This window comes from Lissotriton helveticus, chromosome 5_1 (genome assembly GCF_964261635.1).
Source record: "Lissotriton helveticus chromosome 5_1, aLisHel1.1, whole genome shotgun sequence".
Taxonomy (NCBI): Eukaryota; Metazoa; Chordata; class Amphibia; order Caudata; family Salamandridae; genus Lissotriton; species Lissotriton helveticus.
The window spans coordinates 16,446,436-16,518,257 of NC_136065.1; the positions used below are offsets into that span (position 1 = coordinate 16,446,436).

At 48.4% G+C, this 71,822-nt stretch overlaps 1 protein-coding gene across 5 annotated transcripts; it reads left to right on the forward strand.

The window, feature by feature from the left end:
• The first annotated feature begins 8,059 nt into the window (after positions 1-8,059).
• Positions 8,060-36,645, forward strand: BRD2 (bromodomain containing 2). Of its 5 annotated transcripts, none has more exons than XM_078641586.1 (13): positions 8,060-8,468; positions 9,399-10,381; positions 11,170-11,473; positions 12,234-12,371; positions 12,469-12,607; positions 12,699-12,910; positions 25,121-25,489; positions 25,693-25,821; positions 28,482-28,688; positions 33,497-33,759; positions 33,933-34,255; positions 34,344-34,466; positions 35,009-36,645. In XM_078641586.1, the coding sequence occupies exons 2-13, from the start codon at positions 10,203-10,205 to the stop codon at positions 35,134-35,136; spliced, it is 2,514 nt and encodes an 837-aa protein (XP_078497712.1). In that variant the 5' UTR covers positions 8,060-8,468; positions 9,399-10,202; the 3' UTR covers positions 35,137-36,645. The 5 variants fall into 5 exon arrangements, with proteins under 5 accessions (XP_078497712.1, XP_078497713.1, XP_078497714.1 ...); XM_078641587.1 differs by having other exon boundaries at positions 8,068-8,468; positions 25,124-25,489; XM_078641588.1 differs by lacking the exon at positions 9,399-10,381 and having other exon boundaries at positions 8,340-8,468.
• Positions 36,646-71,822: the final 35,177 nt, after the last annotated feature.

Genomic DNA, 71,822 nt, shown 5'->3' on the forward strand with positions numbered 1-71,822 from the left:
GGCACTACTAGTGTGGTTGTCAACGGTCTCGGAATATGAGATAAAAAACCCATGGGCGGTATCGTTTGGTTAGAAATGGGTGGCGTAAAGGCTAATGAGGACCAAAAAAAAAACTCAGAAATTGTACAGTGCCCACTTTTTAAAGTGAAAATAATTTATATTTAAAAATGTACCTTCCTAAAGAAGTTTTCTCTGTTGTCCAAACATATATAAAGATAATTGTTTTTTTTATAAATTGGTGTGGATCTCCTCCTTGAGTTGTGTTGTCATTTATTAATCATTGTGTGTATGTTGCAAATGTCTTACACTCCTCTGTATTAAGCCCAAGGCTGCTTGACCACACTACACCCTAACAGAGCACTTTGGGATTTCATAGCAAGCCCTGTCCACTGGTAAAGGAACCCCTGTACTCTTTACACGGTATATAAGATTATTGAAATATCACATAAAGTGCCAGCTTCCCACATATCAGATCTGGTCTGGTGACTGGATTTAAAGCTGTATTCAGACGGATACCATCATTTTTCCACTCCCTGTTTTCAAGCCTTTTTGGAAGATTTCCCATCATCCTTCTACTTATTGGCTATGGTATTGTCATTTACCTCCTGATCCAACGAGTAAATTGACAACATTGAATACATATATTCAGCTGAGCAAAAGTGCTGAGAAACCCCAGCTCACTATCTGGGACATTAGTGGCCTTCTGAACTTGGTGCGAGCTGGATGTTGTCCTTTCCCAAAACAGATGTTCTACAAGTGAAACCCATCTTTTGGTGTATGCACTGTATAACTAAAATCATCCTGGTTTTACATCTGAAGCAGCCCCAGTGGCTTTCCTAGATGTGGAAGCACTCCTGCAACCCCTGCAATCACAGCAAAAGCAGCGTTGAACAATGCACGTGCCCATACTGTGAAATGCTCACTATGATGGACTAGCATCGCCCTTTGGAATGATTGGCTCACACAGCTGATGTCATTTGAGCCATCGATCGAAGCACTCTCACTATTCTTGAATGCTTTTTGAACCACAACATCTGTTCCAGTTCGCTGGCCCATCCACCTCACGAGCAGCTGGGAACACGCCTTTGTTACCCATCCATCTCATCGATCACTCATATGCTGCCTGTGATCCCACCATGTTGGAAACATCCTCCGATGACAAGTAAGAAAAGTCATTCCCTGAATCGACAAGAAAGATTAACAAAATCTCATATCAACTACCGAGATGGTGTCATGCAGAAGACAAAGTAATACATTTTTCAAGCCGCATTAGTTTTCTCCATTTGGTATATTCAATATCATGCCTTGTCTACTTATTTATCAAAATGCATTTCTTCTTAATAGACATCATGATATGATAATGTATTCTTATATGATATTATGTTTTATCTTATCTCTTGAAACATGCAAGGCTTAAAAAAATTATTCATGTGAAGTATGTTGCATTATTTTATGCTATTTTACATATATTATATTTGACCTTTTTTCATATTTTTTTTTACTTTATATTGATTTTATGGGTTATTTTTAGGGTTTGTTTGTTTACATCCCGAGAGTATGCATTTTATTTAGTATTCGTACGAAACAGAATCCCAAAGCTTATGTCATACACATTAATTGGACTCAATTGATTCAGACGTACAAGCTGGGGATGTTGTTAAGACCTCAAAGTCACACTCAATTTTGAACACGTTAAGTTAGCTTGTCTGCCTTAGACCCACACGTCGCACGTCATTATCTTTTGTGTAACATGTGAAAGTGTCAAATCACCCAAACAATGACTTTCATAAACACATAAGGTGGCATAAGTCTGCTACAATTTCCCTGATATGTGTATTCAAAGGTCGGCCAGCAAATGTGCAAAATAAACATGAAGTCTGAATTGATGTACTTCTGTCATACTGGTTCATACTGGTTATGTCTTGAACTAATAGGAAAAAACCCCTAATGTGGGGTAAAAGTAAGTCATCAATCTTATAAAAACCCCATGAAGTGACCACTGATTCAGATTATCGCAATAGGTCCTGCTAGACTGCCGTACTGCTGCAGCATCCGGTTCTAAGCCCAGCTGATGTGTGTTTTTTGTCTGAGGGAACACTCTCTCCCAGCTAAAGCTGACAACCAAAGCTTTTCCACTGTGAACAGGTGTGCACTGCTCTGAAACCCAAGAAACTCTAGGGACAAGGTAGCTACTCAATGCTCTCATAGTGTAGTGTATTGCTACAAGACATAGACTTTAGGGTGTTAGGATGCCCAGAGCATTCCAACCATATTAGAAAAGCTCAGATTATTTTTACTGTTAGTGACATTCTTTAGTGTTGTTTTAATTATATCCGGTGTGGTTATTATTGATGTACTCAGCAACAATATAAGACTGTTGAAATAAACTCTGTTAAATATATAGGGCCAGCTGTACATATATTAAGAATGGCGATTTCCATATAGTGATTTTTACCAAATCGCAATTTGGTAATCGCTATCCTTGAAGTAAAAAACGTAATATTAAGAGGTAGGCTCCTGTTTGCAACCCATTAAGAATGATAGCCATCACAGGGATAATAGCTTGCTGCGGTCAGCAGGCCACCATGTTTGATACTGCTTTTAAATAAAACAATCTTTTTTTCGTAGAAACGCATCCCATTTGACACTGCGGTTAATGAACTACGAGGCAAATCAGTGGTCATGTGTATCCTATACATGGCTAGATTTGTATTATATGTGGAGCAAAAGTGTTTCTCAAATCATGTTTAAAAAGATCACTTTTAATAAATACACGCATGAAGTGGTAGCACACTTGTTTGCAATAATCAGATTTCCCATTGAAATGGCCACAAAATTTCCCACTGACGTGATTTTACTGATAAAACTATATTGTGTACAATGTTTGGAAATTGAGTTTCTACAAATATTTGTCATTTGCACATCACCAAGTAGAGTTCTGATTTGTTTGCTCCTATTTAAATCTTTGTTTGCATCACAATTCTGAATTTAAAAAAAATGTAATTCCTGGTATATTTTTAAATATGGTACAACTCATTTACAAGCTGTTTTAATATTGTGTGTTAGAAAACGAAGTCTGACTTCTTTGCGGCTTTTGTTTTTATATTGATTATCAGACCGCTCACTTGACAAAAACCTTTAACTGTAAAAAGAGAAAGAAAAGAAAACACAATTTTCCAGGATAAGATAAGCAACAAGTAGTAAAAAGACAAACTGACATTTGACCTCTTTCCTTGAACAGACAGCAAATATGTCGAGATAAAACCAAGATTTAAAGGTGTCTTTATTGCTTATTGTAAATGAAGAGAACCCCTGTTTCTTTCCAGCTTAAGTTTACTCGCCAGAACGACGAGTAGGTGCTAAAAATAGCTTGACTTAATAAAATCTGACTCGCCATAGCAAGTGGACAAGTAGATTTTTTGAAGCCTGACTGATCCGAGGGACGACTGCTCCCTCTTAAAAAGTATATTTTTTTATCATTCTCATTTGAGAATGGTTACCACTATGTGAAGAAATTGGGTTCATTATTTGGTGTGATTGATGACCTCACTGTGTAATACACTTACAAACCCTTTAGGACCAGTAGGTTGTGTCTGCTAAATCCTGTAACTCGCTACTGGGTAGATGTGGTACTGAGCAGTAAGGCTAGCATAAAGGAACATGCATTAAGCATTTAAAGCGCACCAAAACAATTAAAGAAGAAATTCATTGGACACTCAAGAAATCCAACACCAATTTATAAAAATAGATTGTATTTTTAGACACCTCAATGAAAATTTAACCAAAGAGTTACAGAGATACAGAAATACCAATGTATAGTAAATATGCACTCTTTCGGTTAACTGCGAACAAGCAGTGGCAAATTCATCAAATTTGACACTTGGAAATGTTTTCAAGACAAACTCAAGCAATTGTCAATGCAGTTACATAGAGCTACTTTAGGCGACCAACCCTGGCAGGGAGTCAGTCAAGGGCACCAGATAGGTCCACAGAAACAGTTATCTTGAAATTAGAAGCAGTCTTCAGTCAGTTCCAAGAACTTTTATCCCTTTGCTATAAGTTCCTTTGGAAGGGATACAGGATGCTGAAGATGCCCATTGATGCTGTGGATGCGATGTGGTCGTCTGGGCTATTTCTGTGGCTAATCCTCAGTCCACGTAATCAGTGGGGTGGTCCTGGCCACCGGGGTTGACATCCAAGATAAAGTGCATCATGAATTCAACGGGTAGGAGGAGTATAGACGCTAGCTGCAAAAATGTACAACTTCTGCGTAAGTACAATATTTTTTTATTTTACAGAGTTTTATATAGCGCAAACTTGACCCCTATTGAGTATCAGAGCACTTTACATAGCACCAGCTGCATTACATGAGGACACATTCATTTTTTTTTGTTAGGCACGTGGAGATTAAGTGATTTGCCCAGAATCAAGGGATGTTCAGTGTCATTGCCAAGACTTGAACCCAGTTCCACAGATTAGATGTGGACTGCCCTAGCCGTTAGGCCAACTCCTCTCAGTAAATCCTCGTCAGTAAATGATGGTTATCTGGAAATACTTATATAGGAGCTGCTTATCACCTGAGAAAGTATCCAGGCGCTGTGCAACAGTGTCAGTTGAAGAGCCAGGTCTTGCGTTCCTTCCTGAAGTCGATCAGCGAGGCTGATGTACGGAGGTGGAGGGGAAGGGCGTTCCAAGACTTGGCAGCGAGGTGTGAGAGGATCGCCCTCCGGGGTGGCAGTGGTGGATGTGTAGTATTTAAGTAAAGGCGAGGTGAACGGAGGTTCCAGGGAGGTAGGTGGAAATTGAGGCAGTGGTTTGTGTCCTTGGTCGTGGAAGGCTTAGTAGACATGGGCCAGCAGCTTGAATTGGCATCTTTTCTGAATGGAAAGCCTGTGGCGATCGTTTAGGTGCTGGGTGATGTAGGCCATCTCTGGCAGGTTGAGGATCAGTCTGGCAGCTGCGTTCTGCATCACCTGGAGTCTTCTCAAGAGTTAAGAGGTGGTGCCTGCATAAAGTGTTGTGCCATAGTCCAACCGGCTGGTGATGAGGGTTGGACTGAGGGATGAGCCTTGAGGGACGATGCAGATGGTGCACTTGCTTTGAGATGTGAAGGGAGGGAGGCAAACTCTCTGGATGCACCCCGAGAGAAAGGATGCCATCCATGTGAGTGAATCTGTGAATCCAATCTGGCGCTGTCAAATTGGTCCATGAAATGTTGCTGGAGCCCCATGTAGACCAAAAGATAAACTCTGAATTGAAACTTTCTGTTTAGGAAAGAGAAAATGTCTTGTCAAAAGTCTGAAGGGAAATCTGCCAACAGCCTGTTGCTAAGCCAGGGTGGTCCTACAGACAGTCACACCCAGTTTCACAATTAGTTTGTCCACCGCTGACCTGGGGAGTTGCATCCCAATGGGAGACCTTATTTACTTCTCGAAGTCTATGCAAAAGATATTGTGCCATCTGATTTGGTGACATAAACAATAGGAGATGACCAATTACTACTCAAAGGTTTCCAGTACTTTATCAATTGCTTTTCTTCTAGCCTCTGGTATCTGATATGGTCATTTTAGGATATCCTGAGCAGTTCTGACTCAGTTATGCATACCCTAATGCCAATAGATCAGAAGGGCCCTTATGTGATTTGTGTCATTGATGGTAAACACGCCACCTGCCTCAATCAGGCCTCAGAAAATCATCAAAACGTTACTAGACCTGCAGGTTTTGCGACTTGAATAATCTACTCGACCGAACTGTAATGTACTTGACCCGTAACATGGTGTCAAATTGTGTGATCCTAGCAAATATCTTATTTTACAGAGCCACCTGTTTCTTCGTTATTGCATATGAGAACACCTTCAAATATGCACGGTCAGCAGTTCTTTGTACAAAAACCTATGTTGTTTGGTTTAATCGACATTTTCTCCATGTATAATACCAAACCGCATATAGGGTACAAATATCCCCTGACCTGTCTCTTACTTCACTAATAGCATTGTCATCTAGACAGGCTCTGTTCATATTTAAAAACGTGCTTTTAATAAATGTATTACTAAAGCATGATTTGGTGGCGCACTGTCATTTACAAACATCCTATTTTCCATTGACATTGCCAAAAACTTTTCAATAACATGCAGTTCTACTGGCTCTAAGGCTCGTTATTGCTAGGGCTTGGATTCAAAAAAATCCACCAAAGGTTATGGAATGGTGGAGCCTGGTCAAGGAAATATACAATATGGAGGCTGCTCTTGCTGCAACAAGGGGCTTGCAGGCTAAACGAAAAATCGACAGAATCTGGGGGCTAATTATGTCTTAATAACAATATATATATATATATATATATATAAAAAAATGTTCCTCTTCTTTCTGTATGACCTCTATTTCGCTTATAACTTATGTATCTTTTTTATTGTAAATATTAACTAATTGTTCTTGTTGAAATGTATGTAGACAAATATTGATTACTATGGTTCTTTTTTTTCTGCTCCCCTTGATGCAAAATAAAAAAGATATAAAATAAAAAAAACATGCAGTTCTACTGATGAAACTATATAGCGTATGAAACAATCTGGGGAAATTGGGCTTCAGCAAAAATGTTTTTCATTTGCACATCACCATGTAAATCGTTCTATGTTTTCATCATATTAAAAACTTTTTTACCACACAGAAATAGAAACAAAAGTGCTTTCATAACTATTAAAATATATTTTGAAGTGTTTGAATAGTTCATTTACAAGCTATTTAAATGCTGTTTTAGGAAAAAAACTGACATCCTACTGCCTTTCATTTCACTCTTTGTACAGCACGATTGCCAGACAGTTCAATTACAAAATCCTCTAATTTTGCTGCTTATTTTATCCAAGCGGTTTGTTTGCTTTCCTTTCTACAACTTCAAACTGTATGCTGACATTTGACCCATCTTTGAACATAGAGCAAATGTGACGAAATGAAAGCAAGATTTCTTTATTGCTCATTCACTTTCTGAGAGAACAGAACACCTGTTCTTTATCAGCTCGCCAGTCGGGCCAGTAACTTTAAAAATAGCTTGCCACGATAAACTCTGACTCTGCATAGCAAATAGATTTTTCACACATGCGCAGGTCGCTTGGCTCTCAAAACCTCTGAATTCCCGTTGTTCTCTCTCTTGTGCATATCCTTAGACGCAATCAGTATTTCTGATCAGAGTTCCCAACCATATTAATGAGCATGTGTATATTTCTTTTGGACCTGTAAGTGATAAGCATTCTTTCTGCTAAATCCAACTTTTCCAACAAACCTGATAGGCAGAGACTGCATAATTTTCATTGTATTTTGTTTTATAGCCCAACATGGGTGTTCTTGAATATACCTCAACAAGTGATTAAGGTACTTGCATTACTATGTGAATGGGTGGTTGCTCTGAGGAAGTAGACAAGATTGCAATGGCTTCTGATTTAACAGAATTATTTTCACAGATACGGTCTGTAGCAGAAGAAATATCATATGCTTCTTGCACACATACAGGACAGGTACAAAACATTAGGTACAGCACACTAAAGAGTGAATGCAAGGAGTTAAAGGGCCACTGTATGCTCTCTATAAACATACATGTACAAAACTACTGGAAGAAGCAGACAAACATCTTACAGAATTACTGTAAGGTTGATGTACTCATGTAGGATGATGAACGCTCACCTCCCTTGTGTGGTATACATCAACAGTGCCACATATAGCACTGGGAAGCATCCTAGAATGCTACTGTTGACTGGCTGCACAGCCTCCTAGTTATGGGTCCCCTAGTGTGGGTGAAGTTATGCTCCTAGTTTTGGTATTAACGTTATCCATTTGTTAAACAGCCAGATCTGCAGTAAAACTACATGTGAATGGTATCCTGGATATGTATTATGCGTAGGGTAAGGTTTAATATCCACTGCAGGGCCTTGCTGCAACTCTTAGTCATGCTGACATTTCAATATATTTCACAGCCACGTTGCACTGCGCATGCGTATCTTTCATTGAAGGCGACCTAAGAGGTGTGCGCATGCGCATTACCGTGGTCCGGCTGCCCGGCCCACAGCGTCACGCATGCGCACCGGGTGGCCTACTCTGGCAGCCATGCTGACGTTAACCCGAACCAGAGCCTGGGGGGGCACAATGCGGCGGAGCGACCCGGGGAAAAAGTCCCGCACGGCAGCCCGAACACCAGCAGAGCGGAGGCTCGCCGAGGAGCATGGATCGAAGCTGCGGAATCCACGCGGGAAAAGGGCCCCGAGCGCTCGGGAGCTCGAAGGGCGGGGGAGCACGGCGAGCACCCCACGTGACCGCCTCGACCAATCCGGCTGCACATGACGTCACCGCAACACGCTTTGTGCGGATTTTTCGACGTTTTCTTCGTCTCTTCATATTTTAAACCGGAATTTTGGGCCAAAAGCAGAAACAACGGACCAGACCGAAGACTGCAACTCTACGCCAGGAACGACGGGGATACACAGGTGAGGAAACCCGAATGCCCGGTGCGGGAGACCGAGCGCGTGCCACGTGACCGCGCTCAGCCAATGGGCGCGCCACAATGGCCCGGTCTGACGCGTTGTTGTTGTGTAACGGCCGCCTGTGTCCCGTACACGGCGGCGGTTTTTCGGTGTAGTAACACTTGTTTGATGTCATAACACTACTACAATACGTGTGGTTGTCGGAGCCTTTGAGTGCGTGTGTGCTTTGTATGGCGGGGCGCTCTGGGATTCTGGCTCATGAAAAATGGCGCCCCCCTCGCCAAGGTTACCCATGGCGGGCGGGCGGCCCTGGTGACAAGCCCGTCTCTTCGCCTCTTATGAAAGCCTTGAGAGGGCTCTCCTGCCTGTTCGTTTGAGTGAGTGGCGGCTTGCTTTTGCGGGGTTATTCTGGGGCGCTGGCTTACGCCCTCCTGTCCACGGGTGAGGGTTACAAAGGGCCGAGCCCAGTGGGGGGACGCGGGCTTTGACGTCCCGCAAGGAGGGCCAGCATTCACCCCCAGAGCCCCGTGTCTGCCTCTCACAGGCCCCCGCAGTGGCGGCTTTGGGCCTTCCCGAGCTCCCCTCAGGCCGCGGCCGCCACAAGATGGCGGCGCCTGCCCCTCCTCCTCCCCCGGCCGCGGGGCGGGGGCAGGAGAGGGAGGGACGCGGGGGGATTTAATGATATCTCGCATCCTTCGCACCGGCCTTTCCCCCTTTCTATTTTTAATATTTGCCGTTTGGAAGCAGAGGCGGTTGGTTGTGGTTAGATATGGATGGGGGGAGGGGAGTGTTCGCCCCCAGGAGCGCCGCTGCCGGGGTAGGCCTCGGGCCCCGCCGCGTGCTGAGGGGTCATTCGGGCATTGCTCTTTGGGGTGGGCTCGTTGTGCTTCTGTGTAACACTTGTCTCCATTTCTGTTTCCGGGCGATGTGGAGGCGGCGAAGAGGTGTTTTCCACAAGATGGCGGTGGCAGAGCCAGAGGACCGGCTTCTCTTCGGGAGAGGACACCGGGCGCCTTCATCACACCGGGCCCAGCATCGGATGGGATGCTTCCACAGCGGCGGTGGTCATCGAATGGGGCGTTTTCGACCTTGGGCTTCAACGGATGCCATTGGATTTATGTTTTTGGGAGTATTCAATGTGAGTCGTTTTTATGGATGGAACCTCACATTTTTTTCGGACTTTGGATATTCTCTGGCCGTGTTTTGTGCTATTAACCGTCAACAACTTTGCGTCGAGCGCTGCCACAAAATGGCGCCGCTGCCTCGCACTGCAGAGGCCAACTGCGGAGAACAACCGCCTCGCGCTCTGTCTCGCCCGACGCGTGACTCAGCGCGAGTGCTGCCGACAACTGCCAATGGATGAGTGTGGAGTCGCGCGTTGGTCCTACCCCTGGAGCACCTGACCAATCGGAGTGGCCGCCGCATGTTCAGACACACCCATATTGCTCGGAATTGAGGCGCAGCAGTTCTGAGTCACTGTCTGGATGTGTCACAGGGCGGGGTCTATTTGACTGACATTGCGGGTGACGAATAGGCGCATGGTTCAGCTGTTGCTGGTTTTTCGGTGCAAATGGAGACGCTGCCGTTCCGTGATGGACGTCTTTGACGGGCCAATTGGCTCACGGCTTTGTGGCAGGAGGCGGAGCTGGGGAGTAGCCCGTGCTGTACTTTTGAGGGACGGCTCAGAAGACCAATGGGAGCGGAGGAACGGGTCAGTGTGATTGCCGTGGCCAACCAATGGCTGGTGGAGTTGAGCTGGGTGGCTGTGTTTATATACGAGCGACTGGGGCGCGAGCGGCGCCATTTCGCTGGAGCTCCGAGCCGGTGTCTGGGACGCGGGGAGAAGAGCGCGCTCGGGCGGCCGCTCAATCCGGTGCCATCCGAATGGAGACAACCGCAAATCCGCAATTTAAAAGGTACCGCCTGGCGGGGGAGGGCCTGCTGGGGTCATCCTGGGTCCTAGTTCGGGGCGGGGCCCCCGGGGAGGGTTTCCCCCCCCCCCCCCCCCCCCCCCCTCTGTGTCAGACTCGCACTCCCGTGGGCTGCTTTGAGGAGCGTGGGCTTCCGTCCCGGGGCTCTGCTGGGGGGCGCCATGTTGGTGTGGTTCCCACGGGTGGGGGCGGCTCCCTGAAGGGGGGGGGGGGTTTGAGTTTTTAATTGCTGGGCTGGGGGGGTGCTGTGGTGCTCTCAGGCCTGGGGGCTCCCTGGGTGCCGGCCCCCGCGGCGTCCCGTGGTTGCCATGGCGCCCCTGGCACTGCAGCCTGGGTGCCCGGTGGCATCGCTGCCCGCCGGTGCCCACGGCCATGCACCCTGCATCTCCAGGCCACGCCCCCGCGGCTGACAGCGCCGCCGAGACCCCGCCCCCTCCCTGCTGCCGCGGGGCCCTCACCCCTGGCAACGGGCCCGCCGCGGGCACGGGATCCGTGGGCCTCTCACCCCCCTGGGCACGGGATCCGCAGCCTCGGGCCCCGCTGCGGGGACGGGATCCGTGGGCCTCTCACCCCCCTGGGCACGGGATCCGCAGCCCCCTGCCCTTTCTCCCCTCCTCCATGTTCTCTGTTGGCACGGGATCCGCAGCCACCTAACCTCTGCCCTCTCACCCCCCTGGGCACGGGATCCGCAGCCACCTAACCTCTGCCCTCTCACCCCCCTGGGCACGGGATCCGCAGCCCCCTAACCTCTGCCCTCTCTCCCCCCTTTGCAGGTTACCCTCCGAGCCCAGCAATGGGCTGATCGCCGTCAGCGGAGACAGCAGCGCCCCCGGGAAGCGCATCCGGAAGCCGTCGCTGCTCTACGAGGACTTCGAGAGCCCCACCATGACCTCCGCCGCCCTGCACCCCACCCCGCAGGTCAACCCGCCGCCCCCGGAGGTGGCCAACCCCAAGAAGCTGGGCCGCTCCACCAACCAGCTGCAGTACATCCACAAGGTGGTCATCAAGGCGCTGTGGAAGCACCAGTTCTCCTGGCCCTTCCGGGCGCCCGTGGACGCCGTCAAGCTGGGCCTGCCGGTATGTGAGCCATCTGCCCCCCTGGCACTTGGGTAAAGGACGAGTCACTTCGGACACTGCCTAGCTGACCTCCTATTGGCTTTTGGTAAAGACAGACACTTCTGACGTTAACTCGGAGCCCAGGTGGCCCCTCTGGGTAAAGTTCGGGTCATTTCTGACTGCCCCCAGCCAAGGTGACCCCCTTTGGTAAAGGAGTTACTTCTGACACTGCGCTCAGGTAAAGGACGTGTCCCACCACACGGCCCCGCAGCCAAGAGGACTTCTTTGGGAACAGGACGGGTCACTTCCCCACAGCCCTGGTGGCCCCTTTGGGTAAAGGTCGAGTCGTGTCTGACACTGCCCCTCCGCCCTTAAAGGAAATGACGGGTCACTTATGATTGCCCTTCAGCCAAGGTCTCCCCTTTGAAAGGACGGGTCACTGCCCACCCCTCAGCCCTGGTGGCCTCTTTGGGTAAAGGACGAGTCTCTTCTGACCCCGCCCCTCAGCCCTGGTGTCCCCTATGGATGAAGGACGGGTCATTTCTGACCCTGCCCCTCAGCCCTGGTGTCCCCTATGGGTGAAGGACGGGTCATTTCTAACTGCACTCAGTCTGTGACTTGGACCCAGCGACCGTATGATGCTTTTCAGTGAGTTCTGAAGCTTACTCTTTGTTAATGTGTCTGTGTGTGAGGCCTTGTGCTCCGGCCAGCAGGCGCGAGGTGCCCACAGACTGGCAGAGACGCACCTCTGGTCCGACTGACCCTCTCCTCTCTCCCGCAGGACTACCACAAGATCATCAAGCAGCCCATGGACATGGGGACCATCCGCAAGCGGCTGGAGAACAACTACTACTGGTGCGCCAGCGAGTGCATCCAGGACTTCAACACCATGTTCACCAACTGCTACATCTACAACAAGGTGAGCTGCATGCCCCCCGCCCTCTGCCCCCCGAGCCGAGGCTCGTCTCCCCTGCCCCCGCCAGAGTCCAGACTAACGCCCCCGTTCTCCCCCGCAGCCCACCGACGACATCGTGCTGATGGCGCAGAGCATGGAGAAGTCCTTCCTGCAGAGGGTGGCGCAGATGCCCCCGGAGGAGCAGGAGTACCCGCAGCCGGGCCCCCGCAACAAGCAGGTGAAGGCGCGCAGCCCCCCAGGTACGGGCCGCTTCCTCTTCACTGCCGTCTGTGCCTGCCCGTCCCCCTCTCCCTTGTGTGCTAATGTTCCCCTCACTCTCCTGTCTTTCAGCCGTCCCTGTCGGAGGAGTGACCATGGCTCACCAGGTGCCCGCCGTCTCGTCCGTCTCCCAGGCCACCTTCTACCCCGTCGCCCCGCCGGAGATCCCCACCACCGTCCTCAGCGTCTCCCACCCCTCCATCATGCCCATGCCGATCCCCCTGCTCAAGACGCTGCCTGCTGCCCAGAAGGTGCTGCCGATGGCCCCGCCGGCTGCCAGTAAGGTAGGTGAGGCGGTCGTGCCAGTGTGTGCTGCGTGACATGTCTGTGTGTGAGAACTGCACTCCGTACTGCCCGGTACCCTCCTGGTGGATGGAGCCGTTTCCAGAAACGATGGGTGGGCGGGACCTTAGCTTGAGCCAGTGAGGAGTAAGTACTCACACATAACGGCGAGAAACCGCTACGAACTCTACTGCATCGGATGCAAACTGCTGATCGGACACAGCTCCATGGGGTGGGTGCGGCCAACCCAGGCCGCCTAGGCAAACGACTTCTGTAGAGACTTTACAGAACTACTCTTAAATTCATCGACCTAATCTATCACGTGAATGCCGCCAGCTTCTTGCAGCTTGAAGGGATGGACTGCTCACGCTCCAGAGCGCCAGTATGGTTTTTCTGTATCCGTGGGGTGTGCTAGTATGAGCCTGTCTGAGTTGAGGTGTTTGGTAGGTTTGTGGGAGCAGGCACTTGATCCATCCTGGCCCAGAGTGGTCTTGAAAGTGTGGGTGAGAAGTTTGAATTGTGCTCGTTTGTGTTTGGGGTAACCATGGTATCTCCTTGAGGTGAGATCAGACGAGTTTGCGACCTGTAAGTTAGTGATTCCGGCTGCCATGGTCTGTAGTCTCATAGTAAGTAGTTTGTCCCCAACATAGGGGGGTTTCTTGTAGTCATGGATGGATGGTGTGAGTGGTGTGCCGCTCCGGGATTAGCCGAAGAGCCAGGTCTTTAAGCTCCTTCTGAAGGTGTGCAGTGTAGGGGAGCGTCTTATGTTGACAGGGAGATGCTGCGAGTTCTTTCCAGGCCTTGACTGCGACATAGGAGAAGGCTCGAACACCCACTCTGGATCTGCAGATGCGTGGGATTTCTACTAGGGCAAGATCAGCAGAGCAGAGGTTTCTTTTGGGTGCGTGGAAGCGGACTCTGTTGTTGAGGTATTTGGGTCCGATGTTGTGGAGTGACTTGAAGGCGTGGGTTTGAAGTTTGAACCATACACTCTTCTCGACAGGGAGCCAGTGGAGGTCTCGTAGGTGTTGGGGTGCCGAGTATGAGCCTGGCCGTGCTGTTCTGGGGTCTGTGTAGCAGGGACTTGTTGGTTCCAGCATAGAAGGCGTTCCCGTAGTCCAGTCTGTTGATTAAGAGTGGGTGGTTGACAAACTTTCTGACTTCGGGGGGGGTGGGTGGGTCTACTTGAAGGTCTTGTGGAGGGAGTTGAAACGGGTGGAGGCGATGGCATTGCTCTGGGTTGTAATGGCGAGGATGATGCAGGTTTCAGGCTTGGGTGTGGGTGGGTTTCTGAGGTTAGGTGGCCCTTTTAAGCCGTGGGGGATGCTAGGAGGACATCTGTCTTGTCCAAGTTGAGCTTGAGGCAGCTGCTGCTCATCCAGCTGCCAAGTCCTTCATTCCTTCCTGGAAGCAGTCTGCTTGCTTCAGGGTCCTTCATGAGGGAGAGGATGAGCTGGGTGGTGTTTGCTTAGGATACTTTGAGTCTGAGCACTCTGATGATGGAGGCGAGGGGGGGCCATGTAGATATTGAAGAGTGGGGCTGGGTGATCACTGGGGTACTCTGCAGTTGATCTCGGTGGGTGAAGAGGGGCTGGGGTCTGATCATTTGGGTTCTACCGGAGAGCAAGGAGCGGATCCAGTCGAGGGCAGTTCCTCTTATTCCGACGTCGAGTCTGGCAGCTGGAGTGCAGTGGGAGACTGTCGAAAGCTGCAGAGATGTCTAGTAGGATGAGAGCTGCAGTGTGGCCCTTTTTGAGGAGCGCGCATATTTAGTCTGTGGCAGCAAGGAGGACGGTCTCAGTGCTGTGATTTCTTTGGAATCAGGACTGGAAATATGTCGTTTTCTTCGATGGCGGTGGTAAGCTGGGCGTTGATTTTGTCAGAGACTTTGGCTGGTAAAGGGGGGAGATAGATGGGGCTATGGTTCGTCTGCTCGGCAGAGGGTTTCTTGAGTAGGGGCATGACCCCCCACCCTTTTCCAGCCATCAGGAACAATGCCAGTCTTGATTGTGGTTTTAATGGTGTGGCGTAGTTCGGGCTCTATGGTGGGCGGCTCTGTGGAATGTGTGATGGGCATGGGTCCGTGGGGGCTCCTCATGATCGTGGTGGTCTCTTCTGGTCTGACTAAAGTCCGGGTGGTGATGGTTGGGTTGGCAGGTCGTTATTGGTGGTGCTTTCTGGGGTTTGCTCGCTGAAGTTATCGTAGAGGGTGTTGATCTTTGTGTGGAAGTTGGTGCTGAGTTTGTCGCCGAGGGTCCTGTGAGGGTGCGACGTCCGTGGTTTCGCTTGGTGGTTCGGTGAATGGCTAGATGTTTTACAGAGTTCCCTGGAGTTTTTGGAATTGGTGAGGATTTTTATCCCGGTTGAAGGTCCTCTTGGTGGCTGTTATGCGTTGGTGGTATTCTGTCATGGCATTCTTGTAGGAGGTCTGGTCTTTGGTGGCTTTGCTGTTTCTCCGTCGTTTTTCGAGGCGCCTGCTGGAGCGTCTGGCTTCTTGGAGGCCGGCGGCACGAGCTGGTCTGTGCAGCTGGAGATGCAGCGGTGAAGCTCCTTGGCTGCGGAGTTGGTATCTGTCGTGGATGAGGGTGGAGTTGAGGAGTTCTTCTGTGACTTTGCCCCTGTGTCTTTGTGGTGGGCGCGCGTGGGCAGGTGCGGTGTTGAAGGTGAAGTGTGCACAGTGGTGGTCAGGCCAAAGGCGTAGCAACTTTTTTCATCTGTATAGTGGTTTCCGAGCTGATAAGGGGTGGGCTCATTTACGCTTTGAGTGTAGGGCTAAGGGATAATCTGTGCTGGATTTCCCGACCAATGTCACTTGGGTACGGGTGACAAGTTTATTGGGTTCGGCCAATCGGGAAGCTGGAGATCTAGTAGGGCAAGTGTCCTTGGATTACCATGTTTTTTGGATGTTGGGTGGGATTGGGGTAGGAAACTGTCAAGCGCTGCAGAGGTCCAAGGGGATGAGGGCCTCGGTCTAGGACCATTTGAGTCCCTGTGGTGGCAAGAAGTGGCTTATGTTCTGTGGTGAGTTGGTTGTGTTCAGTGAGGTGCTTGCTGTTTTTTTTTTTTTTTTTTTTTTTTTTGGTCCTGTGGCTGGGTATGTATGGAAGCATGGATATCAGTCATTGGTTGGGGAGTGTTGGTGGGTCGGCGGGGGTTAGGGTGTTGCATGTATCCAAGTGTCTGGGAAGGTTGCTGATGACATGGATGTCTTCAGGATGGGTGTGAGCATGCCACTCGTGGGTAACACTACCCTGGAGTTGGCATACAGTGGGTGCAAGGATCATCCGACCCTCGACTGGGTGAACTTTACAATGATTGCAGATTTGCTTGCGGTGGCGTCACGTTAACTGGTCTTGGTTCTTTGGATGACATTGTGAGTATTTGGAATGTCTGCTTCGGGGTTGAAGGTGGTATATATGGTGGGGAGTTTGTTGCTGAAGAAAAGGGAGAGGCTGTTGCAAAGTCTGGGAGAAGGAGTTTGATGTGGCTGCTCCAGTTTAGTGGCGTTTCATCAGTCTGAGTTCTTCTGTGTACCAGCTGGCTTGGGTTCTAGGTGGTATGGAAACAGCACTGCTCGTCTCTGGATTGCCCAGCAGCTCGGTCTTGTCCCTTGCAAGCGATGCCTGTGTCTGTACGCCAAGTCTCACAAACCAATACACTGATTCTGCCCATCCCTTCTGCCACTCTGCGCTTCGATGCCCATGTGTGCCCTTTGCTTGGCAATGCTGCAGAGGTACTGGGGTGAAAGGGGATACTTGAAGTCATGTGAGGGTCGATTATAGTCTGATATTGTTGCAGAACGTATGATAACTGTTATTGTATGAGCTTCTGTTTGCTTAGTAAGTGTCGTTTGCTTAACAAGCGTCGCAAAGGGTCTGTGGGTTGGCAGCTGCCCGTCGCAGGGTGTCGCGGACCAGCTTAGACCCTCCTGGGCCGCCCTGTATGTACCTCTGGCCCCTTTTCGCTGCTTGTTGCTCTGATCACTTGAAGTTCCCTTCTGTAGCGCTTTATTCCTCTAGCAGAGAATCTTGTGCCAAATCTTGTCGTCTCCTCATTCTAGGTGACTTTGTCTTCTCCCGTCTAGAGCTGAGAGTAACGCCAGAATACTTTGGGAAACAAACGCTCTTTTAGTAGAGTGGCCAGTACTTGGACCTTAACATGTGGTAATTCTTTCTTCTCTCCAGCTTAAAGCCATTGCTAATGCTCGCCTCTCCTTGAAGCCTTTCTTTCATTGATGCATGTCCTTCCTTTCACAGATTGTGCTCCTGCGTGATGTCCCGGGACCCTTAGTGGGATGTGTGTTGAGCTGGTTGTAGTCCCAGTTGGTGTTCATCTGTCATGCTGTCGGTGCCTGCCAGAGCCAGGTTACTCGCTCTCACTCGGTTTCATGCAGTCTGCCCATGTGACTGACCTGTGGTATGACTGCTGTAGCTAGCCAGGCTTCGAGCCGTCGTTGATGGTGAAAGCTGCTGTGGGAAGGTCTCCACCCCTTGCCATGCTTAGAAAGCCTTCAGCCCTGTACATGTACCCCCTGGTTTCGAGTTTAATGGCACTCGAACAATTCGCGGCAAGCATTAGGGGCTTGGCGCAGCCATTTTCTTCTGTCTCGAACCTACAGCCACCGGCTTGAGATTCCCAGCTGGATGCTTGCATCTTCCCCCTCCCCTCCTTTGGGTTGTTTGACGTGGTCTGCCGTGTGTCCGTGCTTCCCCCGTCCCTAGGCGCCTGCTCCACAAGCGCTAGGCCTTAACTTCAGCCTCCTCACATCCAGGACTCTTGGCATCGCCTTCTGTCTGCTGGCTGCGTTGGATGCACACCTGAAACGCACTGTCATCACACACTGAGACTGCCCCTCGCACTCTGTCATCACACACTGAGACTGTCCCTCGCACTCTGTCATCACACACTGAGACTGTCCCTCGCACTCTGTCATCACACACTGAGACTGTCCCTCGCACTCTGTCATCACACACTGAGACTGTCCCTCGCACTCTGTCATCACACACCGAGACTGTCCCTCGCACTCTGTCATCACACACCGAGACTGCCCCTCGCACTCTGTCATCACACACTGAGACTGTCCCTCGCACTCTGTCATCACACACTGAGACTGTCCCTCGCACTCTGTCATCACACACTGAGACTGTCCCTCGCACTCTGTCATCACACACCGAGACTGTCCCTCGCACTCTGTCATCACACACCGAGACTGCCCCTCGCACTCTGTCATCACACACTGAGACTGTCCCTCGCACTCTGTCATCACACACTGAGACTGTCCCTCGCACTCTGTCATCACACACTGAGACTGTCCCTCGCACTCTGTCATCACACACTGAGACTGTCCCTCGCACTCTGTCATCACACACCGAGACTGTCCCTCGCACTCTGTCATCACACACCGAGACTGCCCCTCGCACTCTGTCATCACACACTGAGACTGTCCCTCGCACTCTGTCATCACACACTGAGACTGTCCCTCGCACTCTGTCATCACACACTGAGACTGTCCCTCGCACTCTGTCATCACACACCGAGACTGTCCCTCGCACTCTGTCATCACACACCGAGACTGTCCCTCGCACTCTGTCATCACACACCGAGACTGTCCCTCGCACTCTGTCATCACACACCGAGACTGTCCCTCGCACTCTGTCATCACACACCGAGACTGTCCCTCGCACTCTGTCATCACACACTGAGACTGTCCCTCGCACTCTGTCATCACACACTGAGACTGTCCCTCGCACTCTGTCATCACACACTGAGACTGTCCCTCGCACTCTGTCATCACACACTGAGACTGTCCCTCGCACTCTGTCATCACACACCGAGACTGTCCCTCGCACTCTGTCATCACACACCGAGACTGTCCCTCGCACTCTGTCATCACACACTGAGACTGTCCCTCGCACTCTGTCATCACACACCGAGACTGCCTCTCGCCCGTGCATTCTATACACCAAGAAATCCCCTTTTAACCATGCCTTGTTAGTCACCTTGCAACAGGTGTTCACATGGAACTCCTTTTCTAAAACATCTTCATGTCGCAATTTTATTCGGTTTAGATTCAATGAAGAGCAAAGGAGATGATGAGACGGAACACGTCTGCTGTCATAATTTAATTAGATCAGTTATTGCCTTTCATCCAACTCCATTCACCCGAACCGAGTAACTTATTTTGATTGATTGCAAAAGAAAATATACACAAAAATTGATATAGAATGTATTTTAATTCTATTCACCGTGGCACATTTAGAGTCAGCGAGTGGTGTTTGGGAAGGAAGTAATCGAGAAACCCCAAGTAAAACATTGACAACCAGACATAAAATAAGTAAATACAATAAGATGGTGGCTGGAGTGTTGTAACGTTTCACTCACTCACCTCCAGTCACTATTAGATCTGGGTTGAATCCATCATGGTTCTTTTGCTCACTTTGCCTCCTTAGTTCAGATCCAGCTATATGTAAAGTCCAGCTCGACCTGCCAAGCCAGGTCTTCCAGGACCGGAAACTAGCATCCTGGGACCGCTTTGGTTAAAGCTGGATTAAACCCAGATCTGTGACATGGGGTGAATCTTTGACAATGTTCAACAATGTCCATCGTCTGTGTGTCTATAAAAGTAAGTGACTATAAAGTGACTTGGACTTAAAGGGTTTATTGGGATATACGTTACGGTATGTCTGAATATTCATTTCTCAATACAAAAAATATCAGCCCGATTTGTTCTGTTAATTTATCCTTTAGTGTTGTCAATGCTGTTGCAACCCTTGTAGTGTGAGCGTCTTATCAGGACAGAGATGACCTGGGGGCTACAAATGGTGCCGTCTTAGATGGATGCATCTCTAGGGGTGATAGCCATTACTGAATTATTCGAATGGTCAGGGTTTATTCAAAGTTTTATATAGCGCAAACAATATCTTTGCAGATATCAGAGCGCTTCACAGAAACAGGTGGTGAGGATACTTCACAGAAAGAGGGGGGTGACTAAACATATTATTGGGTACAGTATAATAGTCAATAGCATGATCGGATAGCAGTCATGTGCTGATAAAATAACCAATAAACAATTAGGGCCACGATAATATAAAACTGTGTAGACTCTTTGATCCAGCTACAATAGAGATCAGGAGAGCTTGGCTATAGGGATGGCTTATACCACTTTCTTAGAGTTACAGCGAAAAGGGGTAGGGACATCAAGGGGGTGATTAGCAAAGGAAATAAGTGAGTAGCATATAGGCTGGGAGGGGCCATATAGGCTGGGAGGACAGGCTTACCCAAGGGTGCTTGCGCTCCTGTTTCTTTTCACAGAACCAGTCCTTGCCGTTCTAGGCATGTGGGCTGCTGAATTCATATCTTAGCATAGATCGCGCAATCTATGCACAGATATGAATGTCAGCTGCCCTACATGTCAAGAACAGATGCATACTGGGAAGTAGCATTTGCCGTTCGAGGCATGTGGGCTGCTGAATTCATATCTTAGCATAGATCGCGCAATCTATGCTAAGATATGAATGTCAGCTGCCCTACATGTCAAGAACAGATGCATACTGGTAAGTAGCATATTCCTTTTCTCATTAGGACCAGAATGGATGTTCTACTCCGAACATGGAAGATCCAGGATTGTGATCTTCCTTCCAATTGAGATATTCCTGTTAATACCACAGAAGAACCTGGGTGGTCTTCCTTAAATGTGGAATGAATTGTTCCTTATAGTCACACTTGAAATTGCCGGGCATTTGTTGAAAAGTTTCCTATAATAGGAGACTTTACAACAAATGTCCCTGTCAATTTAGGTGTGACTATTTGGACCAGATCAGCAATCCCCTGCTCTCGTCCCTCTTATGAGTCACCAATCCAGGGTGAAGGGACACTACCCAGGTTGTTCTTCCTTGGTAATAATGGGAATATCCCAACTTGGTCCAATTGAGAATACTGTTGAATATACAAGAGTACTTTTGACTACGGGTGAGTTTCTGACAGAGAACAATCAGACAGATTTTTTTTTTTTTTATTAAGAAATGAATATTCAGACATCCTTGTATATACCAATACTCATTTTTTTATTGCAAGTCACTTAATTGTCACTTTTATGTCTGGTTATGGTTACTTTACTTTGGTTTTCTCTATCACTTTCTTCACAGACACCACTCACTGAATTTAAATGTGTTGAGAGATATATGTATATAGCTAAAATATAATCTATATAATGTCTTTTTGTATATTTTCTTTTGCAAAAATACTGAATTCGACTGAATTGAGTTGGATAAAAGGCAATAATTGAGCTACTCCATTTGTGCTCTAATTAACTTGTGACCGTGTTCTCTCATCTCCTTTTCTCTTGATTTTAATTTAACAGAATAAAATTGTGATTATTTTCCAAAATGAGTTCCACGTGAACACTTGATGTAAGTTGATAATACCCAGTTTGCATGTACATATGGGTTGCTCTTCTTTTTCTGAAAGATGTCTAGTTAATCAGACATTTTTGTCGTGGTGTAGTAAGATCGCCAAATCTTGCATAGCTTGTCCACTGCTCATTAACATGTGTGCTCTGATTCTTAACCTGTGGCTAGGGACCTCTGGGGTTCTGTGAAGCCTAGCCTGGATCCGCAACGGCGTAGAAAATTAAATTAAAAAAGCGCTTATACATGGGAAACCGTGTTCTGTCAATGATTAGGCATTTGAAATCGGAGGCTAAACGTTAAGTTAATATCCTCAAACAGTGTATACTGGACGAAAAGTGGTCTCAATTGAATTTAGAAAATCTTCAGCCTCCCTGTTAAAACTTGATTTTTTTTATTTTTGTGAACTGAAACATTTAATTTGTGTATTTTAATTTTTTGTTTTTCAAGTACTGTTTTGCATTTCAAATGATAGCAAATTCTTGGGCTGGGGTCTTTGGCTTCCAGTAATGCCTGGAGGGGTGGGGGCAGTGTGCGTGTTTTGAGTCAGGTACTGTAGCAATGAGTTACACACAGGAATTTGGTGGATGACGCTGAATGCGGGGTCAGCTGCTTGTAAGAGCTGTCCCTGTGGGTCAGCTCCGCAAGATATGAGATGACCAGCTTCAGAGGGACTGTATCATTGGCACTGAATGTAGTAATAATAAGTCTTAGAAGGGGTGCCTTGTGGGGGAAGTAAACGCAACTGTCGAGTAGTTCCTTCAACCCCTCCGTCAGCAGCCCTTCTTTGAATGCACATGGTCGGCGTGTGTGTCTGAAGGGCCTTGCACAATTGTGTGTTTGAGATGAAATACCCCCCTACCGTACATAATGAGGATAGCAAGTCATCCAAGAGATCCATAAGCCTATAGCGGCGTGAGGCCTAATGCGGTGTATGGTTATAAGGTTACCTAACTCCTTTGTGACTTAAAATTTTTATATAATGTACAGCCGGGGTGATTATTTTCCTTTTAATGCATGGTTAAACTATCAGTGCTCTCTCAAACTGCTCAAATTCTATGTTTATTGCTTTATCAGATGAAAGCCATAGGATGTCCGCAAACATGGAAACTAAAATCAGACTCGATAGGGCAAAAGTAAAGACCTAAAAAAAAAGTGATTTGATGCATAAGTGTTGGAATCCGCGTAATGACCTTTTAAAATGCAGTAGCTCAGAACGTGTAGGATTATGGAGAATTTCAGTTTTGAATGCGAAAAAGATGTTCTAAATATTTTCCTTGAGCTGATCACTTAATTTAAGAAAAGCTGATGAGAAGGAAAAGCCAATTTTGTTGTTTAAACTACAGCTTTAATTGCGCTCTGTTACCTGCCTTTCACCTTGGTCGCTGGCCCAGGCAGGCATTTTTACATCTGAACTTAAGTGTATTATAGCGTACTGTAGCGGGCTATAGCGGCCAATAAAGGCTTGCTGCTGCCTTTAATTGCTGGTTTAGCGATAAACCTAGTAATTTCTTTATAAAAGGTGACATGGGGCATTCCAAGTTGCTTGTAATCAGGACATTAGAGATGGGCTATTATACAGCTCCCATGATTGTATTGTAGATAATTTTAATAGTGCTTCCGCAAGCATACCTTTTTAATGTGGGTCCTTTTAAGCTTGCCTGGGAAGGGTCAATAGCAAGGAACGGTTGATAAAAAGCACGCTTGGGGTGGGGGCCCTGTGAATGTATCTGCTGGGGAAGTCTTGGGGTGCAGTTTGAAGCCAATGTTCCTTTGTGTGTGCTAGGGAGCAGCGGTGACGTGTTCACATGTTCATCCTAAGGCCTGCGTCAAGATGATTTTGCCAAGTCCCACCTGGTTCCTGGGAGTGGGTGAGTGTGGAGGCTGCCCGTTGCGGGGCGAGGAGGCTGTCCGTTGCGTGGCGGGTGAGTGTGGAGGCTGGAGGGTGGTGGGTGTGGAGGCTGTGGGAGGGTGTGTGTGGAGGCTGCTTGTTGCGGGAGTGTGTGTGTATGGACGCTGCCCATTGCCGGAGTGTGTGTGTGTGTTGACGCTGCCCATTGCAGGAGTGTGTGTGGAGGCTGCCCGTTGCGGAAGTGTGTGTGTGTGTGTGGAGGCTGCCCGTTGCGGGAGTGTGTGTGGAGGCTGCCCGTTGCGGGAGTGTGTGTGTGGAGGCTGCCCGTTGCCGGTGTGTGTGTGTTGAGGCTGCCCGTTGCGGGTGTGTGTTGAGGCTGCCCGTTGCGGGAGTGTGTGTGTTGAGGCTGCCCGTTGCGGGAGTGTGTGTGTGTGGAGGCTGCCCGTTGCGGGAGTGTGTGTGTGTGTGGAGGCTGCCCGTTGCGGGAGTGTGTGTGTGTGTGTGGAGGCTGCCCGTTGCGGGAGTGTGTGTGTGGAGGCTGCCCGTTGCGGGAGTGTGTGTGTGGAGGCTGCCCGTTGCGGGAGTGTGTGTGTGTGTGGAGGCTGCCCGTTGCGGGTGTGTGTGTGTGTGTTGAGGCTGCCCGTTGCGGGTGTGTGTGTTGAGGCTGCCCGTTGCGGGAGTGTGTGTGTGTGTTGAGGCTGCCCGTTGCGGGAGTGTGTGTGTTGAGGCTGCCCGTTGCGGGAGTGTGTGTGTGTGGAGGCTGCCCGTTGCGGGAGTGTGTGTGTGTGTGGAGGCTGCCCGTTGCGGGAGTGTGTGTGTGTGTGGAGGCTGCCCGTTGCGGGAGTGTGTGTGTGGAGGCTGCCCGTTGCGGGAGTGTGTGTGTGTGAGGCTGCCCGTTGCGGGAGTGTGTGTGTGTGGAGGCTGCCCGTTGCGGGAGTGTGTGTGTGTGTGGAGGCTGCCCGTTGCGGGAGTGTGTGTGTGGAGGCTGCCCGTTGCGGGAGTGTGTGTGTGTGTGGAGGCTGCCCGTTGCGGGAGTGTGTGTGTGTGTGTGTGGAGGCTGCCCGTTGCGGGAGTGTGTGTGTGTGTGGAGGCTGCCCGTTGCGGGAGTGTGTGTGTGGAGGCTGCCCGTTGCGGGAGTGCGCGTGTGTGTGGAGGCTGCCCGTTGCGGGAGTGTGTGTGTGGAGGCTGCCCGTTGCGGGAGTGTGTGTGTGTGTGTGTGTGCAGGCTGCCCGTTGCGGGAGTGTGTGTGTGTGTGTGTGTGCAGGCTGCCCGTTGCGGGAGTGTGTGTGTGTGGAGGCTGCCTGTTGCAGGGCGGGTGAATGTTAAGCCTGGGCGTAGTTAGCAGAGTTTTGCTACACGAAACTCCGCAAAGTTTTGCAAGTGACGTAGTGTAGTGCGAATTGCTGTAGGCGCTGGTCTTCCTGCTGCTCGGGTAGAAATTCTAGCCGAGCGACAGCTCGCGATTTTACAGATCGACGGGGGAAAACTCCTGCACTACGCCAAATTCCTCGAGCGGAATTCAATGCCCAGGCCTAGCTAGTGTGAAGGCTGTAGTAGCGTCTACTTGTCCTATGGGACAACCTTTTTAAAGAGCAAATGTCTGACCAATGCAATTTTTTTATTTTGGGACGCGGGGGAACGGGTCTTTTTCTATAAGTCAACTTTAGGCTATTAGCATAAAAAGCGAGGGATGAAATGTCTAGAACGAGTCTCAGCGGCGGCGCTTCGATCTCACTTGAGTCGTACCAGGCGTAGCCATGCGCCGATTTCTGACCTTACACGCGAGTGCCAGGCCGGAGATCAGCCATACTAACTAGTGGCTGAGAGTAATTCGAGCATTTCACCCAGCAAGTTTTTTTCTTTTGCATTATGCTTCGTCTGTTGGTTAGTTGAATTCACCGGCAGTGCAAGCTTTCCCAGAAATGACGCTGTGGTCCTTGTTTTCTTTGTGCTAGAAGAAAGGTGTGAAAAGAAAGGCTGACACCACGACTCCTACTACTGTCTCTATCATCACGACAAGCCGAGACTCCTCCCCAGTCATGACTATCGCAGCCAAGCCGGCCAAGATCCCCACGCGCCGTGAGAGTGGGCGGCCCATCAAGCCCCCGAAGAAGGACCTGCCCGACTCGCAGCAGCACCAGACCTCCAAGAAGGTGAAGCTGACGGAGCAGTTAAAGTACTGCAACGGCATCCTGAAGGAGCTGCTGTCCAAGAAGCACGCTGCCTACGCCTGGCCCTTCTACAAGCCGGTGGATGTCACTGCCCTGGGGCTGCACGACTACCACGACATCATTAAGTTCCCCATGGACCTCAGCACGATCAAGGTAAGGAGTTTCGCTGCTTTCTTTAGCCTCTGCTTGTTGGCTGTTAACTGCATCCTCACCCCTGGTTCCCCACCCCACCCCACCCCACCCGATGTGGGATAAGCAGTAGATTAAGCAGTAGATTATCTCGGGACTCTGTCCTGATGCCAGATTTCACTTCTGTCTCTTAAGTGCTCTTCTCCCTCGCCTTTTATCTTCTTCAGAAGAAAATGGAAAACCGCGAGTACCACCACGCACAGGAGTTTGCGGGCCACATCCGCCTAATGTTCTCCAACTGCTACAAGTACAACCCTCCGGACCATGACGTGGTGGCGATGGCTCGCAAGCTGCAGGTATGATTGGTCCCTGCATGTGAGTGAAGGGTGGGGGTGATGTTTGCAGGATTCACTGGGTATGGGGTAGATGTAGGCGTTGAGGGCTGCAGGGAGTTGTATTCAGTGGGTAGTAATGGGTGGGGAGGGTTGCAGGGAGTTGTTCATGGGTATGGGGTAGATGTAGGCAAGTGTGAGTTGTTAACTGGGTTAGGAGTAGATGTTGGCGTTGAGGGCTGCAGGGAGTTGTATTCAGGTGGCTAGCAATGGGTGGAGGCAGGAGGTGAGGCTTGCATGTTTCACTGGGTTAGGGGTATGTGTAGGCAGGAGCTGTGTGGTCCAGGCAGTTGTGTTCACTGGGTAGTAATGGCTGGCAGGAGATGGTTATGGGTGCAGGGAGTTGTTCACTTGGTAGTAAGGGATGCAGGCAGTTTTGCAGCATTAATCATTTTCTGGATTCACATGCTATTCATTCTTTTTTGGATGTCCCTTATTTTTCTTTCCTCTTGCGGGTCATTATGTTGAGTGGGTGGCTGGGTGTAAGGGCGCCCTGGGCATCTATCACTTGTTTAACGGGAGCCTTGGGTATTTTGGTGTGGTGGACCGTCACCATGGTGTGTGACTTGATAAAAGCAAATCAAAAAAGAGAAGAGGGCAAGAAGTGTTGGTATTTGTGGTACTGTTTCAAGGCCAATATAACTTTCAGTGCAAGCCATAAGTGTACTACAATTCTAAAAAAAAAGCAATAAATACAACACTTTAAAAAGGTCGGAAATCGCAAGTAGCAGCTTAACATCTGTTAAAAACCACTAAATACTGCTAATATTTATTTCGTATAGACCTAGTGCAAATTTCAACAAGTTCAATTTATTTATAATTTTGGAACTCAGATGAGATCCACATAAAAAGAAACACAAAGGATAAAACATTCATTTTGAACAATAGAATAAGATATACAAATATACATAATCATGTAAAACGTCAAGTAAAATCACCGATGAGTCATAACATCCTTTAGAGATTTTAATATAGATCTAAAAAACATTTTAAAAAGTTAAAAATCCTGTGGCAAAACATTTCATTAGGAGGATTATAAATGGCATCCATAAATGCGATGGCGGACAAAATGGATAGTTGCAGGCAGATTGGCCTCATCCACTTACGTCGATACAATAAAAGAGCCGGACAAACCAAGAGCACATGTGTAACATGCTGGGTGGAATTATTGCACAAACTACACATAGGGGAGGAACCGTACCATTTGGACAATACATTAAGTGGGAGAGAACCCTGCCTCAATAAAAACCAAAAACGACGCACTCCATGAGGGAGGTTCCAAGTAATATAAGACTGTACTTTGTTTATCAGGCAAGAATCAATAGCTGGATGAATGCCCCTCTTTGAAATACGCGCTTCCCTGTCCATAGTAAAACTTAATTTCCAGGTGGCCTGCTTCAAAGTTGCCTTAAGCTGATATGATAAAGTAAAAAGTACCGATTCGTCCAATTGAAGCCATTTAAGGTTCCTAATAATTCTTTCTGAATAAAGGATCTTTAATGTAACAGGATCACCCTTTACAAGGCTTGAGACCCAGCGCACTATCCCTGCGAGACCCCAAATTCCAGCCTAAGAGCCGCAACAGAACAGGCAGAGTTAACTGAGGCTAGATTCCGAATTTTTTTTCCTTCTGTTGTATTTAAAAAGCCCCATTTTCTTATGTCGAGTAGTTCGATACCATACAACAGGGACGCTGGGTTTTAGCACGGAAAACCTCTAGTAGAAGTGCGAAGTGTCTTCTGCCTGTGGATCTGTAAAGGGAGATTAAGCTTTTACCTTGTGCCATTGCTTTCCTAATATTTCCTATATGCGCATTTTCACTTGAGTTTCCACACACTATTTTTCCTAGGAAGACATATGAATTTACCACTTCCAATTTTTCTCCACCAACAGACCAGACCTAGTTCCCAAACTTCAACTTTTTCCTTCCCCGTATGCACATTATTTTACTTATAGCAAATTTTAACAGATAAAGGAGTCACCAGGTGGCTTGATCAGGAGTACGGACATTGGTAATGCAGCGGCAGCCCACATCCTAATAGGGCCATCATTAGGGTCCTGGGGCCAATATTTCCAAGTGACGCTGCACTTGTGATGCCTAAACCATTCATTGAAAACATAAGCATGGTTCTCCATTTGCAGGTGTGCCCTGCTGCATTTGAATCAAGAACCACACGACCAACTATCCCAAGCCTTAACTGGTTGTAACTCTGCTTTGAGTCTGTAGCAATAGATAAAAAAAATTTGACTCTTTAATATGTCTGAAGGAAAAGTATAGGGAAAGAGTATAAAAAGTGTCACCAAATTATAGTAGAATGCCTGCTTAGAATCTCAGCCCAGTTACTATGTTGTGTTATTTGTTCCCACTGAACTGTGTGTGGTACATTAGACTTGGCCTCTCAAGGTTTATACGTGTGGATGTCTTCCTTTGGTGAGTTTACTGGGTTGGACACAGCCCATACCTCGCAGGTTGTACCTATAGTTGAGCACCAAATTTGTCTGCATGCTTTTGAGAGAGTAAAAGAGGCCGGTTTACACCAGACAAAATCTTTCTTTCTTACAGGTCCTCTTTACGAATGCAGTCCTTTTGCGTGCACTTAACCCGTGCCTTTATATCTCCGCAGGATGTGTTTGAGTTTCGCTATGCCAAGATGCCAGATGAGCCAATAGACTTGCATCCCCCGGCTGTCTCCTCGCAGCCTCCTGTGGTTGCTATTGAGTCTTCATCGGAGTCCTCTAGTGAGAGCAGCTCGGAGAGTTCGTCGGAGAGCGAGAGCTCAGATGACTCTGAGGAGGAGCGTGCCAATCGCCTGGCCGAGCTTCAAGAGCAGGTAAGGGTCCGGTTCCCACAGTCTCTTGGCCATGGCGTCCTGCGCAACAGAACATTTTGCAGCATGAACACAGTGTGCATGGTGTGGTCCTCCATCCCTCCACCCTCTCCCAATAGGTTGTGGTTGTCGCTCACTAGGACGTCAAATGCAAGCCCAGTACATACTCACCATCCTCTGAATCGTCTTTCGGCCAGTGGGTTCAGAAGCAAAGGTACTGTTGTGTTAGTGGACTTCCCCAGCACGTGCATCCAGAAGAGGTTTATTCTGCAAAACTAACGTTACATGTTTGTAACAATAGGTTTGAAGCCGGTCTTGCTGTAGATACACGAGCTGTTTACTGGCCATAGCAGAGGATTCAGCATCAAGCCTACGAAGACTCCTAGATATCTTCGGGGGCATCTCTGCCTGATGTATAGGAGAATAAAAAGGCTGGCCCTCTAGACCTTCCATCCCACTAGCTAGCGCCCAGCTCGGAGGCGGCTTTTCCTGCCACTCCAATCCAGAGGAAGAACTCTGCTGAAGGCCACCCTCGTCCCCAGGTGAAGACCTTTGCACGAACCATATGGTCTGCAATGAGGAATATATACAAAGTCTTCCACAAGGCCCAAGTTGATGCAGGGCACTCTCCCCGATAGGGCGCCAGTGGCTTAGAGCAACCTATCCTTCAACTGCACCTGAAGGAGCCAGACACAACCCTTCAGTAGCATCCCTCCTAGGGAAAAATCCTTAGAAAGCTGCCTCAACTGAAGCTTACAGAGACTGCTGCAAAAAGTGCATTAACCTTTGAGGAAGAGCTGAATTTTGAGCCCCATAGAAGCATAAAATGCACTGCGCCACTTAGAAACACAAAAGGTGCCGGAAGGGCTCAATGCCCCTTCATTACCTCATCTTCCGCCACTGCCTCTTGCATCACACATGCCAGATGATTTCCCCATGCTCTTCCTAAGAAGGCAGCCCTTTCCATCCCACAACCCGTATGATTCTGTTTGCTCTGGTGCCCACCAATGACTTGCGGGATGACTGTTGTTGATTCCCAGGAGATTCAAACGATATGCACGTCCAAGCGTACGATGTATTTTTAGTGGAGACCATGGTTAGATAAGTGAAGACAGCACAGTTCCTCTCCATGTTGAAGGGCATGAACAAGTCTGCTACAGACACCTATAAAGAACCTCTCAATGCTAGGGTTGCAGTGCCATGTTTCGAGGATACAATTTATCCCTTTCCCCAACCTACCCTAGATCCAGCCTGGCTTCTGCTTGGGCCACGAGCGACATGGTCTTGCCAGGAACGAGCGACCCTGTCTTGCCAGGCAAGGAGAGCAAGAGCCTTATTGCTGAAAGAGGGTACCTGTAGGAGCCATCACCCTTTGGTTGATGCCCTACTCGGTCAGCCTCCTCCCGCAGTGATGCTACCCAGTGGGAAGAGATGTAGGAACAGATTGTGTCTCCCGGAGGAGTTTGTGGAAGAAAAGATTACCTCCAATGCCAATATTTACTGCGACTTGGACACCAGCATCCTCCACTACCTCCTCTCTCCTTTAAAGCTTTCTGTCTTCTCATTCAGGGCAAAGTAGTCTTCATCAGGATCGACAACATGACTCGTGCTCCCTATAGAAACTGGATGGCACTCTGCTCCTCCTTATTGGTATAGAAGACCTGGCATTGAGTACTCTGCCGCTTGCACCTGATGGAGGAGTACCTTCTAGGGGTGGACAGGGACTTAACGTACCTGCTTAGCATGGGGCATCAGAAAGTCTGAGTGAGGACTCTACCTACAAGTCCGAGCACTGGGGCGCCTCAACCTATTTACCATTCCCAAAAACGCAAAATACCAATTTATACCCCCAGGTACACCTGTCCATGGGCAACAGTATAGATGAATTGTATAGGTTCTTAGCTTGCACTTTCCCCCCTCCCCATTTCTTCCTATTGGTGTGCTGTAATGCATCAGACATCACACTTGTCGTAGCCCCCCACTTGGTGAAACAGCCCTGGTACTTCACACTAGTAGATGTCAAGCAGCCCCCTGCAGAAGCTGCCTTACTGGCTGTACCTCGCCACTAGGAACGAGGGTCACATCCGACACAAAGCAGTCTGTTGATTTGTAGAGCGTTGCTGGTCACCTTTATGGTATCCAGGCGCTGGCAGACCCAATAGTTTAATCGAAGAAGAAGGTCTTGATTGAGCGTCTTGCCGGAACCTGGTAGAGTAGCAGAGGTCTGGCGGTGTAGGGAGAAGTTGTTCTATGCTCTGGCTGCAGGGTAGAAGAAGCAACCACTGGTCCTTTTCCAGCCAATGTAAAAATAAAAATTAAAAAAAATGTCGGAATTTGTAAAGCGCACAGCTACCTCCACCGGAGGTGTCCCGGCGCTGTCCGTATACCGCTTAGGAACCCTTCCTGGCTTTCCTGGGAAATGTCCACTCCTGGGCACCCCCCAGGTGCAGCCAGGCATCCCAGCGCTTTTGGGGCCGTTGTGGAGACTAAGCAAGCTATTGCCCAGAGTTGCAGCGTGGGACCCATGATCAGAACAGGCACTGAGGCGAGAATATCCAGTCAGGGGAATTAATGAGCCGGAGACCAGCCGAGGCGGGAATCGAACCCTGGTCCCTGGCCAAAGCTCTGCATCAAGGTCTGCCTGCTCTAACCATTGAGCCACACTTCTCCACTGTGGAGGTTGCAAGCTAGGGAGGCAGAGTGGGAGGTTTGTGAAAGGTAGGCAAGTTTGTGGAAGCTTAGGTGGTTGATGTAGGCCAGTCCAGAGTTGTGAAGGCCCTTAAGTAGTGTGGCTGAGCAGCTTGAATTGGCATCACTGCTGAGTCGGGGGCTCTTGGAGGCAAGGATGTGTGATGGAGGACGAGTGTGGCTGCAACATTCTAGATGTTTTGAGGTCTTTGGAAGAGGTAGTTTGTGATTCCTGCATAGAGGAAATTTCAATAGTCCCGTCGGCAGGTGGTCCGAGCGATAGTGTGTCTGACGTTTTGGGGAAGCCACACTAAGATCTTGCATAGCATGTGCAGGATGAAAAAGCATAAGTATGTCACTGCGTTGACCCGAGTATCTCGGAGAGAGTTTGTAGTCCAGTATATTGCCAGGTTTCTGGCTTGGTCCATATGTGTTGGTGTGAGGCAGAGTTTTGTCTGCCACCAGGAGGTGTCACAGGAGAGTTCTTGTTGCCGAAGATCTGTACTTCAATTTTCTCCTTATTGAGTTTGAGGCAGTTCTCCTTCTTCCAGTTTGCCACGCTAGTCATACAGTGGTGAAGGTTTGCCTGGTGGTGGTGGGATCTTTAGAGAGGGAGAGGATGAGTTTGGTGTCCTGCGGGTAGGAAATGTTCAGTATGTGGGGTCTGCAACGCTTCCAATCTGTCGTGTAGATGTTGAAGGGGGGGGCGGGGGCTGAGTGATAAGCTTTGAGCTCCACAGATTTCCTTGGGTGGAAGGCCAGCCTTCTGTGTTCTGCCAGTGAGGAAGTAGCTGGTCCATCTGAGGGTGGTTCATTGGACTCTCATGTCGTCGTGCAGTCTGTCTATGAGCGAGTGGTGGGCGATGGCGTTTAATGCAGACGAGAGAGCTAGGAGAATTGGCACTGCTGTCTCCCCCCCTGATTGAGGGAGGGCCCTTGGACACAAAGGCCCACAAATAGCTCAACTCTAGGGTTTTGATACCTGAGGTCTTAGAGTTTGGTTACCCATGTCTAATGCAAGAATGCATGGGCAAGTCTACAGGAGTCCTAGAGACGTACCACACTGCTGTTTTCACAGACCCCTGGAACTCTTAAAACCTGATGTCCAGGACATAGTCTGTTACCTGCTCCATCTCCAAAAGCGGATGTAACCTCTTTCTCTGTTCAGGCAGCCAAACTATGGACTTCGCTACCTGTGAAGAACGGCTTAGCCTCAGAAGATTAGTTAAGTGCTGGTTGTTCCCTACATGACTTACTATACGAGCAACACAACAGTGTACAGGGACATGACAGACTGGGCTTCCTCATGGTGTGGCGATGAGCTTGTCATACATGTTTGTCATTTAAGACACCAAAACAGTGTATTCGAGGCATGTGGGCTGCTGAATTCATATCTGCATAGATCGCCGCCTAGTGTTGGGTCCGGATCTATGCACAGATATGAACGTCAGCAGCCCTACATGCCAAGAACAGATGCATACTGGTAAGTAGCATATTCCGTTCGAGGCATGTGGGCTGCTGAATTCATATCTGCATAGATCCAGACCCAACACTAGGCGGCGATCTATGCACAGATATGAATGTCAGCAGCCCTACATGCCAAGAACAGATGCATACTGGTAAGTAGCATATTTTTTTAAGGAAAAACTACACTAAAGATGACCAGTTTCATGCACACTCCTAAACTTTATCCATCTGTAATTGTGCTGGTAATACCGAGTGCTGCATTTTTCTGTTAAGGACGATCTAGAATCTGACTGTCATTTTGTCAGAGAAAAAGGCAGATTATAAACTACCATCTAATGAAAGTTAAAATCACCAGGACTTGTAAACATGTTTTGTTCACCGCTGATTGGGTTTTGTCTTTGCAGTGATATTGGTCATTGATGGAAAAGTTACTCCTAGTTCTCTTGCTCAGTTAGAGCTGTGCTCTTACTGCTTTACGGCCCTGCCTATGCTGTGAATGTCGCTACTAGTCTGCAGCTGTGGCCTTCCATTTGGTGTTTAGTGGACTAGACCCTGCTATCGCTCACAGTAGTGTGTATTAAAAGCCTGCTACTCATCTATGACATCTTCTTTCTGGTATGTTTCTTGTTTAAAGTTGTGTTCTGTTTACCCTTCAGTTACGGGCTGTCCACGAGCAGTTGGCTGCTCTCTCACAAGGCCCCATCACTAAACCAAAGAAGAAAAAAGACCGTAAGGAGAAAAAGAAAAAGAAGAAATCTGACAAACGGAAAAGCAAAGGAGGCGCAGATGAGGAAGATAAGCCCAGCAAGCCAGTAAAGTCCAAGCAGTCTCAGTCAAAGAAGTCTTCCAAGAAATCTTCTGGAGGAGGCAGTGCCCCTAGCAGCAGTGGCACCGCCACCACCGCTGCCAGCAGCAGCAAGTGAGTGCGAATATGGCATGGAGAACTTTGGCCTATTGTGGGTGGGGTGTGGGGACCCAGCTAAGCAGCTTTCCTGGGCCAGAAGGTGCTCAGTACTGTTTGTCCCTCTTTTATATACATCTGTTTTACTTGTATAGCTTTAAAAAGTTTTGCTTTCTTTTTCTGTTCTTCAGGAACTCTAAGAAGGCTCCCAAGGCTCTGCCGCCTCTGCCACCCCCTCCAATGTATGACTCTGAGGAAGAGGAGGAGTGTAAGCCGATGACCTATGATGAGAAGCGGCAGCTGAGTCTGGACATTAACAAGCTGCCGGGCGAGAAGCTGGGGCGTGTGGTGCACATCATCCAGTCCAGAGAGCCCTCTCTGCGAGACTCCAACCCCGAGGAGATTGAGATCGACTTCGAGACCTTGAAGCCATCCACACTGCGGGAGCTGGAGCGGTATGTCATGTCCTGCCTGCGCAAGAAGCCACGCAAACCCTACAGCGACATCTCCGGGGGTGAGTGCTTCGGTCATGTAGTGTTGTAGTGTTCTCATAACTCCATGCCTCAATAAAACCGAAATCTGAAATTGTCCTCTTGTTCTAGCAATAAAAAAGGCTGTGGGTAAAACGAAGGAGGAGCTGGCCCTGGAAAAGAAGCGGGAGTTAGAGAAGCGTTTGCAGGACGTAAGCGGTCAGCTGAACTCTACCAAGAAACCTCCGAAAAAAGGTAACCTTGATTGTGGGTGAAGGCCATTTGCGATTCTGTAGCTGAAAGCAGCTCTGGTAGAGGATGTTCAGGTGCTCAGGAGGAGGCAGACCAGGATAGTGCTGTTTGAGGTGGGATGAGCCATATTGGCCAGAGCTGCTGGTTTTTGCAGTGTCCATTTACTTTGCATGCTTCTAAAATGTTTTTTAAAAGGCTGAGAGTTGGGGAGCCCCATGGCTGAGGTTTTACTTTGGGGAATTGGATACAAGTTTGTGGTTACTCCTGCTTTGATAGAGTGGGTAATAAGCTGGGGACAAGACAATTTGTAACCTACTAATTGTGAGATTGGGGAAAGTTGTCGACTGGACAGGAGCAAGGAATGCATAAGTTAGTTGAAATTAATTTGGTCTTTTAGCTTGTTGCAATGTACTAGTTTGTTAAATCTGGACAATGTTTTAATTGTCCTGGCAAAATCTGTGTCCTACGTTAGTGATGCTTTGAAGTAGCTTGCTGCTGATTTAGCTATTAGCTCATGTAACAAGCTGCCCTTTCTCTCCTTCCAGCTCATGAGAAGGTGGAGTCTGCGCAGCAAGTCTCTGTCTCTCGCCTCAGTGCCAGCAGCAGCAGTTCGGACTCCTCTAGCAGCAGCAGCTCCAGCTCTTCTGACACCAGTGACTCTGACTCCAGCTAAGCAGAGCAGTGTGGACAGTGGATGCAGCCTTCCGCCAAGGAGCAGTTATTGAGTTCTTGGGGAGATCGTTGCTGCGGTTCAGATGAGTTCTGCCGGAACAGAACGTCTGAACAGGGCGGACCATTGAGTCTCATCCAGGGCTCCCTAATATGCAGGGCATCAAGAGTTTGCAGGAAATGGGTTCAAGCAGTATTTTTCACTGGAGTGTGCAAGAATCCATGGAAGTAGCATGTGGAGCGCTTCCATGCAACCCTGCCAAGGACAGTCCTCCGCTTGAGCTCTACTGGTACTTGCGATGGGCAGTGTTGTAGATTTCAGAAGATGTTTGTCTGGAGTTGAGTAGCGGTGATGATCAGCCCTGGCATAGGAGTTTGGGGATAAGGCTTGGTCCCTTCAGCTGCTAAGTACGAGAGGGAGAACCATGCGTTACACTAGGTTCTGGCAGTCTGCTGCAGGATTTAGCCTATATTCTTTGGTTTGTATCTCTGAGGGTTGTTTACAGCACCAGGCTGACTGCATCGCACCAGCGTGTTAGTTGGAATGTTATGGTAAACCAAAGCCCTGAGGGAGCAGAAGGTGGCCCTGCTGCTCCCTCTCAGCTTCATGTCTCATGTGCTTCAGATTGGAGTAAATATTTCTTGGCCTTCAACTTCTTAATTCCTTTAGTATTTTGAATTCTCAACCGTGACCTTTAATTCAGGCTCTGGAGAAAGAAAGATCCACGTTTTAGTAAGTTTTTTTTTCTGTAACGAGCTTTGTCCTATATTGAACTGTCTTCATAGCAGAATTCTTTGTTCAGAGTGACTCAGATTACAGGAATGCGGTGCCTCCTTTTCTCTTGTACTGTAACACTTAACAGCCCTTTCACCCAGGTGCCCCAGCCCCTCCAAAAAAATCAACCAGTAGCAATGCAGATCGCTGTTTCCAGGCAGCTGAGTTGCTTGGCTTGGCAACTTGGACTATGTCTGATTTATAATATTGCTTGCCATGCTCTTTAAAGATTGCGGAATGATCCAGAGTTGGTTAGGACCAGCACAGCTTCTGCATGCTACAGAGTGTTTGGGTTACTTTAAATGGATCGACCCTGTCCCCTGCACAATCTGGACCAGTGTGTGAGTGTTTGGCAAACAAATTCACCATCTGTGGAAGGGTCTCATAGAAGCGGGCGGCACAAAAAGGGTTATAGGGTTGAAAGACCTGATCTTACTTAAAGATTTTTTTTTAATTTATTTTAAGAAAAGTGTTTTATAATGTAAAATAACTGAAGAGAAGCTCTTGTTGACACGGGCTGGTGTAGATTTGAGATTTTATGAAAATGTATATATTTACAAGTCTGCAATCGCGTAGCATGTTTCTTAACGTAAAGGGTGATGTATTTTTTATGTTCAAAGATGTTGTACAGTTATTTTCTACTGTCTCTCCCTGATCCTCTTCCAGTGTTTTTCCTTTTCTCTGTTAAAAACCCTTGAGTTCTGAAACGTGTAAATAAATAAAAAACAAATATTCGCATTGGTGTTTTTAAATACTGTCCTGTGTAGGTAGGATTGTGGATTTATGTCTAATTCTTCGATGTGTAGCCATCTTGTTTCTTCAAACCATCCAGTAATGTGCAGGTGAAATCATAATACAAAGGTCAGGCATGTGTGCTGTAGATAATGCATGCTTTACATATTCCTGCCATCTAGTGTTGGGTCCTGATGTTAGCACGTTGTTTTTCTTCGAGGAAGTCTTTCCCAGTCACGAGGTAATGCAACTCCTTTTAATGATAATTTGCATGGGCATCAACTCCCTTGTTTTTCTTTCTGCCATGTGGTTTGTGTCGCTGCGGTTCGAGACAGTTTTTTGGGATCCGCTCTGTGCACAGCCCACTGTACCCTCACTTGTTTCGTATGCGTTTATTTCCGCATGTCGAAAAAAGGTACAAAAACGTAATCTTCGATCCAAACGTCGTCGTGGGCGGCCTTCAGGCCTAGCGGTTTCTTTTGACTTCCACTCCTTCGTACTCGTAGGGTCTATCGCTGATGGTATGGACTCAGTTTCAATTCTGTCCCCAGTGCGGCACCAAGTATCCGCGCACCGACCTGCACGAAGTCTGCAACTTGTGCCTTTCACCGGAGCACAAGGAGGAAGTCATTTCATTCAAAAAAGACTTAGCAGTATTGTTGGGCTCGACAAAGGGGAAGGGAAATCAGACAAAACATAGAGTACACCCCGGATATCTTCGGGGAAGGTACCGAACAAGAGGAGATGGAAGCAGCGGAAGAGAAAAAAAGCCCTCTCCATTCATGAATCGAACTCTGCTCGAGATCGACCTTAAGTCGTAAGAACTTCAAGCGTGACAGGGCAGTGAGTAAAAAAAGCCCCTTTGTCTACCAAGCCTGGTCTCGTTGAACCCAAGACTTTTTGCCATGGTTGGCACCGAGAGACTGTTTCGAATGCCTCGTCTTCAGGCCCATCACCAAACCAGATCAAGCTTTCTGGCTTGAGTCGAAAAGACACCTTTAGAGCCGAAACCTTCGGTAAGATAAAGATCCCCCCTCCTAAAACATTCATAACAGATTTTGGACATTATGATGGAGAAATTGGATCCTCTATCCTCTCCCTCAGTCCCCTCCTCCACTTCTACCATCACCAGGGTCAAATCCCCTTCTGTAGTAGGGGATCTCTGTGTATAGTCATAATCTAGTGAATAGTCCCGCCCATGTGCGAGGACCCTGGCAATCAAAAATAATCTCTTATGTTGTCAGAAAATTGCAGAACTGCAAAGACACTTAAGAGAAAATTTAAAGACAAATAATGCAGCCTATATCCACAGGCTACACTGTCCAGTACTTCAACTAGAAAATTCCACCAAAAATCCACAAACAGCAAAGCCTGCCCAGATTTCCCTTGCTTCCACAGCAAATACCTTCAGAAATGGAAGGCATGGACAGACAAGCCCCATAGGCTGCCATTATATGGCTTAAATAGGATACTGTGCCTTTAAGAGAACTTTCCAGAACTTCTCCCATTATCCCAGAATGCATAGCAGGTCCCTCTCACTTTCAGTTCTTTTTTCCGGCTCCTGCTTACAGGACCCTGGTGCATTGAGCTCTCCCTTTTCAAGGGTTTATTGGAGTTTTGTACACTTTTTGGATTTAAAAGTGTTTTCAGTTGCTACTTGGTGTTTCCTTTCACTTCTGTGTGTTTGTTCAGGCTTTTTAGGGATCTAAAATGCCTGCTTTATTCGACAAGTGCCCAGCATGTGGAAGGAAGAAGGCCAAGACTGATCCACACGACGTCTGCATTCTTTGCTTCCCTGAAGAGCATGTCCCTGAAGATTGTGACATCTGCCAGACTTTTTCTACCAGGACCCTGAGGGAAAGGCTGAGAATTAGGCTCCAAGGCCTGGAAGAGAGGCGACTGCAGGCTGCAGGTGGGTCTGGGCAGGCTGGGAAGGCTCCCTCTGCCCCTGCTGAGGCCTCTGGGGGCCTCCCCAGAGGCAGGAAGACCAGCAAAAGGTCCCGGTCGACGTCGATTGCATCGACGACTACGTCGAGAGGGATGACGACGGTGTGTTCCCCTTCTCCCCGGGGCTCCGGGTCGAGACAGTGTGGAAAATCGGCGTCGAGAGGCCTGGGTAGGCCGCCGTCTAAGTCACCGACTGAGTCTTCGTCGTCTGAGTCGAGGCATCGCCGTCGACGACAGGCACCGGCGCTCGCCGTCGAAGCGACACCGCCGGTCGCCGTCAAGCAGATCGCCGTCGAGGGGATCCTCGACGTCGAGGACTGTGAGGAAACGGTCGACGAGAAGGAAGAGTCAACGCTCGCCATCGAGGTATGACCGTTCGTCGTCGAGGGGGCGCCGTTCGTCGTCGAGGGGGCGCCGATCGTCGTCGAGGAAGAAGCACTGGACGCCGTAGTCGGCGTTCGACGCCGGAGTCGAGGGGTCGTCGTTCCACACCTGAAAAACGACACTCGACGTCGAGCAGGAAGAGATCAGAGTCCCCCAGGATCTCCGCCTCCCCTAAGCGGCGCAGAAGGGATTCTGGTGCGGAAAGTCACGTTGGATCTGGGGAAGGACGTCGGAGGCGTCGCTCACGCTCTGGAGGGTCTGGGTCACAGGCTCCTCCACCGAAGAAGTAACCGGGCTCGGTGTACTCGGTGGTATATACACCGCCAAGGCCTGCGACTCCCCCCACCTCTACCGAAGGAGGTTCCTCCGGTTAATCCGCCGCTACCTCCACTTCCTCCGCTACCCCCTGCGGGGCAACCTCTGCCGCCGTTCCCACCTCATGGGCCCGCGCCTTTGCCAGAGAGGCCTCCTGTCAGGCCACCGAGGTCGGTGTCGCTGCCTCTGCTTCCGACACCTCCTAAGGGGACACCTACTCCGAAGCCCCAAGATAGGCCACGGAAGACGCCTCCACGGAAACCGGTGGAGCGCCCACGTACTGGGAGGTTGCGCTCCCGTTCCAGGAGAAGGGAACGTTCGCGCAACAGGTCGTCCACAAGATCTAGACGGCGCCACAGGAGGCACAGGTCTCGTTCCCGGACCAGGGACTATTCCCCGACCTTGTCGGATTCGCCAGACACGAGGGTTTCACCGATTGATGATCTGGTGTCCTTCCAGGACGTACTGTTACGTGGTGCGGCGAAATTGGGCATTACTTTGACGGTGCCCACATCTTCGAGACGCTACACCAGAAGCATTTGTCTCGGCCGTTACTGCCACTGGTGCCGGGTCTGGAAGAACCGGCCATGGATCTTTTTCTCACCCCAGCGGTGACTAACGCGGCACCCTCGAGACTGCAGAAGTCTTTTCTAAGGGTGGAGCCCCCTCCGGATTCGGTGATTGTGACGGCGGCGCGCAAACATGCCACCACGCCTTACTCCACAGTTCCACCAGATAAGGAATCTAGGTGGTTGGATTCGTCTGGGAGAAGAGTTTGTGGGACTTCGGCGACATCAATGAAGGCCGCTAGTGCCACTGCCTTGTTGGGTCGGTATGACAGAGCCCTCTGGGAATCCCTTGAACAGTTTGTGGAGCTCCTACCGCGGGACAAGCGGGAAGACTTCCAAGAGGTGATGAACGAAGGGATGTTGGTGGCGAATCAAGTCATCAGCGCTGCAGCTGACTCTTCTCTGCTGGCGGCGCATGGTTTCTGCCACGGAATTAACCAGCGAAGACATGCATGGCTCCGCCTTACGTCTCTGAAACCGGATGCTCAACAAAGGGTTGCCAATCTCCCATTCTCTGGCGAAACCCTGTTCGGGAAGCACGCTGATGATGAAATGGCCCGCATGAAGGCGGAGGCCGAAACGCTCACAGCGGTGGGTTTGGAGAAACCCAAGGAGACCAAGAAGTTGTACCGTCCGTTCCAACGTCGGTTCGGTGGTCAAGGCAGAGGGCGTGGTCAGTCTTCTGGACAACAGCAGCAACAACAGCAGCAGCCGTTCAGAAGACCGTTCCAGAAGCGCCAGAGAGGCAGAGGCAGCCATCAGTCGACTCCAGCGACTAAAGGCCAGGCCGGGTCTAGGCCCTGAGCGCTTACTTCCCCTGCAACTGTTACCCGCTCCGGTGGGGGAAGCATTCAATCTTTTCTCGCAGAGTGGAGAAAAATTACTCGGGACAAGTGGGTATTGAATATTGTTTGCAATGGATACAGTCTTCGGTTCACCAGCCCGCCTCCAGCAGTATCAACTGCGCGAGCTCCAGGCGGAGGCCGATGTCCTGTTAAGGAAAAGGGCGATAGAAGACGTACCTCTGTCTCCAAGAGGAAGAGGTCTGTACTCCCGGTTCTTTCTGGTTCGCAAAAAGGACAAGAACGAGTTCAGGCCCATTTTGGATTTGCGACAAGCAAACAAGTGGATTCGCAGAGAAGTTTCGCATGCTGTCGTTGCATCAGATTTATCCTCAGCTGCAACGGGGAGACTGGCTGTGTGCCATAGACCTCCAGGATGCATACTTCCATGTGCCCATTGCACACAAACACAGGAAGTTCCTGCGGTTCCAAGTCTGCGCCAATCACTATCAATACACAGTACTGCCATTCGGACTGAAGTCTGCGCCGAGAACATTCTCAAAGGGCATGGCGGTGGTAGCTGCACACCTAAGGAGGAACAAGGTGTTTGTCTACCCGTACCTGGACGACTGGTTAATCAAGGCCTCCTCCTTCACGGAAGCGCAAGCGCACTTCCAGAAGACGTGCGTTCTCTTGAACAAGCTGGGGTTGCACATCAACATGTCCAAGTCGGTACCGGCTCCAGTCCAGTGCATACAGTACTTGGGAGCCTCCATCAATACGCTTTCAGCAAGCGTGTCTCCTTCGGAAGAGCGATTATCACTCCTTCGGAAGGCTCAGGCTCTTATGACCACTCCATCTACGACGGTGAGGACGGTGTCTTCTCTACTGGGATCGATGGCCTCGTGTATCATCCTAACGCCCCATGCACGGCTGCACACGAGACCGTTGCAAAAGTGCTTGTAGGATCAGAGGAGAGGATCTTGGGACGACAAGATAAGTCTATCTCTGCATGCTCTTCAGTCTCTGAGGTGGTGGTGTTCAGCGGAGAATCTCCTCCGAGGGGTTCCCTTCCACAAGGACATTCCCACTCAGACTATCGTGACGGATGCTTCTCTCCAGGGATGGGGAGCGCACTCCGGAGACCTGCAAATTCAAGGGACGTGGTCCCTGACGGGAGTCCTCGTACCACATCAATTTCCTGGAACTCAGAGCTGTTCACTTGGCACTGAAGGCCTTTCATCCGTCCTTCCAGACCATCTCTCTACTTGTACAGACGGACAATACGACCACAATGTATTACCTCAATGAGCAGGGGGGCTCGAGATCACGCACGTCGCAGGAGGCGCAGGCGATCTGGCACTGGCTTCTGGCTCGAGGACTGACAATATCGGCTACCCATCTGCCAGGTGTGCAGAATGTTCTGGCAGACGTGCTGAGCAGACTGATCCAGGAAAACCATGAATGGGTCATAAACGACGAAGTACTAGGAGAAGTCTTCGCAAGGTGGGGGACTCCAGACGTAGATCTGTTCGCCACCGCCGAAAACAGCAAACGCCGAGACTTCGCCTCCAGGTACTACCAGCCGGAGACGCTGGGGAATGCGTTTGGATCAACTGGTCGAACAGCTTTCTGTACGCTTTTCCACCCATTCCCCTGATTCCGACGGTTCTCATCAAGGTGTCCCGGTCCAGGGCGCGGATGATACTGATTGCCCCGGAATGGCCCAGTCAGTGGTGGTTCACGGACCTGCTTCACCGGTCTCTCCTTCCTCACATTCGGCTGCCGTGCAGGCCGGGCCTTCTGACGAAGTTTGGGGGGCTGATGTTGCACCCCAACCTCTCGTCTTTGAGTTTGGCAGCATGGCTCCTGAGAGTGCAATATGGTCATTTGAATCTCCCTGCAGATTGTATGGACATACTGAAGGAGTCTAAGAGACCTTCCACTAGGACTTCTTATGCGTACAAGTGGAAGAGATTTTGTATCTGGTGCAAGTCCAAGAACTATGATCCGACGACATGTAAGGAAGATGTCAACCTTCCTTATCGTCTACAGTTGGCGCAGTCTGGCCTTAATGTCCATTCCATTAAGGTTCATCTTGCTGCTTTGACTGCCTACAGGAAATGTCCTTCGCAGACTTCCTTCTTCCAGATCCCTGTGATCAAAGATTTTTTGGAAGGCCTGAAGAAGGTGTTCCCTCCTGTTAGGCTTCCTTCGCCTTCATGGGAACTGAATGTGGTGCTGTCCAGGTTGATGAGGGAGCCTTTTGAGCCTATTCATAAGGCTTCGTTGCAGCACCTGTCCTGGAAGGCGGCGTTCCTTGTGGCCATTACATCGGCCCGCAGGGTGAGTGAAATTCAGGCTCTGTGTTGCCAAGAACCTTATACTGTATTTCATGCTGCTAAGGTTGTTATGCGTACTCGAGCTAAATTTCTTCCCAAGGTTATTTCTGATTTTCATGTCAACCAGACCAAAACTTTGCCTACGTTTTTTCAGAATCCTTCATCTCCAGCGGAAAGGTCGTTACATTCCCTGGATGTTAGGAGGGTATTGAAATTTTATCTGGATAAGACCAAAGATATTCGTAGGTCTGACCAATTGTTTATCAATTATGGATCAGTTAGGACGGGTCTTGCGACCTCTAAGCAGTCTATCTCTAGGTGGATTGTGTCCTGCATACAGTTATGTTACCAAAAAGCTAATAAGACCGTAGGAGGTAAGCCTAAGGCTCATTCCACCAGGGGCAAAGCTGCCACGACAGCCTTGCTCCGTAGTGTTCGGATTGCAGAAATCTGCAAGGTGGCCACTTGGAAGTCGGTTCATACCTTTGCTAAGCATTACTGCCTGGACACTGATGCCAGGGCAGACGCTCAGGTTGGGCAGGCTTCGCTGCGAAATCTGTTCGCACAATAGTGGTGTTAATTCTCTTTTCTCCACAGCCGCTTTGGTGTGGGGTTGGGCTTGCCATTCTATTCACTAGATTATGACTATACACAGAGATCCCCATCTACAGAAGGAGTAGTTTCTGTCCTGTAAGGGTATCTCTGTTATAGTCATAAGCGCCCGCCCTCCTTCCCGGTGGATAGAGATGTTCATTTAAGGAATGTGACAGGTCTGGGGTGTTACGCCTTCAAAAAGAACTGAAAGTGAGAGGGACCTGCTATGCATTCTGGGATACCTGGAGAAGTTCTGGAAAGTTCTCTTAAAAGGCACAGTATCCTATTTAAGCCACATAATGGCAGCCTATGGGACTTGTCTGTCCATGCCTTCCTCTCTATCATTTCTGAGGGTATTTGCTGTTGAAGCAAGGGAAATCTGGACAGGCTTTGCGGTTTGTGGATTTTTGGTGGAATTTTCTAGTGTAAGTACTGGACAGAGTAGCCTGTGGATATAGGCTGCATTATTTGTCTTTAAATTTTCTCTTAAGTGTCTTTGCAGTTCTGCAATTTTCTGACAACTTAAGAGATTATTTTTGATTGCCGGGGTCCTATTCACTAGATTATGACTATAACAGAGATACCCCTATTACAGAACTGGAGTTACAGGACAGAAACTACTCCTTCAGATTACACCACCAGATTCTCCATGCACACAACCTGAGAGTGATGGAGATAGTAGTTAACCCACAGATCCATGGATTCATTATAATCAACCGATAGATAATGATCCTGATCTCTACACTACCAGTCCTTCGCGTCCTGCTAATATAGCTTGCCAGGAGTTGATTTAAAGAGCAACATCTTACCATGGAGTTGCTCTATATAAAGAATCTCAAGAGGAAGATTTCTTATTTGAGACATTATTTTCCACACATAGAACCACACAAAGCTTATGTTGCTGGGATTCTGGATATACACTGAACTATGCACAGGAAAACAGGACCTCCGTGAATAAGTGATTTACCGACCGACCACATCGTACCAAAAATCCCTTACCGACTAGCTAAAGTCTCATTCGTTCTCGGTCTACATCGAAGCTACCAATGATTAGACCACCCAGAACACGTAACCCTATCTTGGAAATTGCGGGAGCCAGACGCTCTTTCGTTCAGCCACTCATACTTGTCCACAATGCGAGTAATCAGACGCTGTATAGTTTAATATGTTAATTTCAACTAACGCACTCTATGATGCAGTACACGGGCCAATACTAGCAGCAGAATGCACAAACAAAATGTAGTCAGCATTTTTACAATTCCTTAGAATACAAAGTGGGAGGTCATGTTATAGAAAACAATGGAAGATGACAGAACAACCTAACCACCCTCCCCGTGACCAGAAATAGTTGATTATAAAACAGACATCTGGGCTTTGTCTGCAGACCCCATAACTCACGGCCTTGATGCAATGTACACGTCGTAGGCCAAACACTGGTCTTCTCTTAAAGGTGTGTTCGAGTCATATGGGCTGTAGACCACACACTATTGCATTAGATCACCATCTGGGTGTGGGCCAGGATGATAACAATTTGTTGTTGTCTTGGAAGAGTCTTTGTCTGTTGATGACTCCTCCCTTAGATCGTAGTGTGCATGGGCATCGACTCAATCTTCGGATTGTTTTTTTCTACCATCGGGCTCGGATGTGTTCATCGTTCTGTCTCGTTACGATCTCTTTTCGAATCCATAAATTAATCAAAATACCATTGGCATCGTCGTCGACATTGATTCCGGTTACCAGCGTCGAACAGAGACTTCACTTCTCGATTCCAGCGTTCGTTGGGGCAGTTGGGCCCAACTGCGCCATTGGGCCTTTAGCGCTTGAAAAGAACACCCTTCAAGAAGTGCCCTCGGTGTGGACACAAATTCTCTCACAACGATCTTCATGAGGTTTGCAATCTCTGCTTATCTCCAGAGCACAAGAGTCGAGACTGTGAGGCCTGTTCTTCGTTCCGGTCCAAGAAAACCATCTCGGACCATCTAGCTCAAAGTAATGGCGCAGTCCCCTTCGTCGACACCAGACCTCATAGACTAGGTCCGATTGAAGGAGATGCCAAAGAATAGCAGCACGAAGACATCGCTTCCGAAACAGGATTCAGCTTCTGGAGTAGAGGATCAATCCAAAGAGGACTATCTTCCAGCTGGTCAACAGGTCGTGAGTACAGACGTCAACCCTGTTCACCCCACCATACCGGGACAGGCTTCGGTTCCACCTTCGGCTCCAGGTGCACACCGACCAAAACCTTCCCGAAGAACCGGGTTATTTAAGACCCGGCGGCGCCAGGGGCACGCCCAAAGTCTTCGGGTATCACCTGTCTTAGAACACAGAGACACGGAAACTTCTTGGTGGCGTCAAATATCGAATTTATTGGCTGCAGCCAGTAACAGAAGTCAACACGGTATGAGTTCTCAGGAGACTGCTCAATTTTACAAAGCAAGTCATCCCTTTTTATGCCAAAAATCACATTCCAGACAAATACCTTACATTTACAAACTGTCCAATTACATGTATCCACACCAGAGGTATCGCATGACGGTAAAACCCACTTTTCAGTTGCCCAGCCCATGATCAATCATCGGTCAAACCCAACATTCTTCTTTAGACGGGTCGAACGAACCCATAATAAAAAAGGGCACATCCCCATCGTAAATAGACCATAAAGAAAGGAGCAGAAACAGGTGAGAGTAGGATAAGGCATATTTGTGTGTAATAAAGTTTTACGATGTCCTGTGCTTTGATCCTCAATCTTGATCAGCTACTGGAAAGGAACTGGCCTAACACGGTTGGCTTCAGGCAAGAGGGTCAGTTCGCTCAGGTTATTCAGAAGTCAGCTAAAGTGTACGTGTGCTAAAGACTCGTTCGGCCGTAGTTATCGGCCTATGTGAGGGCAACCACAAAATGGCTGCCATACACAAAATGGAACCCAAGGGTTCAGAACGAAATCCCTAAATTCGTAGTGAAACCATCGTTCTAACGTGACGGAAACACTCATACTTGTCGTACTAACTAGTTACGGTTCGCTAATATCAAATTCGTAACGAAACCATGACCTTTATGAAACGAGTTCAGAATTCACAGAACCTCAGACCCTACTTTTGCCCTTACATAGGCAATAACCTACACTCACGTCAATCTGAGTGCAGGTCTATATTCATCAGATCATCAAGATGTTGCTGGAGCGTAATCCTATTACTTAGTACCTCTCTTGGGACAGGTCTCCTTGCACACGTAGTAGCACAGAGGCCACATATAGCAGGAGCGCACTGCACACAAAGACCGAACAGGAAAAGAATCGCTAAAGCCATCCCAATGATCATCAGAATCTTCCATCCCCAGGTCGATAACAGTTCCCAGAACCATCCAATCAACGACCAATCTCCTTTATCTACATGTATAGACTCAGATCTTATGTAACTTGGAAATGACCTGGTATACCGTAGGAGCATTGTCTGGTATGAAAACGCAGCAACTTGATTGGATCACTTTACATACCCCACCTCGATCTGCAAGTATGACATCTAACGCAACTCTGTTCTGGAGAGTCATAAGACGATCCGACTGGAGCTCAGCAGTCAAGTTACTAAGGGCACCGACAGTTTCAACTACGGTAGACTCAACCACTCTCGTCAATTGCCGTATGTTCCTGCTGTTAACCATAGGTCCCCAAAACGGCAGAAAACCCTTCAAGAAATATCCTAATTCTTGTCCTGCAGTATCTTCCTTACTGAAGACACCTCTAACCACTCTCCTCTTGTGGTAATCTGCCGCAGCTGTATAGGTAGGAGGCAACCGGAACGAGACAAAGCATGTGACTGAGAAATCAGGAGGCAACCATGTGTACGCTGTATCGTAACAGAGAAAATAGGTACCCTTAGCTGCTAGAAACGATGGGGAAGTCTGGGACGCAAAAACATACGTCTCAGTGCAGATACTCTTCCCTAACTGAGCTCTCGGATTCTTGCCATTACCTTGCAGACAAAGATGACCCTCATAGGGTACGATCCAAATCAGAGAGGATCTTTTCGCTCGCTGGTTCTCACTCAGACTAACTCCATATCCAGTCATGTTCCATCCAATATATGCTAGTGTCTCATCTCTCGGGATCGTCTCATAGGAACTAACTCCTCTAATCATGTCGACTATACCCTTAACTAGAGCACTATTCTTTGGATTGTCCTTCACAGAACGTAGGGGGTAGACTTGACGAGCATAGATGAACATCATTCTGTATGCCCACACAGAACAATTATAGCTGAATGGCAGGACCAGGTAAGGAATACCTTTATCAGTAGTATGAGGCATAAGACCACACACCCAAGAGTTAGTTGTGTTCACTACTAGCTGGTGTTGGTGCAGAAGCTGAACATTGGAGTTATTAACAAATTCCAATCTTCTAATGGATTCATGTTCAGGCAGAGGATGAAAAGAATGCGAAGAAACAGTAGAAGGAAGGTATGGGTTGTGTAGTGGGTGCAAACGTCACTTGAAAAGAGAATATATTATATCCCATCAAAAACATCAAGCTAAGTAACATAAAAAGACATAAAATTAGGAAACACTTTCTACTCCTAATTTGACACATTTTGCTCTTAAAACTCATTTCTTCAACAGGTCTCTCCATCTCGAAAAACTCCATCCTCTAACCGTGCTGTTGGCGGCGGTTGGTTCTTCCGTGCTAAAGAATGCGTCTGTCAGTCCAGGGAACGCCCTAGAACCAACCAGAACCTCGACCTTGTGTCTTCGGCTTGCACTCCCAAGTCTTTACACCGCAACCTTACAGCTGAACCCGGATGGTGGTTCGAAAAACAAAAATCAATCAAAACAGTTTCTCAGATGGGAGAGCTGAATTAAAAAAAATAGTTAAGAAAATAATTTTTACTCTACTAGTCCCACGATTCTTGGTCGCAAATTATAACCGCCTTTACCAGGCAATGTCTGATCACGAAACAAAAGTTCAGGCTTAGTAGTGTCCAGTCGAACTAACGGTGGCACAGCTTCTTGCAGAAGATCGTCGCTTTCACGCTCAGAACTTGTCCCAAATAAACATGCATCGCTAAAAGGCAGAAAATGAGGCACAGTGTCAGTTTCTGAATCCGGAATGGGTGTTCTGGACCCACTGGTCGTACGGCAGAGGCGAAGGAGCCCTCTTACAATGTACGCCGTGGATCCAGTTTTTCTTTCCTTGCACTCGCACTGCCGATCGCGTAGACAATAGCACCAAGTAGGGACCAGTCCAGCGGGGCTTATCGTTCTTTGTCCGCTGGAAATTTTTCACTAGGACCCAGGTGCCAGGATCGATGGCGTGTCCTGAATCTTCAGAAGCCTGAGGCAATGTATCATGAACCTGTTGGTGGAACACACGCAATTTAGCCGTCAAATCATACAAATAGTCAAGCAATACAGGGTGTTCACTCTCGCTGAATTTCGTCGGCCTCGGCACTCCCCATATGTTTGCCAGGCGACCAAAAACGATCTCGTATGGACTAAGTCCCACTCGAGAATGTACAGTCATCCTAGTTGACAAAAGTGCTAATGGCAAAGCATCAGGCCTTTTAAGACCAGAGCTCGCCTGTATCTTGGCAAGTTTTAACTTGAGAGTGCCATTATAGCACTCCACTAGACCAGCTGATTGGGGGTGATTTGCAGCGTGAAACTTTTGTCGAATTCCTAAACCATCACACACTCTCTTCATCACTTGACCCACAAATTCACTCCCATTGTCACTCCAGACCATTCTCTGCAAACCATACCTAGGGAAAAACTCCTTAACAAGGGCGTTAGCTGTGGAGAAGGCAGTATTATCTTTTAGGGGATATGCTTCTACCCATCTCGAAAAGGCACAAACAACCACGAGCACGTATTTCAGGTTGGTGCATCTCTCCATATGGATAAAATCTAATTGCAAAACCTCAAACGGATACGTCGGGGGCGCAAAGTGACCAGCTGGAGTTGGAGTTCCCTTACCAGGATTTTACATCAGACAAACCATACAATTCTTGACCATATTCTCTGCACACTTAAGAATTCCAGCATTTTGCCATACTGGAGCCAACAACTTACAAATCCCTTTCGCACTGATATGAGCCATTCAATGCGCCATCGTAACCACTGCAAGCACGTACGCATCAGGTAACAACCATCACTGATGCTCTGACAACTCGACCCAACAACCATTCGCATCCAATTTACCCGTACTTTCTCCATACGCTCAACTCTTTCTCTGTAGCTTCAGCTTGAATAGACTTCACACTTTCTATTGTATCTTCACACATACTTCCATCTGGAACCCATCTCGCCGGACCTGCAACATACATTCTACTCATCACATCCCTCGCCACATCTTTCGCAACTTCAAACGCATTACCGCGACCAACATCATCCGTAACCTTCCGATGAGCGCTACACTTCACAATCGCAACTTGCTTCGGCAGAGTAAGTGACTCGAGAAGCTCATTCACCAATTGTCCATGCTGAATTTTTGTCCCATGGGATGTGAGGAATATCTTTTTTTCCACAAACGTAAAACTATGGGCAACACCAAACGCATACTTGACTATCTGTATACACATTCACTCGCTTTCCTTCCGACAACACACGCTCTAGTCCATGCAATCAACTCTGCTGCTTGCGCAGAATTCTGTGGTATGCGTGCTGTCTCGACAACTGTATTTAAAGTTGTGATAGCATACGCTGCAGTCGTCTCACCATTCGGAAGCTTAAAACATGAACCATCAACCCACAGCGTACCATCCACATTCTCAAAAGGAGTGTCTTTAAGATCCACTCTAGCTTTTGTTTCTTCCTCTGTGCGAAGAAAACAATCATGCTGTCCTTGGACATCCGTCTCTGTAGAGCTCGGCAATAACGTAGCTGGATTCAACACGTTACATCTTCTGATATGAACGTGGCTAGCTAACCGTGTCAACTCGTAACCTGAAAGACGTGCACTAGTAAGGTGCTGTGTCTTAGTCCTGTTTAATAAGGTATCCACTGCATGTGGAACCATCACAATCAGCGTATTATCCAACACTAAACCAGCAGACTGTCGAATAGAAAGGGCAGCTGCGGCTGTAGCTCTCGGCAATGCTTTAGCAACTGGATCTAACGTTGATGAGAAAATACGCTCATGGATCCTGCTTGTCCCCAAAAGATTGTATCAACACTGACAACGCACATCCCTCTCTCGTGCACATACAACGTGAAAGGCTTGCTATAGTCTGGAGTACCCAACACAGGAGCCGAACACAATTCATCACGTAATTCAGAAAAAAAATTCTGACAATCGTCAGACCACGAGAGAGGATTCGGTGTAGTCAATGCCAACAGAGGTTTGGACAGCAGAGAAAAATTTGGTATTCATTGTCTACAATATGACGTGTTAGACCTGTCTGCTTCTGAGAGTGCCCTCACCACTATGATTTCTTTTGTTCCCCTGTACCTCCCAAAATTTGTCCCTTTTCTTTGTCTGCCAGGACATTTTATGTGTTGTTTCATGGGGTTAGATGTTCCTTGACGCCCAGTTGCTCACAAGGTTTGTTGCACCTATTTACAAGGCACCTGGCGAAACCTGTGGCATTACAAACTGGGCTTGTCAACCTGAATAAATGGCCCTAAAATGGTGGACACCCTTTTCCCTCATGTGAGTGACTCCCATTGGAGCCTTCGTGAACTCTGGCCTTTTGAGGTTTTGGCGCCCTTTGTTTGGCGCGCATTCCTGACAGGGATTCCTTTATTTCCCTCAGGTACACAAAATGGCTGCTCTAGAACCACAGTACGGTGGCTGTTAGTGTCCTAAATACACCTCAAAAGTGCCATGTCATTGTCACAGCCAGAGAAGGTTCTAGAACCTTCTGGCTCGTGCCAGTACCTCAGGGCACTGGCTATAAAAAGCTCAGTCCCTGGCGGCCATCTTGGAATTGAGATTTAGACTGGACACCAGATTGACACCTGCCCTGTTGACCCCTGAGGTGGCTGGTAGCGCAGGCAGTAGAGTAGCAAAGGTCATTGGCGTTGATTCTGACTGGCGTTCCAGTCAACTGCGTGAGCGGTGACCTTGCGCCTACAGCGCCTGCCCAGCGAGTGCCTCATTACCCCCAAAGACTTGCCAAATTTGTGTGCCCCCCCCCCCGGTGGTGAATTATGACAGATTTCAAGAGTCGCGAGGCGAGAGCAAGTTCGCCGCGATCGTCAACAGTGCCCCCCTTCGCGACAGGCGCCTCTAGAGGGGAGCTCGGACGTCTCCGAGCCCCACCAGCGTAGAGCGCTTCCTGCGCGGACTGAAGGTGAGGTGGTGCGCCAGGGCGGGGGAAGGCCGGCCTTCGTTGGGCGGGACTAGCGTCTCTGCCACTCCCCAGTGACCCGGGAGCTGTAGCTGTGGGCGGGAACCACCCTGTATGCGGAAGTCGGAGGGAGGTCCGTGGAGCCCCTGAGAACCCCGTCGCTGGCGTGAGAAGTGCTGTGCCCTGACTGAGTCGCTTCCCGATTGCAGCCAATGCGAGGTGGGCCCGTTTCTTCTGGTGGGATGCAGCGTTGTGAAGGAACTGTGAGCCGGCATTGATTTGACTGAGCGCGAAGGTTGTGTGACCTCTCCGGCAGCCCGTTCGTCAGTCTAAAGACTTCGAACTGGTGCCGCCTGAGTGCTAGCGGTGACAAAGCCTGTAGGCGCGCATGGACTCCACAGGCAAGTAGAGATCTCATCCCGGTGGCAGCCGAGCGCAAATGAAGTATTCACTGTTTCCTTGCCTTTTAGATATAGGCGCATGCTCCCTGAATGAACCTTAGAGTCCCAAAACTCATTCTGTGCCCAGAGAAGCCCGTATGCATTATCATTGAAACCAACTCAAACTGTAAGAGTTATCTTTCCAAACTGAAACGTATTGCAAGTGTAATGTTCCTGAAGTATTTAATTGGTGGCAGCGATACCAGAATGAACATGTGTTTATTTAGTTAAATGAACCAGTATTTATTCTGCTAGGCAAAAGTGATATTCATCCTATTTATTCGTGATACTCATTCCTGATATCTATTCTAGTTATTGATGCTATTTATTCCTGATATTATTTATAGTATTACTTATTACAGAATTGAAACCCAGAACTGTGTGACCAAAAGAAATGTGTATGTGCTTTCCCAATCATCCCTATTCACAACAGAGAGCTTTTACATAAAGGAATCGTATTTTTCTACAGCAGTGGTGTGGTGTCCTTCTTTTTGGTGTGACTGCGCAGGGAGTTATTATTGGGTCAGAGCCGGCTTAACACTAAAGCTTCCACTTGCCTTGACACGTGAGCCAAGCTACCCCCTTTGTGCTGGGCTTGCCCATCGCAGGTCCAACATACAATTGGTGCTCAGCGGGTGGGATTACGAGCCGTGCTTGTTTTGTACCCCATAATAATTCAGTGTGCACCACAGGTACACACCCGGAGTTTTCTCCTAGCGGCCCTCTAATTCAACATTTTGCTTTTTCTAAATTCTTTCCTGGAGGTGGGTGGAGGTGACCCTCAGAGTTCCTATCCTTGTAACCTACTTCGGGGTGGTTGCCCACACTTTTCACTGACAAGATAGAATTCGAAATGTCAGAGCTGGAGACCTATACTGTGGCACAGCTCAAGGATTTCTGTCAGGAAAGGGGAGTGTTCGTTAGACGAGGGGCCAAAAGAGAGGAGCTCCGTACTAGTCTGCGAGCCTGGGTGGAAGCGCACACGGAGGGAACGGTGGAGGAGGAGGAGTCAGACAGAGGTACTGTCATTGATGGGACTGCGGAATGTCTCCCGGGGGTGGGTGAAATGTCAATCAGCCCTAAGGTAACCTCACGGGAGGGCAGCAGTGTGTCATCGAGAGGGTTGTCAGAGACCGAGTTAGCTGACAGGAGAGAGGAGAGACAGTTAAGGTGGGAGATGGCCAAGATGGAGATGGAAGAGAGAAGGAGGGAACATGAGTCCAAGATGGAGATGGAAGGGAGGAGGATGGAACACGAGTTCAAGCTACGAGAACTCGACCTCCAGGCCCACAACATCACTCCGAAGGGTGTCGAGTCAAAGGAATTTGCCAGGGAGCTCCGGCCCTATTTACCCAAGGACGTGGTCGCCAGTTATACCGCTGGAGACGACATAGCCAAGTGGCTGGCAGCCTATGAGGTCTCTTTAAGAGCCCATGGGATCCATGAGAAGCATTGGGGTGGTGGATTATACCGGTACATGCCTCAGACAGGTAGGGATGCCCTATTGGCCCTAGACTGGGAGGAACAGGTAAATTACCCCGCCATGAAGGTGGCGCTCATCAGGAAGTTTGGGTTGACCCCAGAGAAATACCGGCAAAGGTTCAGGGGCAGCCACAAACTGAGCTCACAGAATTGGGTTGACTTCCTGGATTATGCCAAGAAAGCCCTGGATGGGTGGGTCCAAGGTAATGAGGTGGAGGACTATCGAGGGTTGTACGACCTAATACTCAAGGAACATCTACTCGAGAAATGTCTTCCCGAGCTGAGGCAACACATGGTAGACAGCAAACTTACTTGCCCCCGTAAGCTTGCTGAGGAGGCGGACATTTGGGCAAGTGCCCGAGTGTCCACGAAGGGGACTGGAGGAGATTCTCAGAAGTCCGGACAGGGCGCTCCCCAGAAGAAAGGGGGGGAAGATAACAAGAAACAGGAGTTCTCCAAAGGCCCCCAAAATAACTTCAAGGGGAAAAGTCTCTTTTCCAATTCTAAGGCTAACCCGCAGAAGAACCCTAATCCTGGCCAGAGTCAGCAGCCAAGGGTTATCCATTGCTTTGAGTGCGGTGGTATTGGACATTATAAGGGGGACGTGAAATGCCCAAAGAGACCACCCCCTCCCACTGGAGGAAAGACCCTGGGAGTCGCTAGTGTAGCGCTCGGGGAGGAGATGCCCTTAGTTAAGGGAAGGGAGTGGGTGGGTGTCACCTTAGTGTCCCTGGGTGATCGGGAGATGGTTCCAACGATCCAGGTGCCCTCAAATACTACCAAGTATGGGCAATGGGTCACCATCAATGGCCATAGAGGGGAAGCTCTGAGAGATACAGGAGCCAGTATGACTATGGTAAGGAGTCATCTGGTGTCCTCAGAGCAGGTGATTCCAGGCGTACTTCATCCAGCCGAGATGGCTGACGGCAGAATGGGCCACTATCCTGTGGCCGAGGTTCCCTTTGAGTGGGGAGGGGTTGCAGGTTCACTTCGAGTCGCCGTAAGCCCCGCCGTGCCTGTCGATTGTCTGCTGGGCAATGATATGGAGCACAATGCTTGGAAGGAGGTGGAATACCGGACCCATACTGAGATGCTGGGTACACCTGATTGGGCCTGTGTGAGTACCAGGTCTGCGGCTGCTCGGGAGGAGAAGTCGCGTGGGTTGGAGCCTGGAACAATGGCCCACCCAGCTGCTGATGAGGGAACATCTCGAGGACAGGAAGAGCCTGCCTCGATGTCCGTGCCCCGTGAGACAGATAGACCACCTGCGGAGGTGGACCCGGAGTCCGCGGAGGAGGACATGGTTCCGTTGGAGGATCTGCCTGTCCCCGCTGAGTGGCGAGTGGAGGGAGGACCATCCAGGGAGGAACTACGCAAGGGACAGAGGGAATGTCCCACCCTCGAGGGTCTGAGGCAACAGGCTGAAGCCCAGGCAGCAGGTAACGAGTCTGGGAACTATCGTGTTTACTGGGAGGATGGTCTCCTCTACAGTGAACCCAGGGCGCCAGTGCACGGGTTGTCACGGGCCCTGGTAGTCCCACAGTGTTACCGAGCCTTCCTATTAGAGTTGGCTCACAAGATTCCCTTGGCAGGACACTTGGGTCAGGACAAGACCTTTGCCCGGCTTGTCCCCCACTTTTATTGACCTCGAATGAGGGTGGCGTCTGACACATACTGTCGGTCGTGCGTGTCATGCCAAGCCAGTGGGAAGACAGGGATGAAGCTGAAGGCTCCCCTGGAACCACTTCCCGTCATTGGCACCCCCCTTTGAAAGGGTGGGCATCGACATTGCTGGGCCCCTAGATCCACCGACATCATCCGGTCACAGGTTTATCCTGGTACTGGTGGATCACGCCACAAGGTATCCAGAGGCAGTCCCTCTGAGAATCATTACTGCACCGGTAGTGGCGAAGGCGCTGATGGGGATCTTTACCCGAGTGGGATTCCCCAAAGAAGTTGTGTCTGACAGGGAGACCAACTTCATGTCAGCATATATGCGGGCAATGTGGAAGGAGTGTGGAGTGACCTACCGGTTCACCACTCCTTATCACCCACAGACCAATGGTCTCGTGGAAAGGTTCAATCAAACATTGAAGGGTATGATCAGAAGTCTACCCGAAAGCCTGCAGAGGAAATGGGACATCCTCCTACCCTGTTTGCTTTTTTCCTACAGGGAAGTGCCGCAGAAGGGAGTGGGCTTCAGCCCCTTTGAGCTTTTGTACGGGCACCCTGTACATGGACCTCTCAGTCTGGTGAGGGACTCCTGGGAAAAGTCTCCCCGGAAAGTTCCCCCGGATGTGGTGAGCTACATGCTGGCCTTCCGGAGCCACATGGCTAAGTTGTGGAAGCAAGCTTCTGACAACTTGGAAGCCAGTCAGGCAGTCATGAAAGCGTGGTATGACCACAATGCTCACCCAGTGGAGTTGGAGCCTGGCCAGAAGGTGTGGGTGATGGAGCCTGGAGAGCTGAGTGCCCTCCAGGACCGTTGGACAGGCCCATATGAGGTGTTGGAGAAGATGGGCAAGACTACCTATCTGGTGGACGTAAAGACCCCTCGGCATCCGCATCCGGTGTTCCATGCCAATCGCCTCAAGCCCCACTGCGAGAGGCCCGAAGTTATGTTGGTTATGGTGACTGACGGTTCGGAGGAAGAGGACACTGAGCCTCTCCCCGACCTTTTCGCGTCTCTAGAAAAGGATGGGTCAGTGGAGGGAGTGAAACTCTCGCCATCCCTGACTCCTGAGCAGCAGGAGGAATGTCACCAGGTCTTGGGGTCATTCGCTCCTCTGTTCTCCCTTGTCCCGGGTAAGACCCACCTGTGTACCCATGACGTGGACTCAGGGGACAGCCCACCTGTGAAGTCAAAGTCTTACCGGCTGTCTGACAAGGTGAAGGCCAGTATCCAAAGCGAAGTAGCTAAGATGCTGGAGCTAGGAGTCATCGAACCTTCAAGTAGCCCTTGGTCTAGCCCGGTGGTTTTGGTCCCCAAAGCTGCCCCACCTGGCGCCACACCGGAATTGCGATTCTGTGTGGACTACCGAGGACTAAATTCGGTAACCAAGACGAATGCTCATCCGATCCCTCGGGCGGATGAACTGATTGACCGGTTGGGAGCTGCTCAATATCTCAGTACCATTGACCACACTGCAGGGTACTGGCAGATTCCCATGACTGATGGAGCCAAGGAAAGGTCAGCCTTCTCCACACCTGATGGACACTACCAGTTCTGCGTCATGTCCTTTGGGCTCAAGAACGCTCCTGCCACTTTTCAGCGGCTGGTGAACACGATCCTCACCGGGATGGAGTCATTCTCTGCTGCTTACTTGGATGACATAGCTGTCTTCAGTAGCAGTTGGGAGGATCACTTGCAGCATTTGCAAGCCGTTCTCCAAGCCCTGGAACGGGCTGGCTTGACGATCAAGGCCAGCAAATGTCAGATTGGACAGGGGTCGGTAGTGTACTTAGGTCACTTGGTGGGCAGGGGAACGGTGCAGCCCCTTCAGGCGAAGATTGAGGCAATCATGGCCTGGAAACCCCCCAAGACCCAGACTGAGGTCAGAGCCTTCCTGGGCCTCACAGGTTACTACAGACGATTCGTGAAGGGGTATGGCACTATCGTGGCATCCCTTACAGAACTCACAGCCAAGAAACAACCCAGGAGAGTCATCTGGACGGAGGCTTGTCAGCGAGCCTTCGACACTCTGAAACAAGCATTGTGTAAAGCTCCAGTCCTGAAGACTCCGGATTTCATGAAGGAATTCATTGTCCAGACGGATGCATCTGACATTGGCATTGGGGCGGTGCTATCGCAACTCAATGAAGAGGGTCTGGATCAACCCGTGGTCTTTCTGTCACGGAGACTACTTCCCCGGGAACAGAGGTGGAGTACCATCGAGCGGGAAGCCTTTGCGGTGGTCTGGGCACTGAAGAAGCTGTGGTATATAAATAAATAATACCGGATCTATTTTTGACTGGATATAGTAATAACAGATAGCTCAATAAATAAGAGTCAAGATTCGAGGTAGTAGGAGTTTGCAGGTTTAATACAGCATAAAGGACAGGAACAGGACAACCTGCACGGACAAGATCTGGGATGGCTAGCAACTTTTAATAACAATGCACAAGTATATATACTAAAACAATTGCATTACAGTACATACAATAGGCGGAGCAGTGGGTGGGGTCAGTAACAGTCGCGAAAGATAAGGGTGAAAAGAGGTGTAACAGGAGGCGTGTACATAGACATGTGATGTTAACGTAACAGAATATGTCATAAATGGGGCGGGAACATGGAGGGGGCTACCTAAGGAGCCGGGACCTCTAACCTAGTGGTACGCGCAAACTGACAATGACGTGTTACTAGGAGAAGCTGGGGGCTATGACTTCTGTGCTAGAAGAAGAGACGAAAGTCTGGAGAGTCAGGGCGACATGTACCTAAACATTATCTAGTATCTGATGTTTAGAGAACATGTTGATATAAACTAAAAGTTATCGGGGTAAAGGCTAACAGACTCTAAGACTGGTGCATGCATTATTCTACATGTAGTGTGTGTTGAGGAATATTAAATGACCATTAATACAGTATTTCTCTTACATGGAGACGTAAAGGCTAGACCATAACGGAAACTATTGATGCGATTCAGTAGCTTAGGAATGCAGAGAAGGAGGGCTGACTGATAACTAGAATCATAACATACTTTTGGCAGACTGAGAGGCAGGGCCAGGCCGAGCCTGGCACTGTGAGACAGGAAGTAAGTGAAGGGTCAGGAATACAGGTGGGGGCTGTATCGCTCCTCAGCGAGGGCTCAGGAGACAGGAGCTGAATCTGGTGTCCGGGCCCTTTTGAGGCCTAGAAACGGGGACTTTACAATGAAATAACGTGCACACTGAGAAACGTGGCAACGTAGCTTTACATAGGCTCAATACTCGTAGCTTTCACGAGAACTGGAACTGGCATACTAGAGATGGACACAACTGTAAGTGCGTCTTTAATCAAACATGGGGAATACATATGCATATTAATCATGCACACATAACATAAGATGGGGAACACGTAGGGACACAGAACATGGCAAAATTCACTTTTCCACATTCCCTCCTTGTCACTACGTTTCCATCAGGAAACATCAATATTCATGATACCATCTATTATTTCATACAGTATCATTTGCTCGTCTCGAATTTTCTTGGAACTGGATTTAGAACGGGACTCGGGACTAGGAATACAAGAGGTAGCACAAATGCCGCAAATCGCAGGGCCACATTGTATACAGAGGCAGCAACTGAATATGATCGCTACTGCAATACCTAAGAAGAACAATACTTTCCATCCCCAGGCGGAAATTATATTCCAGAACCAACCGGACCATGTCCAGGTGCCTGGATTTTGGTGTAACAGATGGGCAATTTTATGGAGTCTGGTTATAGCTGAATAAACAGACGGCGCGTTATTAGGAATGAAAATGCAGCAACTAGATCCGATGACTCTACATGCCCCGCCCCTATCGGCCAGTATGACGTCAAGGACGAGACGATTCTGGAGCACGACAATTCTCATAAAGGATTGCTCTTCGGTTAAGTTACCTAGAGCAGAGGTAGTCTCAATCACTACTGCTTCAAGTGTTCTGGTTAATCTACGTATCAGTTTACTATTCACGACAGTACCTAAGTAGGGAAAGACACCTTTATTGATATCTATGTATTGCTCTAGAGCAGTTTCAGTATAATCGACAATCGGGAGGTCTCTCTTGTGTCTAGTATGTACTAGGTGGGAGTTCCTATGATAGTCAGGTGGGGCTAGAAAAACTGGTGGCAGTAGGAATGCAATGTAACAGGTACCCTCCCAATCGAGGGGCAAACGAACATATGCGGTCTGACCACACACAAAATAAGAATGACGTGAAGCTTTGAAAATAGTTTTCCCACTGTCACTATACTTGACAATAGTAGTACAATCACTATGTCCTACATGTACGGAACCATTCTTTCTGACACATAATTCACCTTTGACTGGTAATACTGACATAGCAGGTAAGTCTGGAGTAGAATCAGACTGAACATTCAGGACCATAAAATTCGAAGAATAATTACCCAAATTATAAACTTCATTTTCTAGATCTAACCCGGTTCTGTGGGGAAGACCTTGCTTGTCTGGAAAACATGTACTGTTCAGAAAGGACATATCATTTGAGGATGACGTTAACGTGGACCATGCTCCACATGAACCGTTATGTGAAAATGGATAAGGAAAGAGTGGCAGAACTCCCTTCGGTGTCTGGAAAGGGTGAAGTCGACCACACACCCAACAATTAGTGGCATTGCTGGTCTGGTGAGAATAATGTAACATGCGGATAAAGGAATTATTTCGCATAGCAAGACGATAAGATAGTTCATGAGGAGGCAGATCACTAAACGTATGCTCTACTGTAGCATTAGAAGACTTATTTACATGAGAAATTGGAAAACATAAATGAAATGCATAACTCGTGCAGCTAATCATAAGGCTGAGATATAGCAGAAAACATAAAATAATAATGCAACTTTTAGAGTTCTCACTAACTCTCTCTCTATGGGGGTCTATTTCATACATGTCAGAAACCGGTCTAACCGTTTCACCTAGGGGAGGACTTAGACAATCAAACTGGCTGACTTATTTTACTAGACCTTAATTTTAACTTATACTCCTGCTGCGGAGTTTTCTCTAACAGGGAGGGATTTGTATCAATGTCTTTTGCGGGACAGTCCTTGAGAATAGTACTTTGGCAGTCTTTAAAATCCTCAGAAATGTTCTTGGAAACAGTCTTTAGTCCATAAAACTTCTTTACATGCGACAAATGCACCCAGCCCTTCCTGCCTTCCAACTTGACGGCAGTGCGGGTGGCCAGGAGAACTTGCTTGGGCTCCTTCCAGCGGGGCTCCAGCGGACTTGAACGATCAAAGTTCCTTACGAGAACCAGACTTCCGGGAACGATTTCATGCGGTGCCACCTCGGTATTGTCTGGAAATGCGGCGGCAACCTGTGAACGACAAGAGTGTAGGGCAGACATCAAGGAAGCTAGGTAATCTGTCAGCATATTACTTGAAACATCTGTAATACTTCGGGGTCTAGGTGTACCCCACATATTAGGGGGGCGGCCGAATACGACCTCGTACGGGGACAGACCTGATCTGGAATGTGCGACCATGCGCATATAAAACAGAGCGACTGGCAGAGCAACTAACCAGTCCACACCTTTCTCTTGACAAACTTTAGCAATGCGGATTTTCAGGGTCTGGTTATGTCTCTCTACTAGACCGGCTGCTTCAGGATGGCGTACACAATGGAACTTCCACTGGTATCCTAACAACAGGGAAACGTGTTTCATCAGTTCAGATGAGAATGGCTAGCCGTTATCAGAATATACGACCCTAGGGAGTCCATAGCGGGGGAAGAATTCACGAACCAACTGCTTGGCAGTGGTCGCGGCTGTGTAATCTGGGACTGGATATGCTTCTGTCCACCTGGACAAAGCGCATACAACTACAAGGACATACTTGAAACCTCGACATCGCTCCATCTGAATATAATCCATCTGGAGGACTTCAAAAGGGTGGTCAGGGGGCTGGAATCCACCTTGTTCCACCGGGACACTTTTACCTGGATTAAACTGGCAACATATCATACAGGTACGGACTTTCTGCTTGGCTGCAGCTCGTAAATGCTTGTTGAACCAAATGTTCTGGATACTGTCTAACATAGCTTTTTCTCCTAAGTGTGCTGGACTATGTGCGGTATTGATAATGACTTGAACCATAGAGTCGGGGAGAAACCATGTGGCTCTACCCTTCGTCACCCATCCCTGATCTGTCTGAACCCCTCCTTGTTCGGACCATTTCTTGATTTCATCGGGAGTAGCATGTAACTGGATATCTATGACATCTTGAGTAGGGTCCTTAACTGTCATACAAGTAGTCTGTTCTAGAGTGGATGTCGGTGTCTTGTTAACTGGTATGTCTGGAGTCTGTGCTGTAAGCTTGGCTGTGCGATCTGCTAGATCATTACCTTGAGAAATAATGTCAGTAACTTTCGTATGTGCTTTGCATTTCATGATAGCAATAGATGTCGGTAAATGTATTGCATCTAACAGAGCTTGAATAAGGAGACCATGCTGAATCTTGGTTCCATGAGAAGTCATGAAACCTCTCTCCTGCCAGAGCACTCCAAAGTCGTGTACAACTCCGAATGCGTAGCGTGAATCTGTGTAAACATTAACTTTCAGGTTCTTGGCGTGTATGCAGGCTTGAGTCAGAGCAACTAGCTCTGCTGCTTGAGCAGACAGGGTGTCAATACGATGTGTTTCTATAACTTCAGTGTCAGTAGTCACTGCATACGCGGCTACTAGTTCTCCTGTACTTGTTCTCATACATGAACCATCCACATAAAGTGTCAGGTCAGGGTCTGGTAATGGAATATCTGTCAGATCTTGTCTTGGCTTAGTCATAGTGTTAACTACTTCCACACAATCATGTGTGGCAGGATTCGAATTAACTGACGGTAACAGTGTAGCAGGATTTAGAACGTTGCAGCGTCTGATTTCTATGTGTGGCTGGAACAGTGTCAGTTCATAACCTGTTAAACGTGCAATTGTCAAGTGCTGAGTCTGTGTTCGGTTTAAAAGAACTTCCACGGAGTGTGGAACTTGTACTGTCAAGGAATGTCCTAATACTATGGAATCACTTTGTCTGATAGCTAGTGCTGTGGCTGCAACTGACTTGAGGCACGCAGGCAGAGCCTGGGCTACTGGATCTAATGTGCTCGAAAAATAAGCACAGGGCTTGTATTGTCCTGCTTGATCTTGTGTGAGAACAGATAATGCTGTACCATCACGTTCTGTAACAAAAAGTGTAAAAGGCTTACTGTAGTTCGGTGTAGCTAGAACAGGAGCTTGGCATAAAGCTTTCTTTAACTCATTGAAACTAAGTGTATGTTCAGATGTCCAAGGGAGAACAGTCGATACGGCTGCCTCCTGTGTCGTTAACTGTATCAGTGGCTTGGCTAGAAATGCATACTGAGGAATCCATTGTCTGCAATAAGAAGTAAGGCCGATAAAAGCACGCACCTCCTTCTGTGTCTTGGGCTGAGGAAGACTCGCTATTAACTGGATACGGTCGGGTGTCAACTGCCTACCCCACTTGGACAGTAAGTGGCCTAAGTAGATCACTTGCTGGACACAGAATTGAAGCTTCGAAGGAGACACCTTGTGCCCCATCTCGGCTAGGAAATACAGGACTGTAAGCGATGCTCGCTCGCAAGCACGTTCAGAACGGGCTGTGATCAGTAGATCATCGACATACTGGAGCAGGGCAGTGTCAGTTGGCATGTGAATGTTGTCTAGTTGTCTCTTAAGTGCTTGACTGTAAATGCTAGGACTTTCTGTGAATCCTTGAGGAGCTCGTGTGAATTTATAGCTCCTTCCATTTAAACAAAAACCGAAAAGGTACTGGCTATCTGGATGAATTGGAACACTGAAAAACGCGTTCTTGAGGTCTATGACGGTAAAGAATATTGCCTCAGAATCAATGGCTGTCAATAGGGATGAAATATCTGGAACTACTGGATACTGGGGAATAATACATTTATTGAGTTCTCGAAGGTCAATCACTAATCGATATACTGGGGGTGCATTTGGATCAGTACGCTTCATGACTGGAATGATAGGAGAATTACATACATTGGAGTCAGTTTCTACAACTACTCCTTGAGCCATGAGCTCGTCAATAATTTTGGATAAGGCTGCTACAGCCTCAGGTGGCAATCTGTACTGTCTGATTCGTGGCAGGACTATACCCTGCTTGAGAGTCACACGATGGGGTGTGATTTGCATGAAGCCAACATCAGTTGGACCTTGCGCCCATAGATGCTGCGGAACATTAGACAATCTCGGATCAAAATCTCGTAATACATAGTGACCCTTGAAGTCACGTAAAAACAAACGTATTCCCTCTGGGGAACAGCAAATAACTGCACCTAATTCTTTCAGTGTCTTAATGCCTAACAAATTTTCTGGACATGACTTCGTAAGCAGTAGATCAGTAGTTCGGGAAAATGGACCTACTTCAAGAGTAACTGGCTTTGATATCTCGTTTACAATAGGCTTTCCTGAAAATCCAAGGGAAACATTTCTAGAGCCTGAGAGCGGAGCCCCTGGAACTTCGGCGTGACTTATGGTAGTCCTACTTGCCCCTGTATCAATCAGAAACTTTCTGTCTTTCCCTAGTACTTGGCTATGAACATAGGGACCCTCTTGATCTACAGGAATCTCGATGAGAGGCAAGCCTACCTCCCTCTCTAGGCTGTTTCATGAATACTGTTGATACTCTGGATACTCAGACTGGGCATACTGGTACATTTGCTGTGTAACATGCTGTGTTGCAGCAATAGGCTGCGGTGCTGGAACTGTCTGTTGTGCATTCTGTGGCTGAGAAGTCTGTGAAACTTGTTCTTGTCTACGCGGACGTGGTCTTTCTTTAGTTTTACCAGTGGCTATGTTGTGTTTCAGAACTGCACACTCGTTTATAAAATGACCTGGCTGTTTACAATAATTGCATGTCCCTTTAACGGGAGCTGCAGGATGACTGGCTTGATTCGGACCCCTCTTCTGACTGTCTTGAGGAACAGATTGTGCAACTAGTACTTTCATTTTCGTGTCTTTCATACGTCTTCTCTCGTGTTCTTGCTCTTCTCTGATTCTATTCTGGTGGTACTGGAGCATCTGTAACATCTGGGACGGGGTACTAGCTTGCCATGTACTTTCGACTTTCAAAACTCGATTCTTAACTTGTGGACTTGAATTCTCGACTAGTTTAGTAACAAAAAGATGAGGGTATGACTCACTACTCGTCTTCAATCCACTGTTTATTATGAAACATTTTTCAAATCTAGAATAAAAATCACTAGTGTCTTCGTCTTGTTTCTGTTTACAGGCTGAGATTGCATCCCAGTCTTCCTTTTTAGTGGCTAATAATCTAGGCAAAACTTGTATTAACAGTTCTGGTAATTCTTTACATTTATCTCCAAGACCGGTACCTGGTACTCGTATCTTATCTTCAGCTTCTAGAACTGCCCAATCGATCTTTTTCTCTCCCACCTCCCATTCTTTTTCCTTGAGTTTTTCATATACCCCTGCGGGCAACAGGACCTTTAACATTTTAATAATATCTGGATACGTGTATTCTCCCATACGGAGCATGTCTTTTAATTCTCGGTGGAACCCTGCTGGATCTTTGTCATGACAGGGAATTAATTTCTTCATCTCTGAGAGTTCCATCTTTGTAATCGGGGTGTAAACAAATACTCGTTGCATTTCACCATCTGCTGTCCTGACTGGGTGTACTTCTCGTAGCGGATGCTGTCTATCTATGTAAAACGGTTTACTTTCTGGAGGTGAGACATGAACAAAATGCGGGTTCAAAAACGTACTATATTTGTGGCGCTGTTCTAGAATGACACTAATTAAATCGGTACCTAAACCTTTCCATCTATACTGGAGTAACTCGTTCAGGATATCATGTAACGGACCTGGATCAGAATGTTGACCCTCATACAGTGTAATGAGGTGCTGGATCATATACATACCCACCAGTCGCTGCTCGGCTGGGGGCAGTTTCAGAAACATTTGTGCCACTATTTCGTCTGGAAAAGTGGTAGAATCAGTAACCCATCGGACTGCTGATCGGACTAGTTCTTGTTCATGCATGGTACTTAACTCACTATAACCGATTCGTGATTTCAGAATGTGATCGGTAGCTTGAAATACTTGTTCTAGAGAGCCTTGTTGCGGTGCTGGATGATGAAAGACTTTCTTGTGTTCTAGGCGTAAATGTCGGTCTGGAAATCTAGATTTACCTACATACGCTATTCTGGCGGTATTCTCGTCCTCTACCTCTTCAGTAAAAGAGTCATTTTCTTTCTCGCTCCCTAGAGCTTCACTGCGTTGTTCGTGTATCCTTATTATTTCTTTACGAATTTTCTTGTACATATGCTCTATACTATTGAGTGTCTTGTGCTTACCCTCGGCTATATTATCACTCCACCTTGTCAGGGTTCTCATTTCTGTCGGATCTTTAGTCGGGGTATCTTGTTCCCGTATTAAACAATTGATCAGAAACTTTAATAGCATAAACTGGGTTTCGGATTTCCTGTGAGACATGACGTCAGCAATACTTTCTGGATCTTGTCCTGTACGAATGAAACGATACATTCTGTCTAGATCTTCTTTCATGTTCGGTAGGGTGACCAAATACTCGGACACCTGTCTTATACGTATGGAATATATAACCATGCTATCCTCGCCTGGGACTGGATCATAACAGCATTCAGTAAGAGCTCGCCTGATTTCTGCAACGGACTTAAATTTGGGCGTACCCTGTAACGCACGTTCATGTAACTCTACTGCTCCTAAACGCCTACTTGGCGGCGGGGTACCAGGAGGACCTCCTCCTGCGGCCCCTATACTGGAATCGTCAACTGATACTCTTCGTGCTGGCAGAGTGACTGATGTGGCGGGAAGTTGTACTACGGGCTGGACCGGGGGTACCGTAGCAGGTACTGCAAGAGGTGCCCCGGTGTCTGGGGGAGCAGGGATTACATGATTTACAGGAACTGGCGGAACAGGATTTGCATATTCTGGGACTGTGTCGTCCAAATAGGACGAAATAAAAATATCAGCTGCGGTCGGTTTGTGACGTAGCTTGGTCGGAACTAAGGGTGGCGGGAAGTTACTGGATGCCTCCGGGGTCGCTTTTGGCAAGCCCTCGGCAAGAAGAGGATACATACCCTTAATGAGGGCGTTCCTCTGTCTGTCTGACTGTTCGGTTTTAACTCGCTCACCTATCTCGATTAATTCCCTTTCTTGCGCTCTTTCTAAGGATTCTCTACTTAATTCTGACTTTCTGATTTCTTTTTCGGTTCTTTTATGAGATTCTTTGCGCCATAACTCGATGGCATCTTTCTGTGACTGTCTGGCTTTCTTTTTCCATAATGCTTCTTCTACTCGCATGATGCACTCGGCATCCCACGTACCTGATACGGGCCATCTATACTTTTCTTCTAACTCTTTGGTGTACTCCACCCATAAATCTAGATATAATATGGCACTTATGCCATGCTTCTGATACATAAAATAACCTGGACTGTCCCTAGGCGGGACAGGAACTGCTTCTTCTAACAGACCTTTTCTAGTTCTTAACTGACGTAGTTTGGAAAACAAAGGCATGACTGAACTGTAATCTAGACACAATACAATACACAATGAACACGATAATTACACCACTTTCATACCACGACATAAAAATACATGAATGACATTTTAAAATAACAGTCTTGACAAAATACTACCTGGAATACTGAAAACAGAATACATGAATTTTCTCGAGAACAGAACTGACTAGAACAGAGACTAGATGCACTGCTGAAACAGTACGAAACTTACCGGTCTCATGAAGAGACACGTCAGGACCCGCATCCACCGGAGTGGACACTTCGTGTTGGGTCTGTGTACCACCAAACCCACGGACCAGAGTTAATTAGATTGACCCTGTCTAGATACTACCCCAGCAACGGTACTCACCGGGCAGCAAGAACGGAATGCCTCGGACTGGACTGGGCTGCTTCGACGCCGGACAAACACGAACTTCGGACTTCTGTTACGGGTGGGCCTCCGGATACCTCGGACCTTGGACTCTCGGCTTGGGCTCTGGTCGGGACTCGCCGCGTTCCTCCACCGCCTCGTCTGGATGCTGGACCGCAACCTCCGTCTCCTCCGTGGGCCTGAGGGATACTTGAAGCAGAAATATCTGCACGTGCACGGTATGGTTCCGTCACGGCTGCAGAGGATCAGGGGGCTTGCGTGGCTTCACCGGCGCGTGGGGAAAGGGCAAGGCCCTATTCGGGCGCCATTATGTGGTATATAAATAAATAATACCGGATCTATTTTTGACTGGATATAGTAATAACAGATAGCTCAATAAATAAGAGTCAAGATTCGAGGTAGTAGGAGTTTGCAGGTTTAATACAGCATAAAGGACAGGAACAGGACAACCTGCACGGACAAGATCTGGGATGGCTAGCAACTTTTAATAACAATGCACAAGTATATATACTAAAACAATTGCATTACAGTACATACAATAGGCGGAGCAGTGGGTGGGGTCAGTAACAGTCGCGAAAGATAAGGGTGAAAAGAGGTGTAACAGGAGGCGTGTACATAGACATGTGATGTAAACGTAACAGAATATGTCATAAATGGGGCGGAAACATGGAGGGGGCTACCTAAGGAGCCGGGACCTCTAACCTAGTGGTACGCGCAAACTGACAATGACGTGTTACTAGGAGAAGCTGGGGGCTATGACTTCTGTGCTAGAAGAAGAGACGAAAGTCTGGAGAGTCAGGGCGACATGTACCTAAACATTATCTAGTATCTGATGTTTAGAGAACATGTTGATATAAACTAAAAGTTATCGGGGTAAAGGCTAACAGACTCTAAGACTGGTGCATGCATTATTCTACATGTAGTGTGTGTTGAGGAATATTAAATGACCATTAATACAGTATTTCTCTTACATGGAGACGTAAAGGCTAGACCATAACGGAAACTATTGATGCGATTCAGTAGCTTAGGAATGCAGAGAAGGAGGGCTGGACTGATAACTAGAATCATAACATACTTTTGGCAGACTGAGAGGCAGGGCCAGGCCGAGCCTGGCACTGTGAGACAGGAAGTAAGTGAAGGGTCAGGAATACAGGTGGGGGCTGTATCGCTCCTCAGCGAGGGCTCAGGAGACAGGAGCTGAATCTGGTGTCCGGGCCCTTTTGAGGCCTAGAAACGGGGACTTTACAATGAAATAACGTGCACACTGAGAAACGTGGCAACGTAGCTTTACATAGGCTCAATACTCGTAGCTTTCACGAGAACTGGAACTGGCATACTAGAGATGGACACAACTGTAAGTGCGTCTTTAATCAAACATGGGGAATACATATGCATATTAATCATGCACACATAACATAAGATGGGGAACACGTAGGGACACAGAACATGGCAAAATTTACTTTTCCACAAAGCGGCGACCATACTTGTTTGATTCACACTTCTTTGTTCAGACAGACCACCGACCCCTTCGTTGGCTCATGCAAATGAAGGGGGAAAACCCCAAACTGTTGAGGTGGTCTATCTCCCTACAGGGAATGGACTTTCGGGTGGAACACCGGCCCGGAGTTGACCATGCCAATGCAGACGGTCTCTCCAGGTATTTCCGCCTTAGTGTTGAGAACTCCCAAGGCGTTGGGTAGCTCTCCCCACTTTCAGCTGGGGGGGGACGCGTGTTAGACCTGTCTGCTTCTGAGAGTCCCCTCACCACTATGATTTCTTTTGTTCCCCTGTACCTCCCAAAATTTGTCGTTCCTTGACGCCTAGTTGCTCACAATGTTTGTGGCACCTATTTACAAGGCACCAGGCGAAACCTGTGGCATTACAAACCTGGGTTGTCAACCTGAATAAATGGCCCTAAAATGGTGGACACCCTTTTCCCTCATGTGAGTGACTCCCATTTGGAGCCTTCATGAACTCTGGCCTTTTGAGGTTTTGGCGCGCATTCCTGACAGGGATTCCTTTATTTCCCTCAGGTACACAAAATGGCTGCTCTAGAACCACAGTACGGTGGCTGTTAGTGTCCTAAATACACCTCAAAAGTGCCATGTCATTGTCACAGCCAGAGAAGGTTCTAGAACCTTCTGGCTCGTGCCAGTATCTCAGGGCACTGGCTATAAAAAGCCCAGTCCGTGGCGGCCATCTTGGAATTGAGATTTTGACTGGACACCAGATTGACACCTGCCCTGTTGACCCCTGAGGTGGCTGGTAGCGCAGGCAGTAGAGTAGCAAAGGTCATTGGCGTTGATTCTGACTGGCGTTCCAGTCAACTGCGTGAGCGGTGACCTTGCGCCTACAGCGCCTGCCCAGCGAGTGCCTCATTACCCCCAAAGACTGTGGCCAAATTCGTGTGCCTCCCCGCTCCCCCCCCCGGTGGTAAATTGTGACAGATTTCACGAGTCGCGAGAGCAAGTTCGCCGCGACGCGATCGTCAACAGTGCCTCCCTTCACGACAGGCGCCTCTAGAGGGGAGCTCGGACGTCTCCGAGCCCCACCAGCGTAGAGCGCTTCCTGCGCGGACTGAAGGTGAGGTGGTGCGCCGGGGCGGGGAAGGCCGGCCTTCGTTGGGCGGGACTAGCGTCTCTGCCACTCCCCAGTGACCCGGGAGCTGTAGCTGTGAACCTCCCTGTATGCGGAAGTCGGAGGGAGGTCCGTGGAGCCCCTGAGAACCCCGTCGCTGGCGTGAGAAGTGCTGTGTCCTGACTGAATCGCTTCCTGATTGCAGCCAATGCAAGGTGGGCCTGTTTCTTCTGGTGGGATGCAGCGTTGTGAAGGAACTGTGAGCCGGCATTAATTTGACTGACCGCGAAGATTGTGTGACCTCTCCGGCAGCCCGTTCCTCAGTCTAAAGACTTTGAACTGGTGCCGCCTGAGTGCTAGCGGTGACAAAGCCTGTAGGCGCGCATGGACTCCACCGGCAAGTAGAGATCTTATCCCGGTGGCAGCCGAGCGCAAATGAAGTATTCACTGTGTTTCCTTGCCTTTTAGATATATGCGCATACTCCCTGAATGAACCTTAAAGAATCCCAAAACTCATTCTGTGCCCAGAGAAGCCCGTATGCATTATCATTGAAACCAACACAAACTGTAAGAGTTATCTTTCCAAACTGAAACGTATTGCAAGTGTAATGTTCCTGAAGTATTTAATTGGTGGCAGCGATACCAGAATGAACATGTGTTTGTTTAGTTAAATGAACCAGTATTTATTCGGCTAGGCAAACGTGATATTCATCCTATTTATTCGTGATACTCATTCCTGATATCTATTCTAATTATTGATGCTATTTATTCCTGATATTATTTATAGTATTACTTATTACAGAATTGAAACCCAGAACTGTGTGACCAAAAGAAATGTGTATGTTATGTTATAGACATTTATTACGCGCAAAGCTGCTCCAGTAAAGGAGCATCCTGGCGCCTGCCAAGGTACCAACATAACACAGCTAAGAAGGGGAAAACCAAAGGAAAACAGATTAGGGAAATAAGAAGGTCTTAACGGCCCTGCGAAACGAGAGCAGATCATAGAGGGTACGTATCTCTACAGGAAGGGAATTCCACAAAGCCGCAGCACGTACTCTAAAAGAACAGCCGCCAGCACGGCTGCGCTTAAACCGGGGGACTACTGCCAATTCAAGGTCCGAGGAGCGTAGACATCGGACTGGGTGCTTTCCCAATCATCCCTATTCACAACAGAGAGCTTTTACATAAAGGAATCGTATTTTTCTACAGCAGTGGTGTGGTGTCCTTCTTTTTGGTGTGACTGCGCAGGGAGTTATTATTGGGTCAGAGCCGGCTTAACACTAAAGCTTCCACTTGCCTTGACACTTGAGCCAAGCTACACTCTTTGTGCTGGGCTTGCCCATCGCAGGTCCAACAACGTGATACCCAAGAAAGCACGTGCCTCTCTCTGCGTATTTGGCACAGTCATTTGCGCAATCGCTTGAATTCGTTCTGGAGTCAACCTTCTTCCCTCCTTTGACAAGAGATGACCTAAGTAGGTCACTTCTTGTCGACAATACTGCAACTTAGAAGGTGACACTTTATGATGCAAGTCCGACAGATGTCGCAACAAAGAAAGAGTAGCTTCTTTACAAGTTATCTCATCATCAGCGGCCACTAACAGATCATCCACATACTGAATAAGAGCAGCACCAGCAGGCAACACAAGAGTATCAAGTTGGGTTTTCAAAGCCTGACTATAGATAGAAGGACTTTCGCAATAGCCTTGAGGAGCTCTCTTAAACCGGAAGCTTCGGCCTCCTAAGGAGAGAAGCCAAAAATATCTCTACTCCTCGGCAATTGGAATGCTGGAGAAAGCATTTTTCAAGTCGATGACTGAAAACCAAGCAGCTGAAGCAGGA

Coding starts and splice junctions, on each gene's coding strand:
- BRD2 (XM_078641586.1), top strand. CDS start 10,203: ATGGCTGGTGGAGTTGAGCTGGGTGGCTGTGTTTATATACGAGCGACT. Junction 12,911..25,120: donor CCCCGCCGGCTGCCAGTAAG/GTAGGTGAGGCG, acceptor TCTTTGTGCTAG/AAGAAAGGTGTGAAAAGAAA. Junction 34,256..34,343: donor CTACAGCGACATCTCCGGGG/GTGAGTGCTTCG, acceptor CTCTTGTTCTAG/CAATAAAAAAGGCTGTGGGT.